Here is a 68,027-nt window from a genome sequence, read left to right on the forward strand (position 1 = left end):
ATAAATAAACATGTGCTTTCTTCCTCCAGCAGATTGGAAGCGCAAGGTTGAGTGCTTCCAGAGATGAAACCTGGGGCCACGTGGGCGTGCCGGCTGAAGGTGCCCGGGCGCAGAGCAGCAGGGAAGGGGCGGCCGCAGGGCCCCCTCCCCCAGGGCAGGGAAGGTTTTACCCACCAAGGCCCGCCTCCCCGGGCTGTGTGTCTACAGGCAGGTCTGGTGTAGGTCCGGTCGGGAGCCCCAGGACCAGCCTGGTGTCCACCCTTCAAGCTGGTCCTCACATCTCCCTGTCCGTTGGGGCAGCTCATCCATACTACACAGGAGGTCACGGCGCTGGATGTTGGGGTGGGTTTGGAAGCCCAGCCATCTCCGGCTCCCCACCCATGCACAGCAGCCCCGAGGGCCTCCCATATGGTGTGTCCAGCTTGGTCCTGCCTGTCTGCTAGGGGTCGAAATCACCTAGAGCCACCTCTTTCGTATGTGTGTCCTGGGCCCTGGCAGTGCGGGGAGGACGGGGCTTGGACGGCTGCTGTGGGAATAGGGCAGACAGCAGGGGGAGAGAGGGGGTTGCCACGGTGGTCCCAGCTCAAGCCACTGTGGCCTGCCTGGGTGGTGGCCATGGCCATGGTGAGGAGGGCACAGGTGCTGACCCAGGCATCCTGAGTCGGGGGCTCTGGGCCACCCTACCCTGGGCTCCCATTTTCCTGCTGCCAGGATCCCTCTGCTGCATCACTGGCCTGGGCACGTGGACGCTCATGTGGACTGTCGAGGGTTGGGTGGGCCTAAGGGAGCTGAGCTGGCCCAGCAGCTTGCTATGGGGAGCAGCCAGCTCAGGCCTTCTCATCCTCCTGAGAGCTTTGCCTCTGTGTTATCTCACGATGGCCATGGGGGGAGCATGGCCTGTGGGGTCAAGGCCTCGTTCCTACAGAGCCCTGTGTGGGGGCCACTGTGACTGGAGGGGCCTGAATTCAGCCACTTCTGGAGACCCCTCCCTGCGGCCCTCGAGCCATCGTATTCCCCGTTGGTTTGTGGCTCTGGGTCCTGGAGCGGTGTCTCCTGATGAGGGACGCCCAGCTCCGCTGTCTGTCTCCTGGTGACAGCATCCAGCCCTTTGTCCCGCAGATCCTGCTTGCATCCTCAGCATCCACAGCATGGGGAAGACATAACGTCCCCTCCCTCCGTGTGTCTGGGGCCAGCAGGGGGAGGGGCCGAGGTGGCCTTCATCAGGATGAGGGACGGGATGGGGGATACTTTATAGAAGGGGGTCTGGGAGAATCTCAGCATCTGAAAAGTAACTGTTGTCACCCCCGTTTTACAGGTAGGGAAACAGGCTAAGAAAGGGTGAGGGGTGGCTGGTGGTAGAATTGGGGGTCGGGTTCTCATCCCCGGACTCATGGAGTGAGAGATGGCCCATCTGTGGGCCCCAGAGACCCTGAGCCAGCAGGTCTGGGTGGGCTGTGGGCAGCTGTGTAATAATGAGAATTTGGTTTGGGGGGTCCAGGACCACCCTTTGGGCCACACCACCTTAAACCACACAGGCCTCGGGGACCCCCACCCTGTTCCAGGACCCTGGAGGCCACCATCATTGGTGAGAGACAGTGGCATGGCTGCCAGTGGGGTGCTGGCAGCCCCTGACGTGTGCTGATTGGCCTCGAGCCCCTTCTGGCCTCCACACACACTCCCCGCACGCCAGCTCCCCACCTCGCGGCATCATAGTGCAGAGATGACCATGTCTGCCCTGCTGCCCTCTGGGGTGGCCCCACTTCCGAGCTGGCTTCCAGGCGGGCCAGTGCCATGTTCCAAGCAGCCCTTGGTGTGCTTTTAACCATCTGGAAGTCCAGGAATAAGAAAGAACGTGGAACTAGAAACTCTGGAGTGGTGTGCCGCAAAACCTAGGCCCTGGGTGAGCAGGCCCTCTGGCTGCTGGGCGAGTGCCTCTCCCCAGCCCTGAGCTTGCTGGGACGTGGCCACTTCAGCACCACGGACAGCGGCCACCATCCCTCTTGGCCTCCTGGCCCTCGGGGCCGGGCATCGGATTTGTTTGGGGTGCATTGCTGTCATGGTCTGGGAGACCATGGAGCCAGCACCTGCTCTGCACTGACTGGGGGAGGCTGGCCCACGGGCATGGCTGCTGGGGTGGGAAGGTGGGTCAGTCCTTGCTGAGCCCCACCGAGGCTGCAAAAATGAGAAGGGAGGGAGGAGGGAGGAGACCGGAAGGAGGCTGATGCTGGGACAGGTCGGCCAAATGCTGGGAGGGCTTTGTGGGTGGAGTGTGGGACCCACGGGGGGGTACAGCATTTGAGGGGTCCCTGGACGGACCAGTGCTCTGCTCCCACTGCTGATCCGTGCTCTAGCCCTGGCTCTGGGCTCATTTCCACACCTCTCTGGGGACCAGTTTCTCGCAAGTCCCCAGCCTGGGGACAGGCTGCCCCAGGGAGAGTCACTCCATGCCCCACCCTGCCCAGGCTGGACACCAGGGGCCTGTTAGGCCAGGGGACATCCCTGGGTCCTAATGGGTCAAGGCCTAGGGTGGTCTAGGAACATGGGTCAGGGGGCTCTCTGCCCTTCTTTCAACCTCTGGACCTGGGCAGAGCCTTCCTGGCTATGGGGTCCCATGGAGAGACCCATGCCCCCAGCCCCTCTGTGTGTGGCCAGGCCTCAGGCAGCACCACAGCCCCCCTGCCGTGCTGGCACAGCCGCCTCTTCCCAGCCACACATCAGCCTGGCTTCTCTGGACCCGCAGTGGAAATTGACTCTAATTTGTAGAATTTGGTTCAAAACCTAAAGGATTTTGAATTAAAACTCAGAAAATCCATCTGTGTAATTAAGCCTCTGGAAGTCAGTGGCCTTGTGATGAGAGTCCGGTTGGCACCGCCTGTCCTCAGCTGCCCACAAAGGCATGACCAGGAAACGGCTGTGACGTGTGGGGCTGATGGAGCCCTCCCCCCACCGCTGGCGGATCCCCTCTCTGGGCAGGGCCAGTGGGACCCTGTGCGTGGGGAGCTCCTCCCTGGGCAGGGTGGCTCTAAGTGCTTCTCCTGTGTGCACTTTGCACAGAAAGATGAGCAGGACCCCAGGAGCTCGTCCCTCCCAGGGTGTTTGGGGTGGTGGGGGAGGGGGGCTGCGGTGTATCATAGAATAGTAACCCCAAAGGGGGCATGCTCATGAGGATGGATAAGGGAACTTTCTGGGCCGTGCTGACCAGGTTGGTCACCCCAGCCACATGGACAGTGTCCCCACCTCACACACAAACCTGTGCTCATCCTGCTGCATGGGGTCACTGTGGCCGTGGAGGTTGTCCTGAGCCCCTAGGGCTTGCCTCCAGGGCAGGGGTGGCAGGTGGGGCCATGGGGCCAGTGGGGTCAGGAGAAAGCCGAGGTTGGTGGGTGGTTTTTGCTTGTTAGTGCTTTGGGAAGGTATCGAGGTAGGACCCCGGCCCAGGACCTCAAGCTGGGCTATCTTTGCAAGTTGCTGGGAGCCTAGTTTGTGGCTGTTGCTGGAGACTGGGCCCCCCTAGCCCCTGATCAAGTAACGTCTCATGGGTCCTGGCCCAGCCCAGCCCAGGGCTCCAGACATGCACTGCACCGTTGAGGACCAAGGTTCTTAGCTCTGCTCAACGCCAGCTCCGGGGTCTATGGTGATCCCAGAGTGAACATGGGCATAGGCCTGGGAGAAATCGGGCAGCAGGCTCGCGACATCAGTCTGAGATGAGGGGCATGAAGCTGGTGGAAGAAGGGAAGAGCTGAGGGCTCAGAGGCAGGCTGGGCTGGGCTGGGCTGGGCTGGAAACCCTGATGCTCCTGGATGGAGCAGGATGTTCGCCATGTGGGAGGTGGGAGCTGGCCCGGCGGAAGCACTCGGGGTCAGGGGAGAGCTCGAAGAAGTGGGGCAAGGAAGGAGGGTCCCAGGACCCAGGAGCAGACAGTCCCCACACCCCCACTGCCTGTATGGGCAAACTGAGGGCCCAGGCTGCTCTGTGCTGTCTCCCTGCAGGGGTTGGGGGGGGCCACGTGCCTGCAAGACCAAGGGTCCAGCCAGGCCTGGGGAGCATCTGAGCCTCGTGCGCCCAGACCCAGAGCTGCCTGCTCCCTGCTGTGTGGCAGTGTCCTCGCTGGTGGGACTGGGGGTGCTTGTCCTTCAGGCATGTCATCCACAGCTTTAGTGTTGAGAACCCACCCCCACTCCTGGGAGACAGACAATGACACCCTTGCAGCCCCTCTTCCAGAGGTGCTGTTTGCAGCAGTGAAGGACAGAGGAGCCGTGCGCAGCTCCCAGGGGCTGCAGCCGGCGGGATCAGGACACAGGGAGAGCTGCGGTGCCCTAGGACTGGCTTCAGTGTGTGGCCTCAGCATCCCATGACACAGCCTGGGACCCACGCCCGGTGCCCTCGGGCGAGTCACCAGAGCTCCCAGTCTGTGCAGGGCGGGCTGGACTGGCTGGCGCACAGTAGGTGCACTATGGGTGTTTGGAGCAGCTTTCGGCTGCAGCTCTCTCCTCCCCCCACCCCACCCACGGGGACCTTGCAGCACCCACAGGCCCTGACTGTGCGCCGAGCCACCCTGCCAGCCCTTCTCAGCCAGCTCCCGTTGCGCTGTCACAGGCCTGTGGGGTTGGGCCCTCAGCGCTGTCTTAGCAGGACGCTGATTTCTGTTTTTCTGCAGCCGAATCACAGCAAAGGCACTTGTTACTGCTGAACCCATTAAGTGTAATTATGGTGCTCTCAGTGGGAACGGGTAATTACATTGGTGGCCCAGTGCCACACTGTGCAGTGTGCCAAGGGCCAGGGGTTTCAGAGCGGCAACTGTTGGCCCTGCCCTTGCAGGGAGGCAGGGGGAGAGGGGTCTGGGCGGGGCAGGCTGCCGGGCCCCACAAAGGAAGGACACACATGGCCTGGCCTTCCTCCTGCCCTGATCCCGGGGCCTGTACACCTGAATAAGCATGCAGGCCCTGAACCTCCCCAGGCCTTGTCCTTCCCTGACTCCAGTCACAGCACAGCCTCTGCCAGTTTGTGAGATACCCTTGGCATCAGAGCTCCTCACAGGTGGGGCCGCATGGACCCCTGGCCCAGTGCCCACATGTGGTGGAGCATGGAGTGGGCACTCATGGCCCTGGGACTGACCTTCATTTTGGGGAGCAGGGCCCTGCTGCTTTGGTCACCTCGTTGATCCATGAGATACGCGTCCGCCTACCCAGCTGGAGGAACACAGGGGAAACGGAGGGGCACCGAGGCTCCAGGTCGCACAGCCAGTATGTGCTGCAGCCAAGGAGCCTGAGGGTGGATGCGCTGTCCCTGTCATCCTGCCTCAGGCCGCTCGGCGCCGGGCGGGCTGGGGGCTGCAGGGCAGGGTGGGGACTGCAGGACGGGGTGGTCCCCAAGTGGGTAGGTGCAGGGTCTCAACACCAGGTTTCTCAGGCTGTCTACTGACACGCGGTGTTTTCCAAGTGCTGACTTCTCTCTCTTTAAAGGAAAGTCCCCCATCCACCCCGCACCAGCCCAGAGAAGACCTCTGGGGGCCTCCTGCTTGCGCCCTCGCTCTCTCCAGCACAGGGCAGGACAGGCAGGCAGCCCCACAGAAAGCCCGCCTTGGAGGGTGAGGGTGGGTCGCGGTGGGAGGGGGTTCTTGACATGGGGGTGGTGTGTGGGGTACAAGGAATGCCTCCAGGGCCCTCCCATCTGACGGGCACTTACCTGCATCCAGGAGTTTGGGTGAAGCCCCAGTCCCCCAGCTGGGGATCCCCCCCACGCAGCCTATCCCCCATCGGGCAGCCCCTGGGTCACCTGCCTGGGGTGTGGGTCCCTTCCTCATACATGACACGGCCGGCCCACCACAGGGCTCCCCGATCTCCTGATGAGCCAACGGAAGCGAACATGGGGGTGCACCCCTGTCTGGAGACAGCCACTGAGGGCGTCATAGCCAAAGTAATGCCATGGCCTCTGTGGCGCCACGGTGCCACCTGGTGGCCACTCCCAGAATGGCTGAGCATTCTGGGATCCTGGGTGACTTTTCGTTCTGAGGGCCAGCGACCCCACAGGGTGGCCAGGTTCACACAGCACAAGGGGATGCAGCCCTGGCTGCTGGCCCGGCGCCCTAAAGTCCTGGCTGGATACCCTCCTGCCAAAGGGAAGACTCTCCTGGACAGGACCCTTCACGGGCTGGCGGCTTCCACTCCCAGGACTAACTTGGGGCGGAGGGTGTCCTCACTCACCTGTCCTTCGTCCATGTCCCGGCCCCCTTCATCTGGGCACACAGTAGGGCTGCGGGTCCTCCGGGCCCAGGCACTTGAGCTGGGCTCAAGTCCACATTGCTCATCTCCCATCGCTGTGGTCAGGGCGTTCTCCTTCTGCTGGGGTCACGGAGGGTTTCATGCAGGGCCAGGGGGAGAGGTCTTCAGGGCTGCCCTCATGAGGTGTCTGTGGTACTTGGGGTCCCAGCTGGACAGTGCTGGTGAGACTGCTAATTTGAGGGGCTGATCTCAGTTTAGGGCATCACAGTTGGGGGAGTCTGGCAGAGGGGCAGTGGCTGGCCTCCCGCCTCCATCCAGGGTCCTGCTGTACATGAGGGGTTGGCAGCAGTGTCCAGAGGCCGGTGTTGGGGGTCTGTCCCTCACTGCCCAGCTGATGGCCTGGGCACAGGGGCGCGGATTTTGAGGGACTGTCCCTGTGGCAGCTGTAGGGGGTGCTGGGGGTGGGTTCTGGGGCTCCCCCACCTGCCACATGGACCCTTAACTCGGCACCTGCCCCACATGGTTCGAGCACGTCAGCATGCTGGTCATCATGCTCAACTGCGTGACCCTGGGCATGTTCCGCCCCTGCGAGGACGTCGAGTGCCGCTCGGAGCGCTGCAGCATCCTGGAGGTGGGCGGGGCGGGCGGGGCGGGGCAGGCGGGGCGGGACTGGCCACAGGTGACCTGGGCTGGGTGTGAGGGGTGCAGGCCCAGCTCTCAGGCCCCTCTCCTGCAGGCGTTTGACGACTTCATCTTCGCCTTCTTCGCGGTGGAGATGGTCATCAAGATGATCGCCCTCGGGCTGTTCGGGCAGAAGTGCTACCTGGGCGACACGTGGAACAGGCTGGACTTCTTCATCGTCATGGCGGGGTATGGCCCTGCCCCACCGCAGACCAGACCAGGGCGGCCCCTGCGCCTGGCCAGGCCTGGCTGGGAGCCCTGCCCCCCTCAGACCCCATGGCAGCCCCTGGGTCCCCCAGGAAGAGGGATGGGGAGGTGTACTCAGGTGGTGCTGGGTCTGGGGGTAGCTGGGTCTGGGGTGCCAGGGGCAGGACACTTGTCCAGGGCTCCCTGTGCCAGCACCAGGGACAGCAGGACAGACACAGGGTGATGGAGTGGCCTGTGAGTGGTGAGGAGCCCCCAGTGGTAACCTAAGGTTATACTTCCCCTGCCCTGGAGCCCACGCCAGGCTGGGTGCCTGGTGTGGGGACCAGGCCTCTGGCATGTGCTCACCTGCCCTGGGCCTCCTGGCCTCAGCTGGCTGGGTGCCCTGGAGAGAACCGTGTGCCCGCTGGCCTGGCTCTGACCCCAGAGCACCTGTCGGCCGCCTGAGCGCCCGTTCCCTCTGCCCCGCTCCTAGCATGATGGAGTACTCTCTGGATGGACACAACGTGAGCCTCTCGGCCATCCGGACAGTGCGTGTGCTGCGGCCCCTCCGTGCCATCAACCGTGTGCCCAGTAAGTGACCGTCACACCCGGGCCTGGGACAGGCGTGTCCTGCCAGCCCTGATGAGAGCTTTTGAGGACCCACTGGGGCACAAGGCCAGTAGGCCACACTGCCTGTGTGGCGTCTGGACGCTCTGGCCCCAGCCCAGACCCCAGTGCCGGGGTAGGAGAGGCTGGCCTCCTGCCACTCGCCATGGGAACCTGAGGATTTGCCACTGCTTTTCTGGGGAGGACAGAGCAACCCTGGGCCGAGTTGGGGTGTGATGCGCAGTCAGACTGTGTGGGGTCCCGACTCCCCACAGTGCTGCTGAGTGACAGGGGCCATTCTGAACCTCAGATTCCTCATCTGCACAGCATTTGGGGTCGTGCCCGGGAGCTGTGCAGGACTTGGTTGCTCTCTTGTCTGTCCCACCCTGGTTCTCAGGTCTGAGTTCTGCCAAAGGGTCTGGTGCTCAGGGAAGGGTGGAGAAGCTTCCAGGGGGTCATGTGGCTGCTCGTTTGGAATGTGGTCTGTCCGGACCCAGGTCATCTGCCCACATGGGGCTGTTTGGGAGTTTCTGTGTCTTCCAAGTCTTCAGGGATGTGATCGAATTCAGCCGTTAATTTTCCTGGGGTTGTGTGTGGATGGTGCCCGTGTGACTGTAAAGTGAGTATACACACACGTGCATGTGGGTCTGTGTGTGCTGTGTAGGTGTGCACAGCCTTTCTGGCTGCCTGGCCTGGGTCCTGGTGGCCTCAGCACTGAAGTCTGGGTGGTCAGGGTGTGTCCTGCGGCCCCTCCAAGAAGTCATACACCCCCAGTGTGGGTCACTCCCTCCCCCTGGGGCTGTCAGCTCCACCAAAGGGCAGGTGGGTGAGGTTTATGCTGTGAGACCCCTGGGCCTTCCTTCTGCTTGCCACCTGGCTATACCCTCAGGGATCGACAGGGCTCAGATGCTATGTGATCCTGGGCAAGTACTGTACCTCTCTGAGCCTCGGTTTATCCAACTCTGAATGTGGTCCTCCTCAAGGATGGCTGTGGGTTGAGGTGAGGTGTCACACGTGGTTCTTGGCTCTGTGCCCAGCACCATCAGGCACTCAGTCTGCTCACCTGGACCCCCTTTCAGTGTGTGAAGTGATAATACAGCCCCTTTCACAACACAGATCTTCACTTTTCAGACCAAATGCCAGCAGCTTGGCCTTGCTCTGGGGACATGCCCTGGTCCCAAACAGGACCATGTGCCCCTCGCAGTGAGCCCCCAGTGTCTCACTCTGGCTGCCTGGGGTCCACTCTGACGCTGGACCACATGTGGCCTTTTGAGCCAGCTGCTGTCTGGCCAGGGTGGTGCTCACTTTGTCCCTGATGAATCTTCCTCCTGGCCATTTCTGAAACTTAAGTGCTTCTCCCAGCTGTGATTCCCCGCTGTGACCCCAGGGGTCCCACCTCTGCCATCCAACAGCTCCAGGGTGCTCTCCACGAGGCCCCCTGGCTCAGCCCCCTGGCCCAGGGCTCTGCCTGCACCCTTAGGTCAGCTCTTGCTTGTTTCTGGAAACAAGTCTTATCTTCACTGAGGTCTGGGACGGGGGCAGGCCCGGGACCAAGGGGCGCATGGGGCTTGGCTGACCCACTCCCTCGAATAATTGGTGTACACGCAGCCCATCGCACCCAGGAGCAAGAGCTTCAAAACTGCCTCTCAAAAGCCGCTTCCTGCCCTGGGGTGCCCATAGCCCCTGCTTCCCCTCCAGTGCAGGGCTCTGCTCAACGTGATTCTCACAGAGAATGGAAAGAACCGCTGGTTCCTGAACCCAGTATCTGCTGCAAGACCCCCAGGCTGCTGCTCGCATGCAGGAGCCTGGGGCCGCGGGACTCCTGGTCTGGTCACCCTGGGGGCCTGCCTGGCTGCAGTGTGTTCCCATACGGCATTCGCAAGGATCAGGGACCTCCCGCCCTGAGCCCCTCCAGGCCATGGCCTTGCTCCCCTCTGTGGTGTCTTATCGCAGATGTTTGTCCTTTGGGGCATGCTGGACTTGGGGGGGCCCAGCTCATGTCCCTCACAGAGGTGCTGGTGTCCATCTGTGAATGGCAGAGGGCTCAGGGCTCCCAGGAGGGCCTGGCGCCTCAGGGATTACCAGGAGGGCTCTGCTGCACTGACCGGCTGCCCTGACACCTGCAGGCATGAGGATCCTGGTCACGCTGCTGCTGGACACGCTGCCCATGCTCGGGAACGTCCTCCTGCTCTGCTTCTTTGTCTTCTTCATCTTCGGCATCGTGGGTGTCCAGCTTTGGGCTGGACTGCTGCGCAACCGCTGCTTCCTGGACAGCACCTTCGCCAGGTGCAGGGGCCCTGCCCACCCTGCAGGACATGCCCCAGTCTGCTCTTCCCAGGGCCTGCCCCCAGAGGCTCCTCCTCTAGCAGGCTCCTCCCCCTCCAGGCCCCTCCCCTCCCCACCCAGAGGTTCCTCCCCTAACGGGCTCTTCCACCAACAGTCTCCTCCTTCTCCAGGCTCATCCCCTAACAGGCCTCCTCCAGGCCCTGTTCCCAGGGACACACCCTTCCTGGAGCAGCACTAGCACTGGTGGGCCTGGGTCTGTCTCTGTTACTTTTGGTTTTTATTTGTGTTTCTATCTCTGTCTGACTGTGTCTGTTTGTCTGTTTCTCTCTGTCTCTCCATCTCTGTGCCTTCAGGAACAGCAACCTCAGCTTCCTGCGGCCATACTACCAGCCGGAGGAGGGTGAGGAAAACCCCTTCATCTGCTCCTCTCGCCGGGACAACGGCATGCAGAAGTGCTCGCACATCCCCAGCCGCCGCGAGCTGCGCGTGGAGTGCACGCTGGGCTGGGAGGCCTATGGGCAGCCACAGGCCGAGGGCGCAGGTGGCACGGGCCACCACACCTGCATCAACTGGAACCAGTACTACAATGTGTGCCGCTCAGGCGACTCCAACCCACACAACGGGGCCATCAGCTTCGACAACATCGGCTATGCCTGGATCGCCATCTTCCAGGTGGGCTCTGGGTCTCCCCTGCACTGGGCGCCCAGCACGCGGGGCCTGGGGGCTGGTACCAGGCAGGCGTGGAGGGCCCACTGCCCTCTCAGGGCCGTCCGTGTGTCCAGCCGCCTGCCCCCCACCAGGTGATCACGCTGGAGGGCTGGGTGGACATCATGTACTACGTCATGGACGCTCATTCCTTCTACAACTTCATCTACTTCATCCTGCTCATCATTGTAAGTGCAGGGGCAGAGTGGGATGCACGGGGCGAGGGATGGGGGGGCGCCCCCGCTTTGCGACAGCCCTGTCTCAGATCCCAAGCTCCTCCTCTGTTAGCAGGCATCGTCCTGTCCCCGGGGTCCAGCGAGATCCTGCTTGTGCCCCTGGTGCAGCGCCGTCTTGGCCTTTGCTGGCCCTCTTGGGTCCCTGCACTTGACTGAGCTATAGGGCAGGGCGGGGGCAGCAGAGACCCAGGGCCGTCGTGTCCAGGGCAGGTGGGTGGGGGCCCTTGGTGGAGTTGGGGGGAGACTCTGTCCAGCCCCAGGAGGAGGTGGGCAGGGTTGGGAGGACAGAGAAGCCTGTGTGTGTGGGGAGGGGAGAGAGACCTCAGACAGTCCTTCAGGCCCTCCCATGGCCAGGTCCTATCAGGAGGCTGCAGGAGAGTCAGGATCACCTGTTGGGGTCACAGTCCCCCCACAGTGTACATGGGCTCTCAGCACAGTTCTCCACAGTATAGGTGTTTCCCCCAGGCACGGCCCTCCACAGGGATTGTGGCCCCCAGGGGTGGCCCTCACTTGGTTCTCTCAGTGGCCCCTGGTGCCTGGGGCGGGGTTTGAAAAGACCAGCAGTGAATTAAATCAGGCACCTGTCCTGCCTTATCTCAGACCATAATCACAAACAGCAGAGTGTCACCCGGTGACCCTGCCACAGAGGACAGTGCAGCCGTGGGGGCTGAGGAAGACCTGACCCGGGCGGGAGGGTGTGGCTGGGGACAGAGCTGAAGGACGAGGGGACAAACCACACAGATGACGGGAAGGCGGGTCTCCCCACATGTCCTGCAACTGTCCACAAACAGGCAAGGAGCACCTACCCTGCACCACCCATCCCAAATGCTGGGGCTCAACATCGGATCAGCAAGGACCCTGCCCATCACAGGGTGCCCTGCCGCCGCCGGCTACCCTGGGGCCATATCCCGGGCCCCTAGAACGGGCAGCGCACAGTGGGGCTCAGTATTTCTCTCATCAGGGGCTTGATTGTTGTGTAGAAACCACAGCTGCTGTCCTGGTCTCCTGCCCTGCCCAGTCCTGACGCCCAGGGCGGTGGGTCCCAGTGTCCCCGCTTCCCTGCCTCCCTGGGGCACTCGTCCGGTGAGCTCGCTGCCTCCCGCCCGCCACAGGTGGGTTCCTTCTTCATGATCAACCTGTGCCTAGTGGTGATCGCCACGCAGTTCTCGGAGACGAAGCAGCGGGAGAGCCAGCTGATGCGGGAGCAGCGGGCCCGCTACCTGTCCAACGACAGCACGCTGGCCAGCTTCTCAGAGCCTGGCAGCTGCTATGAGGAGCTCCTCCGGTACGTGGGCCATGTGTGCCGCAAGCTGAAGCGCCGTGGCCTCCGCCTCTATGCCCGCTGGCAGAGCCGCTGGCGCAAGAAGGTGGACCCCAGCGGCGTGCCGCACGGCCAGGGCGCTGGGTGGCGGCCACGGCGGGCGGGAGGGCGCGCCACCTCCATCCACCATCTTGTGTACCACCACCACCACCACCACCACCACCACTACCACTTCAGCCATGGCAGCCCACGCCGGCCAGGCCCCGAGCCAGGCGGCAGTGACACCAGGCTGGTGCGGGCCGGAGCACCTCCCTCGCCCGGACATGGGCCCCCTGACGCTGAGTCAGTGCACAGCGTGTACCATGCAGACTGCCACGTGGAGGGGCCACAGGAGAGGGCCCGGGCGGCACATGCTGTGGCCACCGCCGCCGCCGGCCTCAAGCTGGCCACTGGGCTGGGCGCCATGAACTACCCCACCATCCTGCCCTCGGCCGCAGGCAGTGGCAAAGGTGGCCCCGGGCCCAAGGGGAAGCGTCCTGGTGGACCCCTGGGAGCCGGGGGGCACAGCCCACTGAGCCTGAGCAGCCCCGACCCCTGCGAGAAGATCCAGCATCTGGTCGGGGAGCACGGTAAGGACCTCACCCTGTGGGGAGCAGTGGGGAGTGGGGGATGGGCTCCTGGGACATCCCCGCCTGTGTGTGAACCCTCGTGAGTTCAGCCTTCCTCCCTTGGAGCCCTGGATGAAGGGAAGAAGGTGGGGGAGGTCCTGGGCACCTCAGATGGGAGAAGGTGCCCCTCCACCTCCATCCATCCTGTAGCCCTGAGCATTTGCCACGTGGAAATGAGAATTCTGAAGCTAGAAAAAAAAAAACCTGGGGCTGTGCTCCATTGCCCACGCCTGGCCCTGAGAGGGACCACCTGTCCATGGCCTGGTCATTTCTCAGGAGGAGTGGCCGGCCCCCTTTCTAGGTGGGGAGACTGAGGCTGGGGCAGAGGGAAGGGAAAGCCGAGGTCACAGAGCTCCCAAAGGCCGAGGAGAGAGGGGCCGGGGTGCCTCCCAGTATACTCGGTCCTCCCACCTGAGGTACCGGCCTCACCCACCTGGGACGGGCAGGACACTGCGACCCCAGACACTGGCGTCCCATGCAGACTGAGGCCCTCCCAGGTGGCATGCGCGGGCAGTAGCCCTCAGGGTGCCTGGAGTGGGTAGAGGTGTGTGTGTCCTCACACAGTGAGGCACTGTGTCAAAATGCACGTGCCTATAGTCCTGCACTGCCCACTGGGGCAGGTTGGCCCCGCAGGGCTCCTGGCTGTGGGGCGTCTAAGCCGCCACCGGTGCAGTCACCTGGGCCCCAGAGACTCAGCCGGGCAGGCAGCACCGAGCGACGATGGCTCCTGCGCGACGTGACCTGGAATGTTCCCAGTCACGTCATCCGTTTAACGTGACTGCTGGAAAGTGGCTCACGTCACATTTCTGTGGATGGTGTGGCCCCCTGGTGGATGAGCCCCTCTGCCTCTTTTTAGCCTTGAGTGAACAGAGAGTACCTGTGCAGGGCGTGCATGTGCTCAGGTGTGAGTGCCCAGGCGTGGGCATGTGTGTCTGTGCATGTGCTCAGGCGTGTGCCAAGGTGTGTATGAATGTTCCCACATGTGCACATATACCCAGGTGTGAGTGCCCAGGCGTGTGCATGTGTACGATGTGCATGTCTACACAGACACCGTTCACCCCATGGCAGCCTGCTTGTGCATGTGGGTCCCAGGCACCTGGTGTTGCAGCTGAGCGGCCTGAGGCTGCCCACATCCTTCTCCCTGCAGGACTGGGCCAGGCCCCCAGCCGTCTGTCAGGCCTGAGCGTGCCCTGCCCCCTGCCCAGCCCCCAGGCGGGCACGCTGACCTGTGAGCTGAGTAGCTGCCCGTACTGCACCAGCGCCCTGGAGGACCCCGAGCTGGAGTTCAGCGACTCAGACAGTGGAGACTCGGACAGCAACGGGGTCTACGAATTCACACGGGATGTGCGGCATGGAGACCACCGTGACCCCATGCAGCCACCCCCAGCGGCGGACACGCCAGACTCAGGAGGAACGCGGCGGAGGGCACAGCGTCGGGCGGTGGCAGGCGAGCAGGGAGGGCTGGGCCGTGTCTGGGCCTCCTTTAGCGGCAAGCTGTGCCGCATCGTGGACAGCAAGTACTTCAACCGCGGCATCATGGTAGCCATCCTCACCAACACGCTGAGCATGGGCATCGAGTACCATGAGCAGGTAGGCGGCCCGGTGCACCCTCCAGAGGTGAAGTGGGCCTGAATGGACAGCCCTTGGAGCGACCCCCGGGGAGCACGTTCCTCGTGTCTCCTTGAGACTTCAGTCTCTTACAGGGCCCCACAGAGGGGTTTCTGGGGGATGGGGAACAGGGATGGCGTTAGAGCTGAATGTCAGCTGTTGTGGCAGTTTTTATCAGCCACTCAGCAAACGCTCGTGCTTCTCCTTGGCTGGGCCTCTGCTGAGGGGTGAATGGAGAAACCGTGGCTCCCGCCTGGAGGTCCTCCTGTCTGGGTTGGGGGTTTGAAATCACAATCCCAGAGGCAGCAGGGGGCTGAGGGCGCTCACCAGGCCACCCAGTGCTCTTCTCAGGATGGGACTCCCACAGCCCAGCTCTCACAGAGAGTGGCCCCCCCTTACATGAGCCAGAATGTGCCCACTGGAATGCCCCTGGGTGGCCCGGAGAGGCCAGTGGTATGGAATGGCCCCCAGAGGAGGAATTGTATGTGTGGTGCCTGGCCCCCCAGTAGCCCCTGCCCGGGACTGGGGCCTCGCCAGGGAGGAGCAGCGGCTGGGTCCGGCAGGGAGAGGGCGTCCACTCTGGGGACCGAGGCCAGTTCACTTTTTTTTTTTTTTTTTTCTGTTTTGGCTGCATTGGGTCTTCATTGCTGCATGCGGGCTGCATGCGGTCTTCATTGCTGCAGCGATCAGGGGCTACTCTTCGTTGTGGTGCACGGTCTTCTCATTTCTGTGGCTTCTCTTGTTGTGGAGCACGGGCTCTAGGGACACGGGCTCCAGTAGTTGTGGCTCGTGGGCTCTAGAGCGCAGGCTCAGTAATTGTGGCACACAGGCATAGTTGCTCCATGGCATGTGGGATCTTCCCGGACCAGGGCTTGAACCCATGTCCCCTGCATTGGCAGGCGGATTCTTAACCACTGCACCACGAGGGAAGCCCCGCGGCCAGTTCACTTTTTAATGACCAGGTTGCCTTCCTCGTTTTCCACCCTCTGGGCTTTTCAAGTCATTTAAGCTATGTTCTTTCATCCTGGAGCAATTCAGGGAAAATGCCAGCAGTGTTAGCCTCCAGCAGCCCTGGCAGGGAGGTTCTCTTTGTGAGGGTGAGACCTAGGCAGGGACAGCAGCAGGCTGGAGGGAATCCCCGGCAAGGAAGAGCCTCTGCACACACACGTGTATACACACACGCACGTGCACACACGCACATACGCAAGGTTTACCTGTGCAGATGTGGACATGTGTACAGATGTGTACACGTGGGAGGCCCTGTGCACATGCACGGCACATGCAGGTACATGCAAACTCACATGTGCGCACAAACAGGCCACACACTGGCACACACACATACCAGCATTTACACTGGTGCAGGTGTGCACACACACAGGCGGGCCAGCACATCCCCAGTAAGAGAGGGACCTCTGGGGCCTTCTGCTGACAGGGAAGGGTGTGCAAGGCCACCAGGGATCAGGGCAGCTCTTGGGAGGCACCAATTGTGTGCCCTGCACCCCGTGCACCCACATGCCCACCCTGGAACCCTGAGGCAGATGCTCCAGCCCCTTTTCCCATGGCCTGTGCTTGTGGGGTCTGGGGAAGTCTGTGGACTGTTTCTCAGACATGCTGGTGGCAAGGTCAGGCAGGGCCTGGGGAGGGCCAGGGACAGTCAGGGCCAGACAGGGAGGGCCAGGCAGGTTGGGGTCCAGCTGGAGGGGACATCGCTGGGGTCCTTGTTTTCTCCTCCAGACAGCAGCCAGTTGGGCTCCTTCTGAGATGCTGCCACAGCCCCTTGGCCCCTTGATGCAGACTTACCTGCTCCTAGTTCAGTGGAGCAGTCCCCCACCCCTGCTGAGGGGCACTGGGAGCCGTGGGTGGGCCCTGATGACGTCTCTGCTGCCCGCAGCCTGACGAGCTGACCAACGCCCTGGAGATCAGCAACATCGTGTTCACGAGTATGTTTGCCCTGGAGATGCTGCTGAAGCTGCTGGCCTTTGGTCCGCTGGGCTACATCCGGAATCCCTACAACATCTTCGATGGCATCATCGTGGTCATCAGGTGGGTCCCCACTGCCTGGGAGCCCACAGGGGCCGGGGAGGCTCTGGCTCGCCAGTGTCAGGAGACAGCCCCACACACATAGCAGAGTCCTAGCCAGCAGGAGAGGCCCTGCCAGCAGCATTTCATGGGATGGGATGTTTTGGGGCAGGATCCCCACCCCTCCCCACAAGCACTGTCGGGTACACACAGGTATGTCAGCTGCAACTCAGGTGAAAGTTTGTAGAACCTCATGGAGCTGTTCCCTGCAGGAACAGAGTGGGCACTCGGTGGCCCTTCGGCCTCACAGCCGGACTCCACTCAGGGCTCAGAACCTTTGAGGAAGGCCAGCTTGCCTGAGGGGTGTCTGCTGCAGCAAAATCAACACAGAAATGAATTGGAGAATCTGGGGGAATTCCCTTCCCCAGGAGGAAGCAGGGCCCTCAGGAGTCAAGGGATCCCCCACCCTAACAAGAATAGACAAGCCAGGCACAGCTTGAAAGGCGGAGGAGCAGGAAAGGCCCTCACTTGAGAAGCTTCTGACTGGGCAGCTTCTAGGGGTCGGGCAGCCAGCAGGACAGCAGCTGATTAGGAGGCTTCAGAGGTGTCACCGCCACCCCTCAGCCCTGTCGATGCCTTGATGCAGCTGAACCTGCTCCCAGAGTGGGGTTGAGCGGAGGCCACGGTGGCTCCCGGGCTGGTGTTCCTGCTTCTGGGAAGAGGGTATCCCAAGGTCAGGGTGGGCACAGGGATGCGCGGCCAGAGAAGGCCCCCCTGAGCCTCGGCCTGCCCACAGCGTGTGGGAGATCATCGGGCAGGCAGACGGCGGGCTGTCGGTGCTGCGGACCTTTCGGCTGCTGCGGGTGCTCAAGCTGGTGCGCTTCATGCCCGCGCTGCGGCGCCAGCTGGTGGTGCTCATGAAGACCATGGATAACGTGGCCACTTTCTGCATGCTGCTCATGCTGTTCATCTTCATCTTCAGGTGGGCGCGCCCGGTGGGAAAGGCCTGGGGCACTGAGCACATGCCTGCCCCCGAGGGGAGGCCCCTCCCACCGCGCTGGCCCCGTGCTGTGGCTTTGGGGCCCGGGGTGCCAGGAGCTTCAAAGTGGCAGCAGAAACTCAGTCACTGGTTCCTTTCGACAGGACTGACTGGGCACCTTCTGTGCCAGGCACCGGCGTACTGGGCTCTGCTCCCACGGCTCATAGCTGAGTGGGGTGATGGGACCGGCCCCCAGATGGATGGATTGGGGATCGTGCCCTCCCCAAAAGCCAAGAATGAGGGAGGCAGAGAAGGGGCGGGGCAGCCAGGCTGGAGTTTCTTGCTTCAGCTGCTGTTTGCTGAGCCCTTGCCGTGGGCCAGCTTGGCCCGGGGCCTCAGGCCTTGGGGAGGGGGCTAGGGCAGAGGGCAGCCCCAGGTAGGCTGGGTGAGACAGGCACCTCAGGTCCTGGCTGCTGCATGAAGCCAGAGTGGCCTCTGGTTGTCCCTCCTACTGCTGGCCTTGGTCTTCCCACCTATACAATGGAAACAGCTCGGCTGTGGGCACTTGGGAGGCCCCTGCAAATCAGAAAGCTGGGGGTCCGGGGGGAGGTGTAGAGGAACAGCTGCTGGGTGTGGAGGTGACCAGGCAGCACCCCCCATATCCCTCCACTTGTGCCTCCTCCCCCGCACTCACCGCATCCCTGTCTGCCGCCCTTAGCATCCTCGGAATGCACCTGTTTGGCTGCAAATTCAGCCTGAAAACAGACACTGGAGACACGGTCCCTGACAGGAAGAACTTTGACTCCCTGCTGTGGGCCATCGTCACAGTGTTCCAGGTAAAGCCAGGTGGGGCCGTCCCCTCATGTACATGGTAGTCCTTGGAGAGCCACAGCCCTGCTCAGAACAGCCCCAGGGTGGGCCGAGGCCTGTCCAAGGCCACAGTGAGTGACGAGCTGTGAACAGCAGCAGGGACATTGATTCTGGCCCCTGGGGTGGTGGACCTGGTCTCACTTGTCCAGAGCTCCTTCTGGTCCTAAGGGCCTGTCAGCATTTCTACAGCCAGACCCACCGTCCTGGCACCCCCTCGGCCCCATGTTGGGCCCACTCTGCCCCGCCACCCCTTTCCCCCAGATCCTCACCCAGGAGGACTGGAACGTTGTCCTCTACAACGGCATGGCCTCCACCTCCTCCTGGGCTGCCCTCTACTTCGTGGCCCTCATGACCTTTGGCAACTACGTGCTCTTCAACCTGCTGGTGGCCATCCTTGTGGAGGGCTTCCAGGCGGAGGTGAGGGGGGCTTCCAGGGGAGGCAGTGGGAGCCAGGCACATTGGGCAGACCAACATGGAGAGAATTCCGTCCTCCACCCGCTGGGCCCTTCCGTCCACACCTGCCCCCGTGCTGGCCTGGCCTTCCTGTAGGGGGGTTCCACCTGAGGGGAGCCTCACGTGTACTGTGTGCTCCTCGGGCACAGGGTGATGCCACCAGGTCCGACACAGATGAAGACAAGACCTCCACCCACTTGGAGGAGGACTTGGACAAGTTCAGAGACCTCAGGGCCACAGGTGCGCATGCGGGTGAGGGGGCGGGGCGGGGACAGGATGGAGAGGGAGCTGCCTGCCTGTCTGGGCACAGCTGGGACTCCTGTGGGCGGGTCCTGGGCGGGCAGATTATCCTTCCTGGGAGCCCTGCAGGCTCAAGCGGCCTCCTCCCCCCACCCAGAGATGAAGATGTACTCGCTGGCGGTGACCCCCAACGGGCACTTGGAGGGCCAGGCCAGCCTACCCCCTCCCCTCATCATGCGCACGGCAGCCACACCCATGCCCACCCCCAAGAGCTCCCCACACCTGGATGCAGCCCCTGGCCTCCTGGACTCACGACGTGGCAGCAGCAGCTCCGTGGACCCCCAGCTGGGGGACCAGAAGTCTCTGGTAGGGATGGTCCCCTGCCCTGGCCTCAGGGCACCTTCAGGCTCCACCCACCCAGTTCCTTAGGCCTTCCCCAGAGATGAGTGAGGGTCCCGCACACACACCCCCAGTCATACCCCAGGAATCCCTTGGCCCTGAGTGCTTTGTTTTCTATAAATGGAGCCAGAAACTGCCGTTTTTATGGGAGGAGTATGAACAGACGAGTAGACTGTCAGGCCGGAAGTTTATCTTCCAATTTGCAATCATAGATAAAAGCTGGCAAAGCGCACAGCATACAAGATGGGGAAAACAGAGAAGGATGGCAAAAAGGTGTAAAAAACTGAGTATGTGGGACTTCCCTGGTGGCGCAGTGGTTAAGAGTCCTCCTGCCGATGTAGGGGACACAGGTTGAAGCCTTGGTCCAGGAAGATCCCACGTGCCGCGGAGCAACTAAGCCCGTGTGCCCCAACTACTGAGCCTGCGCTCTAGAGCCTGCGAGCCACAACTACTGAGCCTGTACTCTGCAACAAGAGAAACCACCGCAATGCGAAGCCCGCACACCGCAAGGAAGAGTAGTCCCCGCTCGCCGCAACTAGAGAAAGACTGCGTGCAGCAGTGAAGACCCAACCCAACCAAAAATAAAAATACAAAAATAACTAAGGATGTGAAGCAGGTGACAGAAGCCGGGTGGAGAGTTCCGTGCATCACGACCAACAGCACCCTGTGGAGCTGGAGCCCACAGGGTGTTTCCAGACAAACCCAGAAAACACCACCCCCAGCAGACACAGCCAGAGCCAGCTTCTGGGCTTCTCAGAAGGGCCCAGGAGGGGTGGGCAGAGCAGGACAAGCTAACCGTGGAGAGAAAGCGCAGGGATATGAACCTGGAGGAAAGTCCAGGCAAACCATCAAGGCAGGACGATCGTGTGTTGGTAACAGAAAAGGTGCAGGGCTGAGCCTTGGGTGGGCCGAGTGATCTAGCAACAAGATGCATCACAGCCAAACTGCTAGGACGCTCTGGGAGGAGGACAAGGGCTGTTGAGCCAGGATTCCAGCTCAGCTCCTGCTGGACCCCTGAGGTGAAAACGATGAAGGGCAAAGAGGGTAGGTGCAGCAAAGGTGAAGTCCCCGGACCACAGTCCAGTTTATCTCCTGGATAAGCAGCACCCGGCTTCTCTTTGTGAGTCCAGAGTCTGCCAACTAGAAACTGATGTGGGGCCCCGCCCCAGAGATCCAGTTCAGCTGCTCGGTGGCATCTGAGGATGCCTGGTCCGTGGCTGGTCCCAGGCCCACTGATAACCTTCGCCCACCCTCTGGTCCTCGAGCAGGCCCGGGAGGCCCACTCAGTGCTCTTGACGCTTGCTGGCCGTCTCTCCAGCTAGCTGTTGACCCACTGTGTGCCACAGGTGCCCCACTGAAGGTTCAGTGCCGCTAGTGTCTCTCCTTAGCAGGGCTGTCTGCTCGTTAAAGGAGATGATCCATGTACAGATGTCACCCATGGGTGTCAATGGTGATGCCATTGGATGCGAAAGGTCCCTGTGCCAGGTGCCCCTGAGGCCAGGATGTTTGGGGGTAACTTGGGGGGGGGGCGTCCGACCTGCTCACTTCTGCCCCCTCCCCGCAGTCCAGCCTCCGCAGCTCGCCCTGCACCCACTGGGGCCCCAACAGCGCCTGGAGCAGCCGGCGCTCCAGCTGGAACAGCCTGGGCCGCGCACCTAGCCTCAAGCGCAGGAGCCAGTGCGGGGAGCGTGAGTCGCTGCTGTCCGGCGAGGGCAAGGGCAGCGGCAGCACAGACGAGGAGGCCGAGGACAGCAGGCCTGGTGTGGGAGCCTCGCCAGACACACGTGCCACACTGCTGCGGCGCACCGAGTCCCTGGACCACCGCAGCACGCTTGACCTGCGGCCCCTGCGGCCGGCTGCCCTGCTGCCCACCAAGCTCCACGACTGCAACGGGCTGGCCCTGCCCAGTGAGTTATTCCTGCGCATCGACAGCCACAAGGAGGACACGGCCGAGTTTGACGATGATGTGGAGGATGTGAGTGGGGGTGGGCCTCACGTCAGCCCCTCGCCTCCCCCTGTCGTGGGCTGGTTTCCCAGGTGGGGACTCGGGAGCAGCGTTCGTGGGAGGCCCTTGGGACGGGGGAGGGAAGCAGGACAAGCTGGGCAGGAGCTGATCCGGCTGGTGTGGCCTCAGCTGATCCGCAGGGAGCTCTGGAGTGGGATTCGCCCCAGGGTCAGCCCCACCTCCAGCTGAGGGCTTGCTCTGAGCTGGAGTCGGTCAGCCAAGGAGAGCCCCATGGGAGGAGAGGGGAAGAGAGCAGAACCACCTTCTCAGCTAGGCACTTCTGCTGCCCTGGACAGTTTTGCTGGGAGGCCCACCTGGGCAGGGATCTGAGGATGGCCACTTACCGGCACCCCCCTGGACTCCCAGCGTAGGTCCCTCACCCAGTGCCCGGGTGGGTGGACAGGGCTGAGCCTGAAGGCAGGAGAGGCTGGGGGCTGCCCAGGCTGGGAGGGGCCCTGAGGACCCCCCCCCTCCCCAGAGCTGCTGCTCCCGGCTGCAGAAAGTGCTGGAGCCCTACAAGCCCGAGTGCTGTCGGAGCCGCGAGCCCTGGGCCCTGTACCTCTTCTCCCCACAGAACAGGTATGGGGCACACCTGGGAGAAACCTGGGAAAGCTGACCCCTCCCTCTGGGCCCCTGCGTCCCTACCACGTGGTGAGCGCTGTGCTCCTCCCCTGGGACCTTGGGGACGGGAAGCAAGGGCTTGGCCAGGGCTGTCCCTGAACCCCCACCCCCGGCCCCCAGGCTCCGCATCTCCTGCCAGAAGATCATTGCTCACAAGATGTTTGATCACGTCGTCCTGGTCTTCATCTTCCTCAACTGCATCACGATCGCCCTGGAGAGGCCCGACATTGACCCCGGCAGCACCGTGAGGCGCCCTCCTTGCCTGGGAGGGGTGGGGTCCCGCCGTTGCGGCTGGCCCCTTCCATCATCCTGTCCTCTGCAGGAGCGCGTCTTCCTCAGCATCTCCAACTACATCTTCACGGCGATCTTCGTGGCCGAGATGATGGTGAAGGTACAGGGTGTCCAGGGGAGCCCAGGCATCTGTCCATCCGGCCTCACAGCCCTGCCCAGTGGCCCCACCCTGGCCCCGTGTGCAGCACGTATGTCCACCAGCCCCTCCTCTGCACCCACTAGGTGGTGGCCCTGGGCCTGGTCTCTGGTGAGCATGCCTACCTGCAGAGCAGCTGGAACATACTGGATGGGCTGCTGGTCCTGGTGTCCCTGGTTGACATCATCGTGGCCATGGCGTCGGCCGGTGGTGCCAAGATCCTGGGCATCCTGCGTGTGCTGCGCCTGCTGCGGACACTGCGGCCCCTGCGGTAGACTGGGCGGTGGGGCAGGGCCTGAATCGGGGATCGAAGCAGGGCTGGGGAAGGATGGGGTGGAGTTTGGGGAAGGTAAGGGTATGAATGGGCGGGGCTGTGGCTGGTTGGGGTGGGGCCAGAGGGTGGGGCGGAGCCAGAGGGTGGGGCAGAGCTGGGGAGGGAAAGGGCCTGGGGCCAGCAGGGGGTGGGGTCTTTGCAGCGCAGGGCTTTCTGTCTGGTGGCAGCTCCCTTGGGTGGGCTCAACAGCACATTTCTTCTGCTCCTCGTGCAGGGTTATCAGCCGTGCCCCAGGCCTCAAACTGGTGGTGGAGACTCTGATATCGTCACTCAGGCCCATCGGAAACATTGTCCTCATCTGCTGTGCCTTCTTCATCATCTTCGGCATCCTAGGGGTGCAGGTGCGTGGCTCTGCTTGTCTGTGGGACGGTGGTCTGTGGTCGGCAGCAGCATAGCAGCCCCGGGAGGGCCAAGGCCCAGGCAGGCAGCGAGAGAGACGTTGCTTTCTGTCCGGCTGCTCTGGGAGGCCCTGTGGGGGTGGGTCTGGAGCGTGGGGGTGCAAGGCCTGGCCCTCTGGGTGACTACCCCGCCCTGGTCAGCTCTTCAAGGGGAAGTTTTACTACTGCGAGGGCGCTGACACCAGGAACATCTCCACTAAAGCCGAGTGCTGGGCTGCGCACTACCGCTGGGTGCGACGCAAGTACAACTTCGACAACCTGGGCCAGGTGGGCAAGGCTGGGGGGTGGGGTGGTGGTCGGGATGGGGGGCAAGCCTGGCGGGGGTGACCTCACCTAACCTCGTCCTTATCTGTAAGGTGGGAGCGGCATGGCAGGTCTGCGAGTCGTGGGTGGGTCTGCTGTGCGTGGGGCTGTGGTAGGGGGTGTGGTCCTTTGGGGCGTCTCCCCAGCAGGAGGCCACGTCCAGAAGTAACCACCTTGCTCTGCCCTCGCAGGCGCTGATGTCCCTGTTCGTGCTCTCATCCAAGGACGGATGGGTGAACATCATGTACGACGGGCTGGACGCCGTGGGCATAGACCAGCAGGTGCAGTGGGCGGTGGGCAGCCCTGCTCCTTCAAGCAGACCTTTCTTCCCGTGTCCTTTGGTCATCTCAGGGAATGTCCCCTGAGAGGCCGCATTTGGCCTCTGAGAACTTCTGGAGAGTTCCACGTCGGGGGTCAGAGCTACCCTGCAGGCAGAGGCCGTGCCCGGGAGGGGCGCCCTTGTGGGCAGGCACCCACGTGCCACTCCTGTGCTGCAGCCGGTGCCCAACCACAACCCCTGGATGCTGCTCTACTTCATCTCCTTCCTGCTCATCGTCAGCTTCTTTGTGCTCAACATGTTCGTGGGCGTCGTGGTGGAGAACTTCCACAAGTGCCGGCAGCACCAGGAGGCCGAGGAGGCGCGGCGGCGGGAAGAGAAGCGGCAGCGGCGCCTGGAGAGGAAACGCAGGAGTAAGGCGCTCCCGGTGGCGGTGGCGGGTCGGTACCTGCGCGTCACCCCAGCCTTTTCCACCTGCCTGAGGCCCCCCTTTCGCCTGTGGGAGGGTGGCTGGGGACCGGGGGACCAGCCAAGGGGTGGCTCTGAGACCCGGCTGCTGCTGGCCTAAGCCCGGGTCTCCCTTGTGCTCGGCGCAGGGCTGTGCAGGCAGCAGCTCAGCAGCCTGGCCCCAGAGCCCCCTACCTGGCCCCAGTCCCCTTGCCCCACCCGCAACTCCGGCCTCACCGAGTGACTCTACACGCTTGCCCTTCTTGCCCTCAGAGAAGGATGGCTGCAGCAGGAGGTGGGGTCCCTTCCCAGGAGGTACAGGGGATGGATGAGGCCCCAGTTCCCACCCCCCACCACCGCAAGGGCAGGTTCACCCCATGAGTTTTCACGCCACGGTGGGGGGAGCAAGCAGAGCCATCCAAGACAGAGAGAGGGTCTTAGAAAACCCCACCCAGCTGGGGAGCAAAGAGGGCCTCTTCCAGGAGAGGCTGCTGAGCTGCCCGCCCACCCCATGGAGTCTCCTAGCCCTCCCCACCGCGGCCAGCTCAGACCATCTCCTTGTCTTTCCAGGCACTTTCCCCAACCCAGGTACCTGCCCCCGCCCTGCATGCCTTAACCCCCACTTCTGCAGGCCACTGCACAGGGCTGCGGACTGGCCTGACCTCCATCCCTCTGCCACTGCCACAGGGAAGGGTGGACATCGCAGGCGGGTGCCAAGCCCACTGGGGTCCACCGCAGGGTGGGCACGGGACGGCTGGGGTGGGCGCCGGGCGCCAGTGGGAGGAAGGGTTGCTGGCTCGCCTGCCTGGTGTCCATGCTGCTGCCTTCAAGCTCGTGTGTGTTCCTCCGCCCGGCCTGCATGCCTGACTGCTTCTCTGCTGCACTCTGGGAAGCCTGCCGGCCGGTGGCTACTCCATGTCCTCAGTGCTGGCCTGGCCCAACTGGTCACTAGCCCCTTTGGCTGCAAGAGCTGAGCCAAGCTTTCTAGTGACCGCATGCCAGACCAAGGAGCATGCGGGCCCCAGGGTGGGGTCGGTTCCCGTCGGCCCCCGCTCTACCTGGTCCCTGCCCACGGGCTTCTGTGGCCGAGGTGGGTCCCCTATGCAGTGGTGGCAGCTATGCGCTCACCCAGTGGGAGCTCAGTGGGCACTGATCTGCCCTAAAGAGTTAGAGCAGATGGAGCATTTAGTGCAGACAGACCTGCTGGGAGATGCACAACCTCCCCCCGCCACCCAGGTCATGGCCATCAACCTCAGATGTACCAGAGAGCGGGCAGACTCCAGACAGCAGGCAGTTGCCCACTGGCCTCCTGGAGTACAGGGAGTGGAGGGACTCTGGGCCTGGGGGCCAGGAGGCAGCACATGCCCAGCCTGGAAGATGGGGGTGTGGTAGCCACTCTGCCCTGCCCCCCAAGAAAGCTCCCATCTGCCCACCCTTCATCACTGAGGTGTCTCTGAACCCTGATGCCAGCTCAGGAGAGTAGATCACACAGGCCCTGGCTTGGGAGCTCCCGGCAGGGCGGGGTTTGGGCAGGGCCCCACGGCAGGACGCAGGTGGGGTCTCAGCTTCCAGGCCCACTCCTGGGGTCTGCCCTGGGGCTGGGGCCCTCTTGGTGGAGTAGGTCAGTGGGTGACCTGCCCCTGAGGCCCACGTCTGAGCCTGGGCCCTCCCCCAGCACCTCTACTCTCCAGCCCCTGGGAGGCAGCCCTCCCACCCCACCCCACCCACCCCCTCACCATGGCCCTCTTCCCACAGAGGCCCAGCGCCGGCCCTACTATGCGGACTACTCACCCACGCGTCGCTCCATCCACTCTCTGTGCACCAGCCACTATCTGGACCTCTTCATCACCTTCATCATCGGCGTCAACGTCATCACCATGTCCATGGAGCACTATAACCAGCCCAAGGTGGGGTTCGCTGCCTGGATACCCCACCCACCCTGCCTCTAGGCCTGCAGCGGGGAGGGCCGCGGGTGGGGTCCATTGCTCAGTGAGGTGGTGCCACACTAAGAACTGGGGGCCCCAGGTCTGCAGCAGTGCCTGAGCCCTCACCGGGGTTTATGGGGTACATGGATGTGTGGCTGGAACAAAGGGTCCTCCTTCCTTTAAAACCAGTGGAAACTCCCAGGGCACATCTGCCCCAAGGGCCTCCCCAACCCCATGAGAAGTCCCATCCAAAATGCTGGCTAAGGGAGTGTCCCCGAGTCCAGCAGCTTCCCAGACTGTGGATTTCACAGTCCAGGAAAGGCCAGACTGAGAGAGGGAGATGTCCTCTGATCGCATCGCCACCATTTCATTAAAGACGGGGACGCCCCCTTCTCCTAGAACAGCAGAGAGCCTCTGACTCTTTGGCTGAAGCTGAGCCCATCCGGAGGGCTGGCCCCTGCCCTGGGCTGTGGGTGGCTCTGGTCCAGGCAAGGCCAGAAGTCTGGGCTCCGAGGGGAAGGTTCCCCCACCTGAGAGTTGTCCCCAGAATGCCGCGAGCGTAAATCCAGGCGGCCCTCCCCAGCCCAGCACAGACCTGCATCCAGTAATAGCTGAGACCTGTCCCGTATCTGAGGAGGTGCCCAGGTCAGCAGAGGAGAGAGATGGAGCAGGGTGGACAGGGCACAGGTGCGGGGGCGGCGGTGGCGGGGGGGCGTCCAGTGCTGCAAGGGGGCAGGAGGATGGGTGGGAAGGGGCAGCCGGGCAGGGAGCCTGACACTCAGGAGCCTGACACTCCATCCCCAGTCTCTGGACGAGGCCCTCAAGTACTGCAATTATGTGTTCACCATCGTCTTCGTCTTTGAGGCCCTGCTGAAGCTGGTGGCGTTTGGGTTCCGGAGGTTTTTCAAGGACAGGTGTGTGGAGCAGGGGCAGGAAAGAGCCGTGGCCTGAGGCCTGCCCAGGTGACGGTGCTGAGTAGAGGTGCAAGATGCCCTGTGGTGACACCAGGACATTTCCAGGGGACAGGGAGGGGACTCCTGGTGCTCTGAAGGGCTAGGGGTGCTGGGGAAGAGGCAGTGGCCAGCACTGAATCATGCCTGCCCGCCCGGCCCAGGTGGAACCAGCTGGACCTGGCCATCGTCCTGCTGTCCATCATGGGCATCACACTGGAGGAGATAGAGATGAACGCGGCGCTGCCCATCAACCCCACCATCATCCGCATCATGCGCGTGCTGCGCATCGCCCGCGGTAGGCCGCCCGCCCGTCCCGCCAGGGTCTCCGGGCTGTCAGGAGGGCCGGTAGACAGGGCTCAGGGGTCCACCTACCCCGTGTCGTTCCTCAACCCGCACTGGTGCGTCATGCTGGTGATGGGAAGTGGGGGGACGGGTGGTCCGGGTCTGGCCGGCCCCACCCCCTCCCCGCTAATGCTCGGCTCCCGGCCCTAGTGCTGAAGCTGCTCAAGATGGCCACGGGTATGCGGGCCCTGCTGGACACAGTGGTTCAGGCGCTGCCCCAGGTAGGTCGGCAGCTCGGGGGCTGGGCCTGGGTCTGGCTTCCCTGCTCCTAGGGTGGGCATCACAGACACCCCCAAGAGGACAGGCTGCAGGGAGGGCCTCACTCACTGTCAATCAGCACTCGTTCACCTGGTCGCCCCGTCTCGTGGCAACTGCAGTTACCAACCCCGCTCCCTGCCGGGTGCAAGGAGTAACTGAGCTGCTGGGCTGTGCTGTGAGAGGGGCGTGCTGCCTGCCTTCCGGGCCTCAGTCTAGTCTCTCTGGGGAAGACCAATGACCAGTGCCCATATCCCCCAGTGCAATTCTGGACGCAGTGGGATTTGGGCAGAGGGCAGAGCCTGTGGCAAAGGTGTGCTTGTCGAGTTTGGAGGACCACACCCAGGGCTCAGGTGTTGGCCACAGGCCTCTCTCCTCTGGAGCCAGTTCAGGCCCTGCGACCTCGCGTCCTGTGCCCAACAGCCACCACACTGATCCTTTGTGGTCTCTTGAGCTGAAAGTCTTATTTCCCCATCTGTGCAGTACTCAGTCCCTCTGCCAGTCCACCTGACCAGCCATCCGTCCACATGTCCATCTGGCCGTGGATCTAGCCCTCTCAACTAGCCTTCCAGCTACCCAGCCACCCACACGTCTGTCTATCCATTCACACAGCTGTCTGTCCACCCATCTACCAGGTGTCCAGCTGTCCAGCATCCAGCCCTCCTGGCCAGCTGTCTGTCCACCAGCCCAGCATGTTTCTATCCACCCAGCTGCCTCCCCAGCTGCCCACTAACCCCCCAGCCCTCCACGCCCTCCACCTTCAGCCAGCCCCCACTGGTCCCCTTAGCAGCATTCCTCAGACCTGAGTTATACTCAGCTCTCCTTGCAGCCTGCCCAGTGTCTGTGGGAGTGACGGGAAGGGGTGGGGGTGGAGGATGGGAAACCCGGGCCTGGCCACGCCCCAGTGCCATGCCTCTGGGGGCCGGAGCAGGTGCTGGAGAAGAGGGGGAGCAGCCACATCAGGGTGAGGAGGCGTGTGAGGGTGCCCCTGCGCCGCCCCCCCACCCCATAGCCCAGAGTGAGCGTGAGCAGACGCTGGGAGGGTGGGCGGCAAGTTCACAGCAGAGCCTCGGGCAGGGGTCAGACCAGACCTCACTGTCTGCAGAGCTTCAGCCTTCACCTTGAGGTGGGGACCCTGAGGCTGGAGGCAGGCCCTGCACAGAGTCCACCAGAGCCCTCGGGAGGCCTCCCAGGTTCTGGGGAGCAGAGGAGCTGGAGGCAGCACCCTGGGTGCCGGGTGGACATGAGGAGCCGAGCAGGGGCAGAGGCCAGCAGAGGGGCCTTGGGCACCAGGCAGGACAGGGAGCCCTGGGGGCCACAGGAGCTCCGAGGCCAAGAGGGATGGATTAAGAACAGGGCTCAAGGCAGTCCCCAGGAACTTGATGCCCTGCTGGGCGGATCTTGGGTAAAGGGGGTGGGGTGAGACTGAGGCCCCACTGACCTCATTCTGCTTCTCTCCTATGTAGGTAGGGAACCTCGGCCTGCTTTTCATGCTCCTGTTTTTTATCTATGCTGCCCTGGGAGTGGAGCTGTTTGGGAGGCTCGGTGAGTGCAGCCGCGCCGTGGCCCACACTCCAGACACGGGGTCCCAGAAGGCGCAGCATCACGCGCGAGCACACAGCCCGCGGATGGCTCCGGGTGCTGGCCAAGCTGAGGCCCTGGCCCCTGCTCCTGTCAGCCCTTCACTGTGAGGTGACTTGGCACATGCGAAAGTGCTGTGACAGACGCATGACGTGCACACAGACACGCACATGTGTTCATACCCAGGCCAGGAGGACAGAGCTGCACATGAGTGTAAGTGCACGTGCCCACACGCAGGTGTGACCTGAACTCCACCTGGTCCCCAGGGGACATGCTGCAGCAAGTCCTTAATTGTCACCAAGGATTTCCTCAGACCCTCAGGCGTGAGGCTCTGGCTAGCCCGGGCAGGGGTCCGTGGGGACCTTTCGTGGCAGCCCAGACCCTGTGGGAGCACCCTTCCTTTTGGGTGTCAATGAAGGCTCAGTGGGTTCAAGGGTCTGCCCAGAGGGGCTCCTCAGACCCAGCAGCTAGTGCCCCACAACCTGGATCTGGGCCGCCTCATGCCCAGGGCAGCCCTGTTACTCCTCAGAATAGAAGGGGGGCATGCTGATGCAGAGCTGGGCCTGTGCTGAAGGCATCCACCTGCCAGGGCCCCTGAGCTGTGCCACCACCCTGCATCCCAGAGGAGCGTGCCTTTCTCCCTGTGGGAGGGCAGGGCCTGTGTGCGGACTGGCCCCGACAGGCGGGCTGACCAGGTCCCTCCCGGCAGAGTGCAGTGAGGACAACCCCTGCGAGGGCCTGAGTAGACACGCCACCTTCTCCAACTTTGGCATGGCTTTCCTCACACTGTTCCGCGTGTCCACGGGGGACAACTGGAACGGGATCATGAAGGTACCGGCCCACGCGGTGGGCGGGGCAGTGGGAGTCCACGAGAGGCCCCGCAGACGGAGGTGGGAGCCTGCCCGCCGCCCTCCACCCGCAGGACACGCTGCGGGAGTGTGCCCGTGAGGACAGGCACTGCCTCAGCTACCTGCCGGCCATCTCGCCCATCTACTTCGTCACCTTCGTGCTGGTGGCCCAGTTCGTGCTGGTCAACGTGGTGGTGGCCGTGCTCATGAAGCACCTGGAGGAGAGCAACAAGGAGGCCCGCGAGGATGCCGAGCTGGACGCGGAGGTCGAGCTGGAGATGGCGCAGGGGCCCTCCGCCCGCCCCAGGCCCACGGCCCTGCCGAGCCCAGGTGCCTCGCCGGACGCCCCCAACCTGCTGGTCGTGCGCAAGGTGTCTGTGTCCAGGATGCTCTCACTGCCAAACGACAGCTACATGTTCCGGCCCGTGGCACCCGCTGCGGCCGCTCATCCCCACCCGCTGCAGGAGGTGGAGATGGAGACCTACGTGGGCGCCTCGGGCACCTCGGGTACAGCCCCATGTGGAGACAGCCAGGACCTGGGTGGGCGGGGCCGGCCAGGGCCGGCAGGGGCAGGGGTGGGGCCAGCGGCAAATGCACATTTCAGGCACCTTCTTGCCCCAGGCCCAGTCACCGCCCACTTGCCGCCTGTGGAGTCCTGCCCATCCCTCCAGGTCCCGTCGGCTATGTCCTCCCCGGCCAGGGGCGGCGACACCCTCCGTGCCCTGACCCCTCTGGGTGCAGCCCGCTCCCCTAGTCTCAGCCGGCTGCTCTGCACACAGGTAGGAGGAGACTTCCGGTCCGCAGCTGAGGCCTGGGGGCTCCGTGGGGGTTCCCTCCCCTTTTGAAGGATGAATGACAGGGACATTGGGGAAGTAGGTGCTGTGTCCCTGGAGCCTGTGATGATGCCACCTGGCCATGGGGACCCGTGTCCCCTCAGGCGGCAGCCTCGCCCTCCCTCAGGCCCCCCCAGCAACCTTTCCTGTGGGCCTGGATGTACCCACAGACCACTCTCACCTGAGACTTCGGCCCCTCTCCCTTCCTCCCTCCTTGAGATGTCAAGCTGAGCTGGTGGTGCCAGGCAGGCAGTGGTTGCAGCCTGGCTCTGTGCCCCATCGGGTCTCCAGAGGCCCATGGCAGATTCTGCCCATGGAAGCTTGGGCTCCAGCCCTCTGCTCATCACGGCCCCTCCCCAGCATGACCAGCATTGGTGGGGGCCCCTACACTAGGGCTGGGGGACAGTGCTTCCACACCAGTGTCTCGCAGCCCCATCTCACCCTGGCCCATAGCCTTGGGGGTCACGAGGTCTTCCTGGCCTGTGGTGGGGGGTGGGGTCCCTGTTGCCTGGGCTCTGGCTGGTCTCATATGACTCCATGTCTTTGCAGGAGGTAGTCTGCACAGAGTCCCTAGAAGGGCAGGTCGATGGTCCCAGGGACAGCAGCTCGGGCTGGGGAGAGCCTGGTGGGAAGACCCCAGTGAGGCAGGCGCCCCTGGGGCCCTCCTTGCGATCCCCACCCTGTTCCCCGCGGCCCACCAGCATCCGCATCCGCAAGCACACTTTTGGACAGAACTACATCTCCAGCCGGCCACCGGTCCTGGGCGCAGAGGAGGCTGAGGCCCCAGACCCGGCTGACGAGGAGGTCAGCCACATCACCAGCTCTGCCCACAGCCCCTCGGCCTCACCTGCTGCCTGTGGGGTGGTGGGCGGTGAGCCAGACCTGCACAGGCTCTACAGTGTCAATGCCCAGGGCTTCCTGGACCAGCCAGGCTGGGCGGACGAGCAGAGGCGGCCCTCCGTGGAGCAGGGCTGTGGGGACAGCCGCCCAGAGGCCGGGGAGGTGAAGACCCGGGCCCTGGAGGCCGAGCTGGCCCTGGGGGCACGCAGGAAGAAGAAGATGAGCCCCCCCTGCATCTCCATAGAGCCCCCCGCGGAGGACGAGGGTGCGGCCCGGGCCCCTGCAGCGGAGGGCGGTAGCACCACCCTGCGGCGGAGAACCCCATCCTGCGAGGCTGTGCCCCACAGGGACCCCCTGGAGCCCGCAGACAGTGCAGGGTTGGACACTGCCGCCAAGGGGGAACGGCGGGTCCAGGTCCCCTGCCGCACGGAGCACCTGACCATCCCGAACTTTGCCTTTGAGCCGCTGGATGTGGGGGGCCCCAGGGGGGACCTGTTCTTGGATGGTGGCCATGGTGTCGCCCCAGAACCCAGACCTTCCTCCTCAGGCATCACGGCACCTCCCGAACCCCAGCAGACGGAGCCTCCAGTGGCCTCGGGAGACCCCCCAGAGGAAGGGTGGGGGCTGCACCTCACAGTCCCTGAGAGCCCACTGAAGAAGGGGTCCACCCCAGTCCTGGGTGACAGTGTGGACAAGCCCGTGTAGCTCGGGGTGCAGTGCCCACAGGCTTTGGCACTGGGGTTGGGGTGCACCCAGCAGGGTGGTGGCCCAGGCAGGGTTACACGTGGACCCTGGGTCCGGCCCCACTGAAGGCAAAGGTGCCGGAAGGATGTCATAACAGGGAGAAGGAGACAGATGCAATTGTGGGCGAAGTGGAGCAGGGGGAGCCCACAGCCCGAAGCCTCAGTTAAAGTTGGGGATTTCTGAGTCTGCTGCCATGGTCCCAGGCCGTGCCAGTAGCCTGGTCAGCAGTCCCATAACGAGAGCTATGTCCAAGGGACAAGAACCAGAGAACACCAAAAGTAGAAAGGCAGAGGCCACCTAGCAGAGCCCCATTCTCACATCCGCTTATTTTTATACATGCTTAGGGCCATTTATGCCCTCCAGCTTCATCCCCAAGGCCACCGTGGTCACGCTTCACGTTGCTCACAGTTTGAGTTCTCATCCATTTGTCTCCACTGCTCATTGCTGTCTCATCCCCCCTCCAATACCCACTACCCACCGTTCTGTCCCCCTCAGGATTCCGGAGAATGCCCTTGACTCCGGTCTCTGGGAAACAGCTGGTCACCAGGGAGTGGGGACCATGCAATAAGACCCTCACTGCCCGTGGGGCTTGGGCCGAGAGTTTCAGCTGATGCCCCCTTGTTTCATTTTGTTTCTGTTATAAATTCAGGTTAAACATTTGCAATAATCCGATGCAGAAAACTCGGCTTCTCAAGCCAAGGGGAGGGGAGGGGGGCAAAGCAGAGTGGAATAAATATTAACTTATTTAAGAAATGCGTTGGATTTCCACTGTCAGAATCGGTCCCTCACGTGGGTAGGTGGCAAGCCCATGGCCTTGGTGAGGGCCAACCTGGGTGATGCCTCCACCACCAGCAGCGGCACGGGGCTCCACAAAGCCCTCCTGCAGGCTCCCCCCCCTCCCACTTGGGCAGATCGCAGTTAGAAAGCCCTCCTTCCCTGGAAAAGTAGAGCTCATCTTGGCAGCCAGAACCATGTGATATCATTCACACACTGGAGAAACAAGGACTGATCCAATTAGGAACAAGTTTCTGCCAGGGCTTCCAGCAGGAATGGGTGCTGTGGGAGCAGGGGGCAGGCCCCCGTGGGAGCGCTTCCCAGCTGGGCAGTCACCTGGGGTTGCAGGGGCCACCCCCCTCTCTGCTGTCTCCCTACCTGAAGGCTCTGACCCTAGACCCGCCCCACGCCCTGCTGGCTTCTAGGCCGCAGCCCTAGTGCACAGACCCCCAGTCACCCCTTCCCCGTGAGAGCAGGTACAGAAGGGGGCTGGGTCAGGATAGAACTTGTGATCCTCCACAAGTTCACAGACCGTGGCTGTGAACACAATGGGGGGCTGTACCCAACGCAGAGCTGGCTTCAGGTTAGGGTCCAAGCCCTTCTGTCCATGCAGCAAAGCAGGAGCCCAGCGACACTGGGACGGCAGGCCCCTGACGCTCTTCAGCTGCCTCTGGGCTGGGCTAGGTGGTGGGAGGTGCCATCCAGGGCTCTACCTGGCTGAGGCCGGGGCCTATTTGCTCTGACACGGGTGGGCAGTGAGTCCCCAGTATAGGGCCCAGGGCTGCACCCAGCCCCTCCCCCACTCCCCACCTGCCCAGCCCCTCCCCCACTCCCCACCTGCCCAGCCCCTCACAGGAGGTGCCAGGGCTCCCTCTGGTGGAGGATCCTGGAACTGCAGGGCTTCCCAGAGTGGGCGGCCCTGGTGTGGGCTTCGGGGCGGGGCACAGCTGGACCTGGAGTGATGGGGTCTGCAGACTCTCCTGCATGTGACCTTGGCCTCAGTTCCCACAGGGAGAATATGCTGACCTGGGCCGGACCCAGGGCTGCGGCAGTGGTTCTTCCCCCAGGCCCAGCCTCTGGCCTGCAATCTCCCTGCTAGAGAGGGGTCATAGGTCAAGGGTTAGAGGGCAGGAGGATGGGACAGTTGACTAGTTTCTGTGTAGAAACAAGGATGCGGAGCACAGCCCCTATCCAGTTCACCACACCGCCTGCAGTCAAGACCTGGCTCCTGGCCAACTAGAGGCCCTCCAGGTCATCCTGGAGGCAGAGGGAGTTGGGGAGTCCCCATCCTCAGCCTCGCATGCCAGGGATTGCCTGCCAGCCCTCCCCGGGGGCCATCCCCTGGGCTGGGTAGTCCTGGTTGTTGGTCTTGGGATGGGTGGGGTGGCTCTGGGGGAGGGGACAGGCTGCAAAAGCAAAATGGAGGGACCTGGCTGAGGGGGGTGATGCTCCGGCCCTTGACCCCATTGCTGGGTACCTGGTGCCCCGAGAATCATCTAAATGGCCCGTGTTTCTTTATCTGTCCCGAAACCACGATGCCACTCACCAAAAAGAGACACAAGCCAGTGTGCAGAGAAGTCAGCCCCAGGCACAAGGGGCAGGGTGAGGGCCATCCCCACAGCAAGGCATTTGCTCAGGGACCGGGGACCCACAGAGAGGGTGGCTGCACCTGGCTGGGCCCTGGACCCTTCCCTCTCCCTCAGCGACACCCACAGCCAGAAACACAGCGACGACCACATCTGATTTTCATGATCTTTAATGAGCGTTAGTGCCCACTGCCCGCTCCCTGGGCTCGGGGCAGGGGCGTCAACAGGGGGTGCTCAGGGCAGGGGGCCAGGGAAGGTGGGGAAGGATGCCGCCTCAGCAGGAAGCAGCGGTGTGGGGACAGGAGGGGACTGGCTTCTCCGCTGATCCAGGTGGCAACCCTGGGGACCGGGCTCAGGGCTCCTCGGGGACGTACTGGTGGATCCAGTCCAAGTAGTGCGTGATGCGGGTGTAGATGCCTGGCCGGTTGGGCTGAGCACAGCCGTCGCCCCAGCTGACCACACCCGCCTGCAGCCAGGTGCCATTCACCTTGCAGACCAGGGGCCCTCCGGAGTCGCCCTGGGGAGGGGAGGGGTCAGCGGTGGCTGTGAGGCCTGGGCGGCTGGGGGCTGCAGGGGGACGCGAGACCCACCTGGCAGGAGTCCCTCTTGCCATTCCCGGCACAGAGCATGTTGTCCCGGACGATCGGGATGTTGTTCCCTGTGTACAGGCCAGTGTGGTATTTCATGTCACAGATGCTGTTTTCCACGACGGGGACCTTCACCTGCTTCAGGGGAAATGGCGGTGGCAGGGGTTCTGGGGGTGAGAGGAGAGGAAGGATGCTGCATCAGGAGAGTGTGGGATCACCGCCCTGAGCCGGCCGGTTGGGACCCTGTTCCCCAGAGGAAACCCCAGGTGGTGGAGCCGCGATGTGCCCAAGTCCCCCTCCAGCGGTCCCTGACACTCACGTCCCCTGTGCAAGTTGCCCCAGCCTGTCACCCAGCACCGAGTCCCCGGGCGAAAGGTCTCCGAGGCAGGGGGCAGGGTGACCGGATGGACGTGGCTGGAGATGTTCACGGGGTCCCCAAGCTCCAGCAGGGCGATGTCCGCCCCGTTCTCAACTATGTAGTAGTTGGGGTGGGGGATGACCCTTCTGATGGGCAACAGCTCGTCCTGGTAATAGAGGTGCTGCTCCCGCAGCTGCACCCTGAGGACTGTGGGGTCTTGGACTTGCCTGGGGAGACAGAGGGCCACCTACTCAGGGGCTGAGCCACCTCCGGGACACCCAGGAGCGTGAGTAGAGCCCCAGGCCCACCCCTACCCGCCCGGCCCTGTGGAGACTCACGGTCCGACGCAGTGGGCCGCGGTCAGCACCCACCAGGGGTGGATCAGGGAGCCCCCGCAGAAGTGTTTCCAGTACTGGGTGCTGAATCTCAGGCTCACCTGCCAGGGCCACTTGCTCCCAGGGGCCTCCCGTCCCCCTACGATGCCTGCTCGCGCAGGGCCTGGTCTGGGGCTGGGGCAGGAAGTGCCTTCAGGACACGACACGACCCAGCCATCGGGCTCAGCCCTTCCCTGTGCCAGCACCACCCTGGACTTCTCTGAACCCACCCACCCATCCCTGGGCTTGTGGGGGGTGGGGTGAGGGGACAGAGACAGAACGGGCCCAGGGTCAGGACTCACCAGCGACCGCATGGACCAGGCTCACCAGGAGGGGCAGCGCCAGCACCAGCAGATGGAGCATCTGGAAGGAGCGCGGAGGGGCAGCTGGAGCTTGGCTGGGGGTCTGTGGGGTTTGGGTTCTGTGGGGTGGGGTGTGTGTGGGGTGCGGGGTCTGCAGGGTGTGGGGTCTGCAGGGTATGGGGTGCAGGGTGTGGGGTGGAGGTGGAGTCGGGGCCCCTGGTGATCAGGGGCTCTGTCCAGGCCAGGGGGTCTGGGGCCTCAGTGCTCCGGATCTGAGGCTCGGCCACCCTGCTCCACAGTGACACCCAGATGTTGGGGTCCCGCTGGGGGTTCTCACCTCGGTGGGCCCAGCTGCTTTTGCCCAGCCCTCTCTCCCTGCCTCTTATCCTCACAGAGCAGGACAGGGTCAGGGGAGGGATGCTGGTCATCCAATCCAGAGGGAGGAAGTGGATGACTCAGACCCAGTGCCCGAGTCCCTCTGGCCAGGAAGGGGCCCTGCCACACATCCCTGCCCCCCACCCTGCGATGGCAGAACCGATTCCTCAGTGAGGTCAAATAACGTCCATCTCTGGGTGTTATCTGAGCAGTTAACTCTGCCATCAGTGGAAACTTATTATCTGGGGATCTGAGTGCCATCAGCAGAGGGACAGGCAGAGGGAAGTAAAGGGGAGATGACAGGAGAGGCCAGTGCCAGCCTTCGCTGGACACTCCCCACCAGGCCCACCACCCCTGTCCCTGGTCCTGCAGTGCCAAGGCGACCACTGTACTTGTCCGTCCATCCGCCCCACCTCCTTACTCTCCCCTGAGCCTGCTTGTCACCCAGGGCCTCCAGCCCACCTCCTCACCCTACGGCATCCTGGACCCCTGCTTCCCCCGACACCGCCACCCAAGTGGCTCCTCCTGTGCCCTAAGGGAGCCTTGCCCTGTCCCCACCCAGGACACCAACCTGGCTCTGGGGCCCGCCTGTCCCTGGCTATAGCAGAATCCGTCCCAAGTGACCAAGTGCTCAGCCCTGCCCCCTCCAGATTTTGTGTCAGCTGTTTGCCCTGTAACCTCGGGTCTCTAATGGGATCAAGAAAGTGTGTTGATTTGCAGTTTGTCTGGGGTGTGAGCAATGCTCTGTCTGGCTGTGGACATCTCTGAGTCTCTGAGTTGTGTATGATATTAGGTCAGACCCAGGCTCTGATTTTCCCATCAAGGTGTCTAGCTGTTTTAACACATTTTTGAAAAAACCATCCTTTTACCCACTGAATTACCTTGTCATCTTTCTCACAAATCACCTGGCCTTGTGTACGTCTATTTCAGGCTTTCTCCAGTTCCGCGCATTTTAACTAGAGCGCACTGTTGAGATTAGTTTGCTGAGAATTTCTGTTCGCCACAAATGGGTGTTGAATTTTGTAAAATTCTTTCTCTGCATCTAAGGAAGCGATAATACTTTTGCTGTTTTAGTTTGTTAATATGGTGAGTTACCTTGATTGATTTTCACATGTTAAACTAACCTTATATTCCTGCAATGAATTGTACTTGGCCATGATCTGTCATTCTTTTTATATTCTTAAGAACTCAATTTGCTAAAATTGTATTAAGTATTTTGGTGTCTCTTTATAGGACAGATGCTGGTCTGTGGTTTTCTTTTCTTATAATGTCTCTGTTTGGTTTTCTTATCAAAACTCCTCTTGGTCATGATGTATTATCTCCCTTGTATTTCTCTGCATTCAATTTGCTAATATTTTGTTTAATTCTTGTATCTATGTTGATAAGGGATATTGGTCTGTAGTTTCCTTTCTATAACGTCTTTGTCTAATTTTGGTAGACAGAGTAGTCCTGACCTTATCAAATCATTTGGGAAGCGTTTCTTCCTCTTCTATTTTCTGGAATAAATTATGTAGGTTTGATGTTATTTCTGCCTTAAATGTTTGGTAGATTTACCAGTGAAACCACCTGGGTTTGAAGTTTTGTTTGGGCAGTTGGGAGGGGGGGGCTAGAAATTCAATTTTAAAAATAGACATAGGACTACTCAGTGTATCTATTTCTTCTTAAGTGTTTTTGTGGTAGTTTGTATCTCTCAAGGACTTAGTTCAATTCAAATTTCTGGGTACGGATTATTGACAATGTTTATTATCGGTTGGACATGTCGCAGGTCTGCAATGACGCCCCTCTTTCCTTCCGGGCGTTGGGGTTTGTGTCTTCTCTCTGTTTTTCTAGTATAGTCTGGATGACGTTTAATCCACTTTGCTTCTTTTCAAAGAGCCAGCTCTTGGGCTCGTGGGTTCTTCTTTGTCACTTCCCAGAGAGCGAGCCCCGTGCTGTCTCTCTCTTGCCTTGGATTTCAGGTTGGTTGTTTGCCCTGCAGCCCCAGTTCCTGAGACTTCAAGAAAAGCTGCGAGCTTGCAGTTTGTCTGACTTTTTGTTTTCTTTTAATGGTGAGAGTGATGCTCTTTTGAGTGTCTGAGGTCCCCAGGCAGAAGCCAGCACATGAATTCATTCTCTGCGTGCTCAACCCCCATCTAGTCTTTTTTTTTTTAATAAGTTTATTTATTGTTGGCTGTGTTGGGTCTTCATTGCTGCGTGTGGGCTTTCTCTAGTTGCGACGAGCGGGGGCTACTCTTCATTGCAGTGTGCGAGCTTCTCATTGCAGTGGCTTCTCTTGTTGCGGAGCACGGGCTCTAGGTGTGTGGGTTTCAGTAGTTGTGGCACATGGGCTCAGTAGTTGTGGCTCGCAGCCTCTAGAGCGCAGGCTCAGTAGTTGTGGCACACGGGCTTAGTTGTTCTGCGGCATGTGGGATCTTCCCGGACCAGGGCTCGAACCTGTGTCCCCTGCATTGGCAGGCAGATTCTTAACCATTGCACCACCAGGGAAGTCCCCCCTGTCTAGTCTTGAAGGCAAGCTCCTGCCACACCAGGATCCCAGGCCTAGGCTCTAAATCTACCCCCTGCCCCCCCTCCACACTGGCTGCATCTCCTGCAGCATCCTCTCATCTGGATCGGAACGCGCCCACTGACAGCCATGGCTGCACAGTTTGGTGGGAGAACGTGAGGGCCTCGGAGTGACCAGGCGAGCACGCTGATGCTCCTGCTGCTGGCAGGCCTTTGAGGGTGACCACAGGGCAGGGGGAGGGGCACCTGGCCCTCTCCAGACCCCTCCTGCCCTCCTTCTTGGCCCTGTGCCCTCACAGACCCCAACCAAACTCAGGCCCCAGGGCTCTGCTCTCTCAGGATCCGCCTCTGTGCAGATGGCCCTTGATGGATCTGACCACCAGGACCCTGCCCAGCCAGATGGAGGGGGATCAGTCACTGCAGGGGGTGGTGGCAGGAGAAAGAGCCTGGGGTGCTGAGGGCTGGAGACAAAGGTCCCTGCAGATGGGCTCCCGGAACGTTGGGACAAAGAGTAGGGAGGGCCAGGGTCCATCGGGCAAGGTGGGTGCTGAGGGCCCCGGGGTTCCCCATCCTGAGCGAGCCCTTGCAGCTATTCTATGGCTGGAAGAGGCTGCTGTTGCCCTGGCGGATCCCAGGGTCACTCAGTAGAGACCGAGTCACAGCAGGATGCAGCCTGGGAGAGGGAGAAGGAGAGGGTCATGGCACAGCCCCAGCCCCAGCCCCCCTCCCGGCGTCAGGCTGCTCCCCCCGAGGATGGGCAGATGGTGGCCTCCCGGAGGAAGCTCCTAACTGGAGCAAGATCTGAGGCAAGCAGCGCCCCCGCTTTGTGGGTTCTCTATGTCGGGGGCACCCTGGGCCTTGGAAAGGGGCGGCAGGGCTTGGGGGCGCTTCTACCCCAGAGAAGGGCCAAGCTGAACCAGCATCCTCCCTAGGGGATGGCACCTGGGTGCTCAGGGCCCTGCACTCCGGGGCCCCGGGCTTATGGGCTGCAGGAGACCGCCCCAGGCCAGGAGGGCATCACTGGGGCCAGGATGCCCCTCCCTGGGACAGAAACAGCACCATGTCACAGAGACCACGTCCAGGGGACCACACAACAGTGCCAGGATGGCCTCATTGGCCCGTGGGCTGTGCCACCACCTGGAGCCCCACACTCAGAAGGCCTCGTGCCCACTCACTGCTCTGCTGTCACCGTTTTGGGATCTGGAATAATTTTTTAACAAGGGGCCCTGCATTTTCAGTTTGTGCTGCCACCTCCCCCACCCCACCCAGATTACACAGCGGATCATGGGTGCCTGTGGCGTTTCTTCCAGGCAGCAGGCCTGAGCCCTGCAGGTAGGAAGCCCTGCGGGGAGTGTGGTGTGCTCCTTTCCCATGGCCTCTGGAAGGAGTTACCAAACTTTGTCGTGTACCGACACATTTATTACCCTATGGTTCTGGAGGTCACGTGTCTGACATGGGTCTCCTGGGCTAAAGTCAAGTGTCGGCAGGTTGTGCTCTTCCTGGCGGCTCCAGGGGAGAATGTGTCTCCTCACTTTTGCAGCCTCTGGAGGCACTGCGTTCCTGGGCTCCTGGCTCCTCTGCCATCTTCAAAGCCACGTGGTGCAGCTCTCTGACACTGCAGCCTTCTTCCTGGCTCCTCTGACCACAGCTGGGGAAGAGTCTGTGATTTTTAAGGACTCACATGATGACATTGGGCCCATCAGGTAACCCAGGGTAACCTCCCATCTCATCACCAGAAGCACATCTGCGAAGCCCTGTAAACTGGCAGGATCACAGGTTCCAGGCATTAGGATGAGGACATCTTGGAGGGGCCATCCTTTTGCCCCCCACATATGCGATGGGGTATAGGTGGGGAGTGGGGTCCCCAGTGCTGGAGTGAATTGAGCTGGGACAGGTGAGGGCCCTGAAGTGGGACCCAGGGATGGCCCTGGGGGTCCCAGAGTCAGAGGACCTGGGTCTTTCCAGACCTGCCTCCGCCCTCCACACAGGGTGACCCCAGGCCTCCTGGGCCCTAGGAGGGGCAGCCTGGGCTCCGATTCCGCCCTCCCCCACCCCGTGCCTGGCTGATGGGGACAGGTCTCCTCCCCCAAGGCCACCCTCTCAGGTGTGTGGTCCTCACAGGCTCAGCGCAGGCCCCGTACACAGAAGTGGTGTCACTGTCATCCTTATGCGTATTTGTCACCGGGTCAAACGTGGAGCATGCGCTTTTTAGCCGCGGCTCCAGGCCTGGTGCTGGCGGGAAGGAGACAAGTCTGTCCCCCCTCCCCCACCCTGTGGATCATCAGGCAGTTCTCCACCCTACCCCGGGATTCAGTTTCCCCCCACCTAAGAGGGGGTGGCTGACCTAGAAGATCTCAGAGGGACCCACAAGCGTGTGCTTAGGAGCCGGGCTGGGAGCTGGGGCAGGAAGGAGGGAGGGACAGGAAAGTCCCGGCCCCTCCCAGAGGCCCTAATCAGCTCTGTCATCAGGCCCTGGCCGCACAGAGGACGGTTAGGAAGGGCAGCTGGGCAGCTGGTGCTGTGCCTGACTGATGGAGACCACGGGACCTGGGGACAGGGACACTGGGCAGGGGGGCGAGCTGGCACAGAGACTCCAGTCACAGGGCCTGAGCTATCTCCACTGGGCTCAGTCTGGGCCTCAAACTGTATTCTGTATTTCTTTTTTTTTAATGTAATTTTTTAGAACAAGTTTAGATTTATAGAAAAATTTCAACGTTAGTGTAGATGCACCCGTGTATTCCTCATCCAAGCTCCTCTCTTGTTTTGTTTTGTTTTATTTGGTTTTGCTGGGTCTTAGTTGCAGCAGGCAGGCTCTTTAGTTGCAGCTCAAGGGCTCCTTAGTTGTGGCATGCGAACTCTTAGTTGTGGCATGCCTGTGGGATCTAGTAGTTCCCTGACCAAGGATCGAAACCAGGCCCCCTGGGAGCGCGGAGTCTTAACCGCTGGACCACCAGGGAAGTCCCTTCCTCTCTTGTTAACATCTTCCATTGGTATGAGTCATTTGTTAAAATGATGAACCAATATGATGCATTACTTAACTAAAGTCCATAGTTTATTCACATTTCCTTACTTTTCCCCTAGTGTCCTCTGTCTGTCCTAGGCCCCCTGTCCAGGCCCCACTTGACATTTAATTGTCTCATCTCCCTGGGCCCCTCTGGGCTGGGACAGAGTCTCCAGGCTCATTTGGTGTATTTCCTGCCTCAGTCCCAGAATCGGTCCCAGCATCATTTCTCCGAGGAGACCACTTCCCTTTACTGCAGGAGGACTTAGAGACCCAGATCCAGGCACAGGATGTGCTCGTTGCTCTTGGGGCGTCATTGCCCTCAGGCCCCCATGGCTGACAGAGCCAGGCTGTGTGTATACTGACTGGTGTGTATCCTCGTAGCCATGGTAACTTTATACGCATCCACCTGCGTCTACGTGAAGCTGCACTCTACTTCAGACTCACATCTCCACCTTGGATGCACCAGCACAGGGGTCACTCCAGCCTCCACCCCTGCTGATCTGGAACCTCCCACCCAGGCGAGAAGCTGGCTCCCTCGGGTCCCCATCCCGTCCCTCAGCTGCTCACGTCCAGCCTGGACGGCAGTGGGGAGACTACTCCCTACACGCCATGGGAACTGACTTCATCAACAGAGTGCATGCCCTGTGTGGCCCCTTAGCCCTTAGTCTCACGGTCCCACTCAGTCCTAGGGTGACCCAGGCAGCACCTGGTGCCCAGGGAGGTGGTTCCAAACACTCGTGAACGGTGGGTTGTCCTGCCTTGTCTGCACTTGGGTAGCAGGACTGCACCTCAGGATGTTCATTTCGCACCTGCGGGGGGACTTCTTGCTGTTTCCTGTTGGGCGCATGAACATGGGGCTGCTGTGAACGGTGCTGTTCAAGTCTTTTTGTGGAGGTCTCAGCTCTCTTTGAATGTTTCCCTGAACAAGAGGATTCCAGGCCCCTCCCGTCACTTCTCCAGGGAGCCCAGAGCCTCGGGGGCAAATGGTGCTTCGAAACCGAACCTTGTGATGGGTGACGCTGAGGCTCTTGGGGTTTCCTGGGATATAGCTAGGGAATGCGCACACGGGCTGACACGTGAGCACACACGGGCTCCCACACCTCACATCTACAGTTCAGTATCTATATTGAAACCACCAGCTCTCCCCAGTCCCAGTTCCACACTGCGGGGTTTACTGCAATCCCCTCACCTGCCGGCAGCCCTCTCTGGCAGGTGAAACCCGGTTCCAGTCCCTAATCCCTCAACTTGTTTGGGTAGTGCTCACGTGTCACCATCTCCCACCCGTTACTCTCTCCCGAGCACAAGCCTTTTCGCTCAGCAGCACCCTCGCCTCTTCTCTGCAGCGTGACCCCCTCTCGGGCGAGCACAACTCCCACCCGAATCTGCCCAGCCCAGGCTTTGGACTGCACGGCTCAGAGGAAGGTGGGGGAGACTGTGGGCAGAGCCCGTGACTTTCCAGCATTTCAGAGGGTGTGTGGCAGCGTCTCCTTCCATCTGCACTTTCCCGATGGGTGAGCAGGTGTTTCTTGGTTGTGGTTCATCTTTGAGGAAGTATCTACACAAGCTGTTGCCCATTTAAATCATGTTGGGTGTTGTCTCAGAGGGTTGTAAGAGTTCTCTCCCCTCCCTCCTTTCTTTCTAAATCTGGATACAAGTCCTTTATCAGATACGTGCATTACAGATATTTTTCTCCAGTTAGGGGATTGTACTTTCATTTTCTTAACAGTGTCACACCAAGTGTAAGTTTTAAATTTTGGCAAAGTCCCATTTACCAACTTTTTGTTTCTTTCAGTGCTTTTTGAGTCCCCTCTGCCTTCCTTCAGGTCATGAGGATTTTCTGCTATGGTTTCTTCTGGGTGTTTTACAGTTTTAATTTCTACATTTAAGTGTAAGATCCATTTGGAATGAATTACAAGTCGAGCATCAAGTCTCTTGTCTTCTCCCACACAGGTGACACAGTTGTTCCAGAAACATTTGTTAAGAAGGCCACACTTACCCTCTCTTGAAAACAAGTGACCATGTACGTGTGGGTCTTTTTCTGGGCTACTGTTCTATTGATCTGTACATTACCCTCCATTAATACCACACTCTCATGGTTACTGCATCTTTGTAGTAAGTCACCAAGGGCTCAGTGTGCAATCCACACTGTGAGTCGGTGCCTGGGGTCCCATGTGTTGACTTGTATCTGGGTGACTCCACAGCACAGGGCTGCTGTCCCCCTTTCCCTACAGCCTGTCCCCTACCCCAGAGCCTCCCCCACTGTCCCGCAGAGACCACCAGCCAGGAATACCCGGCCCAGGGGGCAGCCCCAATTGGCCAGACATGCTGTGTCCCCACAGCCTGGGGAGGCATGCCAGGCGAGCCCAGGCGTGTGAGGCAGAGGATGGGGACTCCCTGACTCCCTGGCATCCTGGTCCTAACCCCACCCTGCCCCCAGGACAACCTGAAGGACCTTTGGTTGGCCAGTACCTGACTGCAGGTGGTGTGGTGAACTGAGTGAGGGCTTTGGCCACCCTAACTGACCCACATCCCAGGCTCTCCTGCCCTCCCGCCCTCTGACCCTTGACCCATGGCCCTTCCTGGCAGGGAGGGCGCAGACCACAGGCTGGGCCTGGAGGAAGAACCAGTGCAGCAGCCCTGGGTCCGGCCCAGCTCATCATCCTCTCCCCGTGGGAACTGAGGCCAAGGTCACACGTAGAAGAGTCTGCAGACCCCAGAACTCCAGGTCCAGCTGTCCACCTCCCACGCCCACGCGCAGTGCCGCCTGCTCCTCGGAGGTCCCAGGCCAGGGACGCAGCTGCAGTCGGACCTCCACTCTGCGACCGCGACCCAGTGGGCAGGTAAGGGGTGGCCGGGCGTCAAGTCCCTCCTGTCCCAGCATCTGTCCAGCCCTGCCCGGCAGGTGCTACGGGGCCTCTGCTTTTCAAGCCAGGCGCTCCCTCTGTTGGACACGCGGGAAACTGCAGGACTCCGGACGGAGCTGAGCTGGCGGCAGAAATAAATCCACTTTACTTGTGGGTGACACGATCACATACATAGAAAAACAAAAATCTTCTGCAAACACCAGAATAAGTGAATTCAGCGAGGCTGTGAGGCACAAAATCAATATGCAAAAATTACTGTATTTCTAAATATCATCCACCAGTAATTGGAAAATAAAAAACACAAAACAATTTCCTATAGAATTAAAAAAAAAAAAAAAACCCACTAATGATACATTTAAAGAAAGGTGTGCAAAGTCAATACAACAAAAAGTACAAAACGTCGCCAAGAGACATTTTAAGAGCCCTAAAGAGAGATGTGTCATGTTTCTGGATTGTTAAGATATCAATTAGATCCATTTTGATTTATAGCCTCATGCAATCCAAATCAATATGCCAGCGGCCCTACCTCTTGCAGAGATTGACAGTCTGATTCTAAAGTTAATATGAAAAGGGAAAGGACCTGGGATAGCCAAGAAAATTTAGAGGAAAAAGACAAAGATGGCTCACTCATGCTCTCCAACATCAAGACATACTCTAGAGCTGTAATAACCAAGACCATGCATTGGGGAAGGATGCACACAAAGATAAAAGGAATAGAACAGAGTAGATATAGATCCCAGAACTGCAGGACCACTTGATTCACGACCACAATGTCACTGATATTGAATGGGGAACGGGTGGCCTTTTCGATCAATGGTGCTGGGCTGATAAGATAAGCGTGTGGGAAGAAGTGAAACTGGGGCCCCATTTACATCAGACACAAAACTTAATTCACGATGGGTTTATGTGAAACGGGGGTGTTGACACAATGAAGCTTCTATACAAAACAGGAGAGTATCTTCAGTACCATGGAGTTCTTCTCACCCACAGAACGGAGTCAGTTCCATATGCACACAACCACCTGGGTGGAACTCAGCATCGTTCCGCTGAGCAGAGGACATCCACATGGCACATGTGACACTTCCATGTGCAGCGTTAGAATCAGCAAAACTAACCCACAGTGACAAAAATCATGACAGCGGCTGCCTCTGAGGGTGGTGGAGGAGGGTCTTGACTAGAAGGAGACGTGAGGAAACCTTCCAGGTGATATGTCTTGTTTTGGGTGGTGGTCACACAGGTGTTACAATCGTCACACTTCATTGAACTGGAGTCTCACAGTCTGTGAATTCTGTTGTATATTAGCGTTATCTCAGAAAAATATACATCTATAGACTTCCGGTTTCTGCTCTGACAATAAAGAGCTTGGAAGTTATGATTTCCATCCTCACAACAAGAAAGTGAAGAACAAACTGAAGGCCAAGTGAAGTCCCATGGGAGAATCCAGGTCACAGGGCAAACCTCTGTCCCCAAACTGGACAGGCAGATGATTACAGAGAAGCTCCCACTGAGCAGAAGCTTCAGAGCCTGAGAACACGTGCAGAGTGGCTGCTGGACACCGAGCCTGGAAGCCTGGGCATTAAAACTTCCTGGGGCACCAGTCCTGGGCGTGCTTGCACTTTGATGAGAGTTTCCTGCAGGAGCTGCACCAGGCTCTCAGGGAGAAGATCCAAGAAAAAAAGCCTTCAGGTTTCAGGCAGGGAGAGCGGAAATAATCAACTAGAAATGCACCCAGAGCTTTCTGTTGTCTGTGACAGAAGCCTGCCCTCAAGGAAAACCACTTCACCAGACCTGGGGAAGGACAGGTAGGCCACTCAGTCCCCTCCAGCCTTCCTGTAAGCTCACTAAAAAACTGAGACTTACTCATGGGATTATTGAACCTTTCCCCCACCCAATCAACAGGGCTCCAGCATAATAACACTGGATCACAACTGAGAGGGCTGTGGACACAAGCTCTATTTAAGGAGGAGCTTCTAGGGAAACCAAAGGCAACAGAAGAGAAAGGACCAGGACACCAGAGGAATTTGAAGCCTCACAAACAGTCAACACACCCCAACTCCAGCCAGGTAAACACAAATCCTCACACTAAAGACCTATTTGTCTCGGCTCCTATTAGCCAGTACACTGTAGCCAGTTTCCACCAAAAAAATCACAAGGCATGCTAAAAGCAAGGAAAACAGTCTGAAAAGACTCAGATAAGGCAGAGATTGGCAACTATCAGACTGAGAACTTAAAATAACTATGATAATATGCTAAGGGCTCTAATGGAAAGAGTGAACACTATGCAAGAACAGATGGGTAATGTAATCAGAGAGATGAAAACTCTAAGGAAGAACCAAAAGGAAATGCTAGAAATTAATAACACTGTAACAGAAATGAAGAACTTCCAGTCAATATCTTACTGGAGTCCTCAATGATGTGATAAGAAAAGGAAACAAAATGTGTACAGATTGGGAAGAAGACATAAAATTTTCTCTGTTTGAAGATGCCATGATTGTCCATTTAGAAAAATCCCAAAGAATAGACAACAAAAAATTCCTAGAACTAATATGGTATTGTAACAAGGTTGCAGGGTAGGTTAATATTACAGAGTCAGTTGTTATATTTTATATATTGCTATATACCAGAAGTGAAGAATTGGAATTTGAAATTAAAAACACAATGCCATTTACATTAACACTCCCCAAAATTAAGTACTTAGGAATATTCTAACAAAGTATGTACAAGATCTATATGAGGAAAACAACACAGTTCTGATGAAAGAAATCAGGAGTCTAAATAAATGGAGAGATATCCATGTTCATGGATAGGAAGACAGTGTTATTAAGATGCCGAACATTCCCAACTTGATCATAGGTCCAGCACAATCCCAATCCAAATCCCAACAAGCTATTTTGTGAATGTTAACAGACTGATTCTAAAGTTTACGTGGAGGCTTCCCTGGTGGCGCAGTGGTTAAGAATCCGCCTGCCAATGCAGGGGGCATGGGTTCGAGCCCTGGTCCGGGAAGATCTCACATGCCGTGGAGCAACTAAGCCTGTACGCCACAACTACTGAGCCTGTGCTCTAGAGCCGGTGAGCCACAACTACTGAAGCCTGCGCGCCTAGAGCCCATGCTCCTCAACAAGAGAAACCACCGCAATGAGAAGCCCATGCACCGCAACAAAGAGTAGCCCCCACTCGCCGTAACTAGAGAAAACCCACGTGCAGCAATGAAGACCCAATGCAGCCAAAAATAAAATAAGTTAAATAAATAAATAAATTTTTTAAAAAAGTTTAAAAATATAAATAAATAAAGTTTACATGGAAAAGCAAAAGACACGAAATAGCCAACATGATATTGAAGAAAAAGAACAAAGTTAAAGGACGGACACTACCCAACTTCAAGACTTACTATAAAGCTATGATAATATTGATGAGAGAATAGACAAATAGATCAATGGAATAGGATAGAGAGCCCCAAAATGACTCATATAGAACAGTCATCTGATCTTTGACAAAGGAGCAAAGGCAATTCAATGGAGAAAAGACAAGCTTTTCAACAAATGGTGCTCAACATTGCTCGTCCACATGCAAAAAATGAATCTTAACACTGACCTTCCACAAAAATTAATTCAAAATGGATCATAGACCTAAATGTGAAATGAAAAAATATAAAACTTCTAGGAGATAACATAGGAGAAAAATCTAGATGACCTCGGGTTTGGTGATGAGTTTTAAGATACAATACCAAAGGCAAGATCCATGAAGGAAAAAAATGGATAAGTTGGACTTCATAAAAATTATAAACTTCTGCTCTGTAAGAGACACAATTATAAGAATGAAAAGACAAGCCACAGAATGGGAGAAAATCTTTGCAAAACATGAATCACATAAAGGACTGTTATCCAAATATACAAAGAATTCTTAAAACTCAACAATAACAAAGCAGGCAATCCAAATACAAAAATAGGCCAAAAACCTAACCAGACACCTCACCAAAGGAGATACAGAGATGGCAAATGAGCACATGAAAAGATGCTCAACATCATACGTCATTAAGAAACTGCAAATTAAAGCAACAATGAGCTACTACTACACACCTATTAGGATGGCTAAAAATCAAAAACACTGACAACACCAAACGCTGGCAAGGATGTGAAGCAACAGGAACTCTTGTTCATTACTGGTGGGAATGCAAAATGGAACAGCTACTCTGGAAGACAGTTTAGCAGTTTCTCACCCTATGATCCAGCAATCACGCTCCTAGGTATTCATTTTCGCAAGTGAGTTGAAAAATTATGTCCACACAAAAACCTGCACACAGATGTTTATAGCAGGTTTATTCATAATTGCCAAAAACTGGAAGCAACCAAAGGGTCTTCAGTAGGTGAATGGATAAGCAAATTGTGGACCATCTCGACAGTGGAATATTCGGTGATAAAAAGAAATGCGGGGGGTGGTGGTGGTGGTGGGATGAATTGGGAGATTGGGATTGACATATATTGACTAACAAGAACCTGCTGTATAAAAAATAAAATAAAATTCAAAAATAAAAAAGAAATGCACTTTCAAGCCATGAAAAGACCTTAAATGTATACTGCTTAGTGAATGGAGCCCATCTGAAAAGACTGCATACATATGATTCCAACTCTAAGACATTCTGGAAAAGGCAAAACTATGGAGACAATAAAAAGATCAGGGGTTGCAAAGGGTTCAGGAGAGAAAGATGAATCGGGGGAGCACAGATGATTTTTTAGTGCAGTGAAACGCTTCTGTATGATACTGTAATGGTGGACACATGTCATTATGCATTTGTCAAAACCCATAAAATATACAACACCAAGAGCGAACCCTAATGTCTACTGTGGATGTTAGTTAATAATAATGTATCAATACTGACTCATCAGGACTGACTTCCCTGGTGGTCCAGTGGGTAAGACTCTGTGCTCCCAACGCAGGGGGCCCAAGTTTCCCTGGTCGGGAACTAGATCCCACAAGCCACAGCTAAGAGTTCGCATGCCACAACTAAAGACCCCGCATGCCGTAAGTAAGACCTGGCACAGCCTAAATAAGTAAATAAAATAAATATTTTAAAAATACCAACTCATCAATGATAACAATATACCTCACTAACACAAGATGTTCATGATGGGAAAATTGTGGGGGGCGGGTGTATCGGAACTCTGTACTCTCTGCTCAACTGTCTGTAAACCTAAAACTGCTCTAAAAAATAAAATTTTAGTTACTTTTAAATGATTATACAACTTCACATACAACTTCGCTTCATAACAATAGGCTTTAAATGTCTGCAGATCTTTTGTGTTACTGTGGTCACATACTTTACCTCCAAGTAGGCTATAAACCACATGGTACACTGTGTCAGTTGTTGCTTTAAAATAGTAACTTTTATCCTTTAAATGTTTTTTAAATGAGAAAAAAAAATCTTCTTATTCAGGCATTTCCATTTCCAGAGCTTGTCTTACTTTGTCCAGCTGTAGAGTTTTCCTCTGCTATCACATCCTACTGTCTCCAGAACATCCTTTTACATTGCTCGAAGTGCAGGTACACTGGCAATAGAGTCTCTCGGCCATTGTTTGACTGAAAAACTTTGTTTCACATTCCTTTTGTGAACGATATTTACTCTGGTTAAATAACTCAATGTACATAGTCTCTTTTTCTCTTTTCTTTTTTTTTTTTTTTTAACTGATTTAACGATGACTCCCCCTCAGATTTTTTTTTTTTTTTTTTTTTTTTTGGCTATTTTGGGTCTTCGTTGCTGCTCACAGGCTTTCTCTAGTTGCGACGAGCGGGGCCTACTCTTCGTTGCAGTGTGTAGGCTTCTCATTGCGGTGGCTTCTTTTGCTGCAGAGCACGTGGGCTCAGTAGTTGTGGCTTGTGGGCTCTAGAGCGCAGGCTCAGTAGTTGTGGTGCACAGGCTTAGCTGCTCTGCATCATGTGGGATCTTCCCACACCAGGGATCAAATCTGTGTCCCCTGCATTGACAGGCGGATTCTTAACCACTGCGCCACCAGGGAAGTCCCCTGTCTTTGTTTCTGTGTACTGTGTTTTTCCTCTTGGGGATGTTTTTAATCTTCTCTCTCTCTCACTGGCTTTCAGCAATACACGACGTGCTTTGGCATGTTTTTCTTTAGGTTTATTCTATTTGGGATTCATTGAGATGGTTAGATCTCTGGTTATAGTTTCACCAAATATGGAAAGTTCAGGGCCATTAATTCCCCAAATATCATTTTAGTTTATTCCTCCTCCTCTCCTTCTGGGGCCCCAGATAATTTATGAGAGACTGTTCAATACTCCCAGGTGATTCTGTTAATTTTTTCCTGGCTTTTTCTCTCTGTGCTTCATTTTGGATGGTTTCTATTAGTATGTCTTCAATTTTACTGTTCTTTTCCTCTGTGTGTAATCCGTCAGTAACTCCATCTAGGATGTATTGTTTTCAATGTAGAGATTTTATCGTTTGTGTCTAGATGTTTCATTCAGGTCTTTTTACAGCTTCCATTTTTCTCATCACACTCACGTTTCCTCTACCTGAACATACTTGTAACAGCTCTTTCAGCATCCCTGCCTGTGAACGCCATCATTTCTGGATCTGTTTAGAGTGACTGACTTTTCTTCTGGTTATAGGTCATCTTTTCTTAAAATTTCTTTTCATGCCTGGTAACTTTTTAAAACTTATTTTTTTAAATTGTGTCAAAATACGTATAACATAAACTTGACCATCTTAACCATTTTTCAGTGACAGTTCAGTAAAGTACATTCACATTGTGGTAAACCAATCTCCAGAACTCTTTTCATCTTGTAAAACTGAAACTCCATCCCCACTAAACAACCCCCCTCCCCATTCCCAAGCCCTGGCACCCAACTTTCTACTTTCTGTCTCTATGAATTTGACATCTCTAAGGACCTCATGCAAGGAGAGTCATACAGAATTCATCTTTTTGTGACCGTGCCTAGTAGTGTTTGATTGGACGCCAGACCTTGTGCACACTCTATGGTTGGTGGCTGGATTTTGCTGTTACTTCAAACGTTTGGGGCTGTGTTCCTGAATGCCATTAAGTCATTTGGAATCTGCCAGATCCTTCTGAGCCTTGCTCGTCAACTTTGTCAGGGTGGGTCTGGAGAAGCGGTCCCTCTTGTGCTAACTTCACTCCACTGCTAAGTTGATGGGACTTGTCCAGAGCCGGGTATCACAAGGTTTCTCCAATCAGCTGGGGGACCATGAGACGTTCCCAGGCCTGTGTGAGCTCCCAGAATCCTCTGCCTGCTCCCCTCAGATGGTTCTTGTCCCAGACCTTGTTCCTGGTGTTGATGCTTTCCTCTCAAGCACTGGCAGGACCCCAGGGGACCCCTCCGGGGGCCTCTGGAACTCACTGTGTGCAGGTGTCTCCTCCCTGGCTCGCGGCCTCACGAGTTCTGGCTGCCTGGGGCTCCCCACCCCCTCACAGCTGCCTCCAGGTGCACTGTGGTCACTGTGGCTCTCGCCTCACCCTTTGCCCTTCTCTCAGGGGCAGTCCCACGCTGCCCCTTGCCCAATGTCTGAAACCACTATTTCGTGTACTTTCCCCAGTGTCTAGCTGCCTACAGTGGGGGGGTTGCACATGTCCCCTGTAACCCCATCTTGGCCGGAAGCAGGTATCCTGGGTGGAGGATCCTTACTGACCTCACTGGGCTGGATTCGGAAAGGTGGAGACGGCCTGGAGCACACGTTACCCTCACACGGAACGAGCTCCCCTCCCAGCACAGCAGAGCCTCTTCATCTCTTCTTTTCACGAGAACAGCGCTTGGAGCATGCCTGGTGGAGACCCTGAGGGTCCTGCGCTGGCTGTGTCCTCTGTCCTTCTGTTCACACTGTCCCAGATGTTACAGGGACCCTGAACTCCAGGTAGTTTGGAGAATATGGGCCAACAGTCCAGGGACAGGAGCATCTCTCTCTCTGAGATGGCTGGCAGGGTGGCTGTGCCTGTCCTGGAAGATGAGTGCCATGGGACACAGGCCATGTCCTCGGTGGATAGGTCTTTCCTTTACTCGGCTGTCACCAGGGCTGCAGAAGACAGTCCCCCCCACACACACACATGCCCCCAACTCTGATCTCCTCCATGCTCCCCCTGTCACCCCCAGAACCCACCCCTGGGGAGGCCCACCCCCCAGGTCCCTCCTCCCCAGGGCAGCAGCCCACCCACCAAGGGTGGCCCAGCCCCACTTTCCTCTGGGTACCCCTGTCCCTGGCTGGCTGAGGCTCTCTGGGCATCTCCCAGGCTCCTCCCTGGGAGTCCTCCCCCTGACCCTTCTCACTTCAGGTCCCACCTCAGGCCAGTGGCTTGCGACGCCTGGGGAAGCAGGACCCCCGTGTCTGGCCCCAAAGACCACAGCCTCAGCCAGAGACCTCCCCATGGGCTACCCTGGAGCTGAATGCACCCATGGCCTTCACTTGTCACTCACTCATTCCACAGTTAGAAATCCACAGTAAGGTCAAGAGATCACTTGTTTTAAGGCCCTTGACGACACCACTTGTCAACAGCATCTCTTCCCAAGCCTGTGGGACACGTGGGACACAACCTTGCAACACAGGGAACTGCGTCTCAGAAACCTTGCAAACGTGACCCCCAAGATGATCGCTCAGTTTATATTGCATTTTCGTTATTAACTAGGTGAAATCTTTCTAATGTGCACATGGTCATTTACATTTCTTCAATGAATTGTTTATTTATTTGGTTATTACTGATTTTATATGAGGGACTTAAACTTTTTGTTATTACTGGGTTGCAAGAGTGAGGAGGTGGTCCTTGTGTACTAAGGATACTCACCTGAGAGGGTCTTCAGGGGGACCCATGTGGGATCTGTTAACTCCTTCCCATCACCTAGCCCCCTCCCACCCCCTTCGGTCTGGCCAGGTGTTGGTCCAATGTTAGCCAGTCAGAGCAATCACATCCTCGAGCTGCTGATTGGTCTGCTTCCCAGGGCTGAGCCAATCAGAGCCTTCCTTGGAGGTGCGGCCCTTTGTGCTCCCTAAGCCCCGCCAAGTCCCCTGGCGGGCCCTGGGCACCAGGGTGTCATCTGTTGTCCCTGCCTCCTCCACCGTGGTCTCCTAGGGTCCCATCTCCATCAATCCGGTGCATGGGACCCGGATGCAGCACCTGGAGGCGCTGGGACCAGTTTGTTGAGAGAATAAGTGAGCACCGTCTGCTAGAGGGAGGCCTGAGGTGGGGCAGTGGGCTGGAAGCCAAGGGTGACCAGCAGGCTCAGGGGAGAGTAAGGAGGTGGGGCGGATGGACGGACAAGTACAGTGGTCGCCTTGGCACTGCAGGACCGGGGACAGGGGTGGTGGGCCTGGTGGGGAGTGTCCAGCGAAGGCTGGCACTGGCCTCTCCTGTCATCTCCCCCTCACTTCCCTCTGCAGATGGCACTCAGATCCCCAGATAATAAGTTTCCACTGATGGCAGAGTTAACTGCTCAGATAACACCCAGAGATGGACGTTATTTGACCTCACTGAGGAATCGGTTCTGCCATCGCAGGGTGGGGGGCAGGGATGTGTGGCAGGGCCCCTTCCTGGCCAGAGGGACTCGGGCACTGGGTCTGAGTCATCCACTTCCTCCCTCTGGATTGGATGACCAGCATCCCTCCCCTGACCCTGTCCTGCTCTGTGAGGATAAGAGGCAGGGAGAGAGGGCTGGGCAAAAGCAGCTGGGCCCACCGAGGTGAGAACCCCCAGCGGGACCCCAACATCTGGGTGTCACTGTGGAGCAGGGTGGCCGAGCCTCAGATCCGGAGCACTGAGGCCCCAGACCCCCTGGCCTGGACAGAGCCCCTGATCACCAGGGGCCCCGACTCCACCTCCACCCCACACCCTGCACCCCATACCCTGCAGACCCCACACCCTGCAGACCCCGCACCCCACACACACCGCACCCCACAGAACCCAAACCCCACAGACCCCCAGCCAAGCTCCAGCTGCCCCTCCGCGCTCCTTCCAGATGCTCCATCTGCTGGTGCTGGCGCTGCCCCTCCTGGTGAGCCTGGTCCATGCGGTCGCTGGTGAGTCCTGACCCTGGGCCCGTTCTGTCTCTGTCCCCTCACCCCACCCCCACAAGCCCAGGGATGGGTGGGTGGGTTCAGAGAAGCCCAGTGTGGTGCTGGCACAGGGAAGGGCTGAGCCCGATGGCTGGGTTGTGTCGTGTCCTGAAGGCCCTTCCTGCCCCAGCCCCAGACCAGGCCCTGCAGCGAGCAGGCATCGTAGGGGGACGGGAGGCCCCTGGGAGCAAGTGGCCCTGGCAGGTGAGCCTGAGATTCAGCACCCAGTACTGGAAACACTTCTGCGGGGGCTCCCTGATCCACCCCTGGTGGGTGCTGACCGCGGCCCACTGCGTCGGACCGTGAGTCTCCACAGGGCCGGGCGGGTAGGGGTGGGCCTGGGGCTCTACTCACGCTCCTGGGTGTCCCGGAGGTGGCTCAGCCCCTGAGTAGGTGGCCCTCTCTCTCCCCAGGCAAGTCCAAGACCCCACAGTCCTCAGGGTGCAGCTGCGGGAGCAGCACCTCTATTACCAGGACGAGCTGTTGCCCATCAGAAGGGTCATCCCCCACCCCAACTACTACATAGTTGAGAACGGGGCGGACATCGCCCTGCTGGAGCTTGGGGACCCCGTGAACATCTCCAGCCACGTCCATCCGGTCACCCTGCCCCCTGCCTCGGAGACCTTTCGCCCGGGGACTCGGTGCTGGGTGACAGGCTGGGGCAACTTGCACAGGGGACGTGAGTGTCAGGGACCGCTGGAGGGGGACTTGGGCACATCGCGGCTCCACCACCTGGGGTTTCCTCTGGGGAACAGGGTCCCAACCGGCCGGCTCAGGGCGGTGATCCCACACTCTCCTGATGCAGCATCCTTCCTCTCCTCTCACCCCCAGAACCCCTGCCACCGCCATTTCCCCTGAAGCAGGTGAAGGTCCCCGTCGTGGAAAACAGCATCTGTGACATGAAATACCACACTGGCCTGTACACAGGGAACAACATCCCGATCGTCCGGGACGACATGCTCTGTGCCGGGAATAGCAAGAGGGACTCCTGCCAGGTGGGTCTCGCGTCCCCCTGCAGCCCCCAGCCGCCCAGGCCTCACAGCCACCGCTGACCCCTCCCCTCCCCAGGGCGACTCCGGAGGGCCCCTGGTCTCCAAGGTGAATGGCACCTGGCTGCAGGCGGGTGTGGTCAGCTGGGGCGACGGCTGTGCTCAGCCCAACCGGCCAGGCATCTACACCCGCATCACGCACTACTTGGACTGGATCCACCAGTACGTCCCCGAGGAGCCCTGAGCCCGGTCCCCAGGGTTGCCACCTGGGTCAGCGGAGAAGCCAGTCCCCTCCTGTCCCCACACCGCTGCTTCCTGCTGAGGCGGCATCCTTCCCCACCTTCCCTGGCCCCCTGCCCTGAGCACCCCGTGTTGACGCCCCTGCCCCGAGCCCAGGGAGCGGGTAGTGGGCACTAACGCTCATTAAGGATTATGGAAAGCAGATGTGGTCGTCGCTGTGTTTCTGGCTGTGGGTGTCGCTGAGGGAGAGGAAAGGGTCCAGGGCCCAGCCAGGTGCAGCCACCCTCTCTCTGTGGGTCCCTGGGCCCTGAGCATCTGCCTTGCTGTAGGGATGGCCCTCACCCTGCCCCTTGCACCCAGGCCCACTTCTCTGCATGCTGGCTTGTATAGAGCACACATCTCCTAAAGGGAAGAGCCGTCCCCTGCTATTGTCAGATCTCAGTCCCCAGAGGACTGCACCCCCCACGATTGTCTCATTTCATCTCACAGTCACGCCTGTTTCCCCTATCTCCCATCTGGCTTTTATTGGGAATGTGTTCCTACTTATGAACAAGGCTGCTTTTCGATCTGCATTCTAGCACCGTCTCCTATTGGTGATTGTGTTCTGCAGCAAATTCCCGGACAACCCCCGGGGGCGTTTCTACATCATTTCCAGAAAGGCTGTTCCCCTGTCTCCTCCTACCCGTGCACATCACAGCACTCCCCTCATAACTGCCAATGACAGAGATTCTTTGCTTGATCAAACTTTAGTCAGGCTCCTGACCTTCTCCTGGGCCCAACTGTGCCCTTCCTGGTTATCTCCCATTTTACCAAGAACCCTGCTGAGTTGGTTTAGCAAGAACCCCTGCCCTTGGTACCCAATCTCCCTTGATATCTGATCAAAACCCCTCTCTCCCCGCCCTAGGTTTCATCTCCCTGGGATGTGTCAGTAGAAGCCTCTTTAGGGTGGTTTAAACAGAATTCCCCCAGACCTGCTGTCTCCTCTTGGAAATTCTCTGACCACCAACCCCTTGCTCCTTGGCTACAATCCCCACTTGTCCCTGCTTTCTTCAGAATGGCGCCCAGTTCTGTACTGGGGTCTCTTTTCCCCTGTTGCTCTGGTTTTCTTTGAATCCAACACCGTGACACAATGTGAAACACACTGGATACAAATGTGAGACGTAATATATCGTGTCGAAGTGTAATAATGTAAACATGATACAAGACACATAGTGTAATACATGTAATACACAAAACATAATCAAATCAATGTATCATACACTACACTGTGGGCAAAAAGGCATCATCCATATTCAGCATTTGAAATTCTTGTAATGAGTAGCATCCTTTTGCTGTTTCATTTTGCAGATTGCATTTATCTCATTCCTGGGGTGAGGGGAGGTGAACACTCCCTGTGTTTGTCTAACAGATCATTTCCTCCAGCAGCTCTGCTTCTCCTTGTTAGTGAGGCTCTTGGAGTCCTCGGTTTCTTTTCGTCATTTTAAGGTATTCAATGAAATGACTGCATTAACACTTTGTCTTCCACAGTTGCTGAAAATCGTTTGTTGGCTTTGCAAAGGTGGAGGTGTTTGTGTTCACAGATTGAAGATTTGAATTGCTGCACACACAGGCACAGATACACTCATGCACATGTGTGTGCACTCACACACACAGACATACTTTGACGCTAATCCTCTAGAACCGATTTCCACGTCAGGTGAGGCTCCAGAACCACTGAGGCAAGAGTTTCCTTTGTGTTTCCAAGTCCTTCCCCAGCCCCACCGGCCTCTGTCCCTGCATCCCCGCCGAGACTTGGGGACCGAGGGGCACTGAGGGTCCACCCAGCAGAGCCCTGGGGACCAGGGCCCTGGCTCTACACAGGCCCTCCCCCAACTTCCGACTCTGACTTGAAGCTACGTAATGGGGGAGGGGCCAAGGCTACTCATTATTCCTCTTAGTCTTGAATCATTTTTAATTACAAACGTGGAGCATGCCCACTGTAAACCCTTGAAGGATACATACATGTTACGAAGAAACCTCCTTCCCCTGTCCCACCAGGGATCATTCCTATCTGTTGTTGGGGTGATGACTTCCAGAATTTTCTTAAGCCTGTACAACATGGCCTTGGGCTGGATGGAGTGTGGAGGGAGGGGTATTTCAGGGGATCAGGTAGGTGGGAGGGTAAGAATTGGGCACTGGAGTCCCGGAGCTGCAGACCTGAGATGCTGCAGGCCGGGGGTGGGGCAGAGGAACAGGGCAGGGCATGAGCTTACACCCGGGGTGTCCCCGTATCCCTGAAAACCAGACCCAGATACTGACTACAGGTAAGAGTGAGCACGGCTCAATCTGGGAGGGTCAGGGCTCGGGCCAGAGGACAGTCTGAGTGGGTGAGCTGTTGGTGCCAGGGCTGGGAGCCAGGAGGAGGGTCCAGTCCTAGATTTGGGACTGTCCAGGTGTCCTCCCAACATGTGGGCCCACATGACCCAGTTATGCTGGGCGACAGGGCCCCTCACCCCGTCCTGGGCCACGAGGGCATCCCCAGGGAGGGAGCACTTCGGGCAGGACACACCCCTCCCATGCCCCATGCCTCAGTTTGCCCTCCTGTCAAGTGGGAACAGAAACAGCACCGTGTCACAAAGATATCAAGGGGACATCGAGGGGATGGAATTCTGAGTTTCTTTCTCAACAGCAGGCTGGAACCCTGGGGGTGTTAAGGGCCCTGCAGGGAGCCATGTGATGGGGTGCAGGTAGGGAGAGAGGTCCCCAGTGCTGGAGTGAGTTGAGCCGGGACAGGTGGGGACCCAGAAGTGGGACCCGGGGATGGCACTGGGGTTCCCAGAGTCAGAGGACCTGGGTCTTCCCAGACCTGCCTCCACCCTCCATACAGGGTGACCCCAGGCCTCCTGGGCCCTAGGAGGGGTAGCCTGGGCTCCGATTCCTCCCTCCCCCACCCCGTGCCTGGCTGATGGGGACAGCCTCCCAGGTGTGCGGTCCTCAAGGGCTCAGCACAGGCCCCCCACACAGAGGTGATGTCACTGTCATCCTTATTTGTCCTTATTTGTCACCAGGTCAAACATGGAGCACACATGTCCAAGCCGTGGCTCCGGGCCTGGTGCTGGTGGGAAGAAGACAAGTCTGTGCCCCCCTCCCCCACCCTGTGGATCATCAGGCAGCTCTCTACCCACCCCTGTGCCTCAGTTTCCCCCCACCTAAGAGGGGGTGGCTGACCTAGAAGGTCTCAGAGGGACCCACAAGGGTCCCGGTGCTTAGGAGCTGGGTTGGGAGCTGGGGCAGGAAGGAGGGAGGGGCAGGAAAGTCCCAGCCCCTCACAGGGGCCCTAATCAGCTGTTATCAGGCCCTGGCCGGACAGAGGACAGTTAGGAAGGGCAGCTGGGCAGCTGGTGCTGTGCCGACTGATGGAGACCATGGGACCTGGGGAAAGGTGGGGGGAAAGAGACAATGGGGGGAGGGGGTGAGCTGGCACAGAGACTCCAGTCACAGGTCCTGAGCTGTCTCCACTGGGCTCAGTCTGGACCTTGAACTGGGACCCTCCTGAGAAACCCCAAAGACCAGGGTTGAGGAGAGGAGACAGTATGCTCAGCAGGAACCAGGGAGGGCTTCCTGGAGGGGGTGGCACTGACTCCAATCCCTGCCCAGGTGGGGAGAAAAGGCTTTGCAGCCAGGTCGCATAGGGTCTGACCTGGCCCTGCTGTAGTCTGTGTGCCCCTGAGTCGGCCACTTGCTACCAGGCCACAGTGTCCACATAGGGACAAATGCAGGTGACAGGCCCTCCCTGCCGGGTGTACAGAAGGAACAGGTGGAGCCTGCCAGTAGAGCCTGGCCTTCAGCTCCTCCTCTATCCCTCCTCCCCCATCCTGGGACTTCCCTGCTCCCTCTCCAGTTTCTGTGTGGGGAGGAGACTGGTTGCAAAGGGACAGGAGGGAATGTTTGGGATGGTGGGAATGTAGTAAACTTGATGGTGGTGGTGGTTACAGGGCTGTATACTTTTGTCCAAGTCTTTGAACTGTAGACTTAAAATTGGCAAATTTTAAATAAGTGGGTTTTTTTTGTTTTTTTTTTTTTGCCACTTTGCAGCTTGTGGGATCTTAGTACCCCAACCAGGGATCGAACCCGTGCCCCCTGTAGTGGAACCATGGAGTCCTAGCCGCTGGACCTCCAGGGAAGTCCCAATAAGTGTGTTTTTAAATGATACCATAATAAAGCTGAATTTTTTTAAAAAGTTTGAATCATGGAAGTCTTTTTCCAAAGGTATTTGTCTTGAGATATGTGAGCACAAACCCATATTTGTCCCGGAAAAACAGTAACTTAGCATGGACTGAGCTGTGGGCACACAGACTTTCAGCTAATGAATATCTACAAAGCAGCCCCTGGGATGTGGTCATTTTCTAGCTGTGAGACCTCAGGCCAGTCAGCAAATCTTCCTGACCCCCAGCTGATTTCATTTATAAAAGGGAACTGACGTCGTTCCTTGGGGTCGTGGTGGATGAAGCATGTCACGTGTGGGTCTGGAGCAGTGGGCGGCCCTGGGGCTCACGGGTCCCTTCCTCCTTCCTAATTTCTGGCCCTTGGGAACTCTGGCCCCGCTCAGAAGAAATCTTGCAAGGTGCCTAACCCACGCCACTGCTGCGTCTTGCTTGCTCCTCAGCCTCTCCCAGTGCCCCCACCACCCCACTACCAGCCCCTCTCATCACCCCCTCCCTTCCAACCCTCACTCAGCTCACAACAGCAATTTGCTACCGAGTAGGATGTGGCTGAGATGCTGGGAGACGCCTCACGCACCCAGAAGTCTCCATGAGGTGCCTGCACCCTAATCAGGAGAGGCGTCCTGAGCCACAGCACCAGGGGGCCTCAGTCAGTGGAGAGCCTGATTCCAGGGCTGGGAAAGGAGACCCCGGGTCCCAGAGGGTGCTGGACCTGGACAAAAGGGAATGCCTGCGGCTAGCTCAGCCCTTCTCCCAGTGGTCGGGGGCATCGGTGATGTGAGGGAATGCAGGTCTCCCGCCTCCAGCCAGGGCTGTGTGTACAGGTGCCTATGCACTTGTGTCTGAGCATCTCTCTCTCACGTAGGCTACCCTGCCCCCGGGGATGAATCCCAGGGCTTGGAGTTGACACCAAGAACCCAGGGAGGAGGATCTGGGGGCTCAGGTTAGAGGTGCCCAGGAGCTGAGTTAGAGCATCTATCCCAGACCATCCTTGTATTAATGAGGAGTCTGGGGACCAGGGGGGATGTACTTTCCTGAGGCCATACAGCAGACAGCGGGAGCCGGGGGTTCTCAGGATCCATGCAGCCCCTCACCCAAGTGTCCCCTAAGAGCAGCCTCTTTCTCACACCCAATCAGCACACACGTGCACTGGGCCTTTCTCCGTACGGACGCCAAGGTCAGTCTAGCTGGTCAGCATCGGGAATCCAGAGGCTCCACCACAGTTTTTAGGTTTGGTGGGGGGGCCCCAGCAGGCTTTCAACAATGACCCTGGCTTTTTCCAGGGAGGGAAGAGGCCTTCCCAGGCTGGGACAGGCTACAGCAGCCGGGCCTGCCCTCCGCACAGGAGGCAGGGCAGCCTGGAGGCGCTGAGACGCAGACAGGAGGCAGGGGGGGTGCCTCGCGGTTCCACCAGGGACTCCAAGGCCCCAAGACCCCACCGCAGTCCCCTTTCGGCCTTGTCTGGACCCAGGAGCTGGGGCCCTGCCTGCTCGACCCCCGGACTGAGGAAGGTCCCCTCGGACCCTCTTCCTAGCCAGTGCCCGGTCCGGGTATAGGCAAGAAGCGGGGCCGAGACCCCCTTCCCAGCCAGTCCCGCGGGATTAGGCCAAGTCCTGGGGACCGAGCGCGCACAGGGACCCAATCGGGGCCGCCCTCCCTCCTTCGCCAGGGGCCACAGGGCGGGCCGGGCGCGCAGGCGCAGACCGCTGAGCTCTCTGCTCTCTCTGTAGGACGCCGGCAGAGCCTCTGACTTCAGGTGTGTGGCACAGGCAACTGGGCGGCTGCAGGTGAGGTTGGGAACTGGGGGTGCGGGAGGCACACCACAGGGTGGGGGTGGGGGGGCGCTCACGTTCTGTGCCTAGAAGGGTTGAGCAGGGCGGTTTTGGTGAAAAGTCCAGGTAAAGTCCCGGGATGGCGGAGCTACTGAGCAAGGTGGGGCAGGCCTGCTTCCCTACCCTCCCGGCTGCGCCCGCCCTGGAAGCTCCGCGCTCGCCCCGCAGTGTCCCGTGCCCCGAGGAGCGAGACTCGTGGAGAGACGCCAAAGAATGGGAAAAAGTCATTTCCTGCTTTTTAAACAAGAGACCCTGCCAGTTACACAGCCTACCCCGCCTAGGGCGAGCACCAGGCCTCTGCTTTGAGAGCTGGCGCCGTCCACAGCCTGCCCCCCTCTCCCCACCATACACACACACCCCACCCCAGACCACGGGCACACAGAGCACCCCTGGAGGGTCTCTGCTGAGGATAAGTGGTCCTGCAGCACCCCCCTGCCCCATGACAGTTCAAATGAACAGGCCAGAGAAACAGGTTACCAAGCATTTAGTGTTGGCGGGTGGGTGCCGGCAGCCCCCAGGGACCCCCCAGCTTGTGCTTCCATCCTGGCCCAGCTCTTTGCCTTAAACAGGTGCAAGTCAAACCGCTGTCATGCCTTGGCCATCTTTTGTCCGCTGGCCACATGGGGGTCAGGGTGGGGGTTGGGAGAGGCAGGGACAGCAAGGCAGAGTGGGGAAGAGTCGCACAGAAACGGGCAACTTGGGAGAGACGATGCGAGAATGGCAGGCCGAGCCCTGGGGAGGGGTCAGCCCCTGTGCAGGTGCCCTGGCAGGAACACTTGGCGCTGGATCCAGGGCTGGTAGGCAGAGACCCTGGCATACACCCCCGGGAGGCTGGGCTCAGCGCAGCCCCTGATGGAGCTCACCACTGCCACCTGCACCCAGCGCTTGTCCTGGAGCTGGCAGACCAGGGGGCCTCCGGAGTCACCCTGAAAGAAGCAAGAATAGCAGACAAGTCCAGTGGGGCTCAGGTCTACGCTGCAGGGGGTGCGAGCTCTCAGACTGAGGCTGAAGTCGGGGAGCACAGGGACCAAGACGGCTGGATGCTGGGGCGGGGAGTGGGGGGATGCACAGGGCAAGCTCTTTGAGGCTCCAGGTAGCCAGGCAGGATCTCTGTCCTTGATCTGGTCCTCCTAGCAGCCCTGCATATCAGCTCTATCTGCCTCTTTTTTGTTTTTAAGAGCTGAGGCCTCTGAGGCTCAGAGAGGTCAAACAACTCGCTGAAGGTCACACAGCTAGTATACAGCATCGCTGAAATTCAATCACTTTATTATTATTCTGAAGCCTGGATGCTTCCCCCGATGTATGCTGCCTCCCTTACTAGTCACGTGGCCTTTTTGAGCCTGGACTCCTCTGTGTCTTTGCAGCACCTGCTCACCTCCCTGTGACAGCCGGAGCCCGAATTTTCTGGCTTTTTATTGTCAGAATGACTCTGGACCCATTCTTGTAAAAAGTATTCATCGAGCTCTGACTCCAAGCCAGACACTGTTCTACCTCGGGGATGAGACAAAGCCCCCAACCTCATGGAGCAAGATTGTAATATGTCCCCACTGGCCCAAGTCCAGGACCCAGCCTGCCTCTTGGGGTCACGTAGGGTAAGAGGGGACCTGGGGAGCCTGGCTAAGCACTGGGGAGGTGCATCACAGATCCTCTGTGAATGGGCCTCTGCTTCCTCACCCCACTGTACTTAAGGGGAAACAGGCCCAGAGGGAGCCAGTGACTCCCCAGGCCCTGCGGAGGATCGGGCCAGGAGCACTGGCCAGGGGTCCGACTTCGCAGAAGCCCTTCTGGCCCTGGAAATAGCCAGCACACAGCATCTCCTTGGCGATGGGCTCTGGGCGGTAGAACCTGCGGCACCCTGCAGGCTGATGATGTGCACATCCACCTCCTGCAGCCGGTGGGGGCTCCAGCAGAGCCACTGAGGGCAGAGTGGGCGTCAGGGTGGGAGAAGGGGTCCTCGGGGACCACAGGTGGGGTGTGCAACCACGCCTGCTCTCTGGGGATGGCTAGGAGCAGCGATGGATGCGCCCCCTCCCCGGGCGGCCAGCTGCACGTCGTGTGGGTGGTGAGGCGGATGCCTGACCCGAGGTGAGTGGTGGTGCAAGATGAGGGCTGGGCCAGGCCCTTGGGGACAGGGTCGGGCAGAGAAGCTGCGGGTGACTCACTGCCTCCTCGCAGTGCGTTCTGCTCCACCTTGGGGCAGCTCCCTCCAGCCCCAGCCCCTTGCCTCTCACCCACCATTCTGCCTGAGGTCCCCCAAGCCAGTCACCCAGCAGAGGGTGCCCAGCAGGAAGTAGGAGCCTGGCGAGGCCAGAGGGGCCGATCTGATGGTGCAGGAGAAGGGCACGGGGCATGCCAGCTTCACCAGGGCCACGTCGCTGCCCTGCAGCACGTTCCCGTTGAAGGAGGGGTGCCGGACGATGCTGATGACGGCTGTGGAGACGGAGTCTTGGGGATTGGTGTACAGGACAGACTCTCCGAGCTGGATGGTCAGGTCCTGCAGATTCACGGAGCTACGCGGGAAGCAGGAGGAGACATGATGGGCCATGAGGACAGAGAGTATGGTGGTGTCGGCCCCACCCAGACTGGCTCCTGCGGGGGGGAGAGGACCATGCACCTGGGAGCTTTGTTCAGTCCTGCAGACCCTCTCTGCTCAGCCCTGGCCCATGGGTCAGATCTAGGCTTGGGGGACACAGGGCTGGCCGCGTCTGGATGGGGAGAAAGACTCCAGCGTAAACATCCAGCCATGTGATAAGACGATTCATCCTCTGTCCAGAGCCCTCTGTGAGGCGGGGCCTGTGCTGCTGGGGGACAGAATGGACTGGGCCCCACTCTTCCCAGGCTAGACAGACAGCGAGGCAGGTGGTGCCCAGATGGTAGAGGGTGAGACCAGCAGTGGGCGGCAGGTGGGTTCTATGCCGGCAGGTGGGCAGGGCGGCCAGGGGAGCACAGTGGTTCCACAGGAAGTTGGGGAGGCATGTTCTCTGCAGGGGGTGGGGTGGCGGAGGGAGGCGGATGACCCCCTCCCAGCATTTGAGGACAGCTGAGCTGAGCCCTCAGGCAGGTAGGAAGTTGACCTGAGATGGGGACAGAAAGGGGTCCCCTGAAGAGAGGAGTGTGCAAAAGCCCCATGAGGCAGGGGACTCTTGATCAAAGCATCTTCTGAATTCCCACCAGGAAGCTGGTCTCTGCCCGAAGCCCTGTGCTTATTCAAGAGTGTCCTTGCCTTCCGGACACTGAGCGAGGTTTAAGTCACCCTGCAGGACTGTTCCTATTCCGAATGTCCCTTCTCAGGGTGTTGGGCTCACTGGGGCTGCAGAGGGACCCACACTGCCTGGGTTCACATCCTGTATCTGCCGCCTGCTTATCATAGGGCCTCAGGCTCTGTGCCTCAGTTTCCCCATCTGGAAAATAGGGGTTTTAGTACCTACCTCAGGAGGTTGTCACGAGCAAAAAGTGATCCATGTAGTGTGCTTGGAACCATGCCTGCCTGCAGGAAGCCCCCAGGGACTGTTGATCATTATTCCTGGGACTTAATTCTACCAGGAACGTTCCAGAAAGGGTTCCAGCACCAACAGAAAGTGAAAGGTTTATTTACCCCCACATTACACTTGGGACCAGCCACTTAGGTATTAATTATTGCACCTGTTAAAGTTAAGCTGACACCTTGGTTCAGCCTCGAGAGGGACTATCTTTGATTTCGAATTATCTCCGTGTGGAATTCAGCCTTGAGTTGCTTTAGGTTGGCTTTGTTTTGGTTTTGGTTTTCAAATACTGTCAAAGAGCATTTTGCTCTTTAAATGTTTTCTGCTTTCATGTACACCCATGTTCTTCGCAGCGTTATTCACAATAGTCAAAGGTGGAAACAACCCAAGTGTCCATCAGTGGATGAATGGATCAATAAAATGTGGTCGGGGCTTCCCTGGTGGCGCAGTGGTTGAGAGTCCACCTGCCGATGCAGGGGACACGGGTTTGTGCCCTGGTCCGGGAAGATCCCACATGCCGTGGAGCAGCTGGGCCCGTGAGCCATGGCCACTGAGCCTGCGCATCCGGAGCCTGTGCTCCGCAACGGGAGAGGCCACAACAGTGAGAGGCCCGCGTACGGCAAAAATAAATAAATAAATAAAATGTGGTCCATCCATACAGTGAAATATTATTCAGGCTTAAAAAGGAAGGAAATTCTGACACCTGCCACAACATAGATAAGCCTTGAGAACATTATGCCAAGTGAAATAAGCCAGATACAAAAGGACCGTTCTGTACGATACCACTTCTGTGCGGTCCTTACAGGAGTCAGATTCATAGAGACAGAAAGTGGAAGGCTGGGACTTCCCTGGTGGCGCAGTGGTTAAGAATCCACCTGCCAATGCAGGGGACACGGGTTCAACCCCTGGTCCGGGAAGATCATGCTGTGGAGCAACTAAGCTCATGTGCCACAACTACTGAAGCCCGCGCGCCTAGAGCCTGTGCTCCGCAACAAGAGAAGCCACTGCAATGAGAAGCCCGCACACCGCAACGAAGAGTAGCCCCCACTCGCCGCAACTAGAGAAAGCCTGTGCGCGGCACCGAAGACCCAATGCAGCCAAAAATTAATTAATTAATTAATTAATTTAAAAAAGAAAGTGGAAGGATGGTCGCCAGGGGCTGGGGGAGGGGGATGGGCAGTTAGTATTTAATGGAACAGAGTTGCAGTTTTACAAGATGAAAAGAGTGCTGGAGAGGATGGTAGGTTTGGTTGTCCAACAACGTGAATGTATTTATTACCACTGAACTGGACACTTAGAAATGGCTGAGGTGGTAAATTTTATGTTATATGTATTGAACCACAATTTTAAAAATAGGAAAAAAGTGCCTACTTCCAAGTACTGTCAAATAATTAAAATATGTTTTCTTTCACAGTTTGAAGAAAATGCCAGTGTCTGAGGCAAATTGCTGAAGGAAAGCTGGATGCTGGAGTGACCCCAGCCTGCAGGCATCTGAGTCACCTGCGGGGGGCTGCAAACGGCAGTGAGTCCTGGGGGTGGTCGGGGGCCGGCACTGTCTTCCCCTCTAGCTGCCTGGGGCCTCTCAGCGAGTGGGAAGCAGGACTCACTTGGAGAAGAAGTGGGCGGCGGTCAGCACCCACCGGTGGCTGACGAGGCTGCCTCCGCAGACATGCTCTCCCTGCTCTCTCAGGCTTACCTGTCAGGGCCACTGCCAGGGGGACGCCACCATGCCCCCAACGATGCGGACCTCTGGGACAAAGCCGATCACTGGTGGAGAGATGGGTGGAAATGGCCTGAGGGTCACAGGTCAGCCCAGCAAGCCCCCCAGGTGGCCCCCCTATGAGAACAAGGCCCAGGGGTGGGGCCCAAGGGTTGGCTCCCCTCCCACCTTCATCTCTAGATTCTGTCTAGATTCTGAACCCCAAACAGCTGCCCCATG

General features: G+C 58.7%; 4 protein-coding genes across 5 annotated transcripts in view; 2 read left to right on the plus strand and 2 right to left on the minus strand.

Annotated features, from left to right (window-relative positions):
• Positions 1–5,620: 5,620 nt before the first annotated feature.
• CACNA1H (calcium voltage-gated channel subunit alpha1 H) lies at positions 5,621–33,304 on the plus strand. Of its 2 annotated transcripts, XM_049699202.1 has the most exons (33): positions 5,621–6,852; positions 6,958–7,091; positions 7,582–7,679; positions 9,821–9,980; positions 10,334–10,652; positions 10,781–10,873; positions 12,034–12,811; positions 13,998–14,440; positions 16,350–16,501; positions 17,274–17,459; positions 18,175–18,292; positions 18,588–18,743; positions 18,929–19,019; positions 19,177–19,385; positions 20,983–21,393; positions 21,902–22,002; positions 22,165–22,288; positions 22,367–22,435; positions 22,558–22,742; positions 23,020–23,146; positions 23,345–23,470; positions 23,698–23,787; positions 24,004–24,196; positions 24,801–24,818; positions 25,986–26,137; positions 26,960–27,069; positions 27,270–27,403; positions 27,601–27,671; positions 29,172–29,250; positions 29,996–30,117; positions 30,209–30,641; positions 30,756–30,913; positions 31,517–33,304. In XM_049699202.1, the coding sequence occupies exons 1-33, from the start codon at positions 6,760–6,762 to the stop codon at positions 32,510–32,512; spliced, it is 6,729 nt and encodes a 2,242-aa protein (XP_049555159.1). In that variant the 5' UTR covers positions 5,621–6,759; the 3' UTR covers positions 32,513–33,304. The 2 variants fall into 2 exon arrangements, with proteins under 2 accessions (XP_049555159.1, XP_033285111.1); XM_033429220.2 differs by lacking the exon at positions 24,801–24,818 and having other exon boundaries at positions 5,622–6,852.
• Positions 33,305–35,245: 1,941 nt separating this feature from the next.
• LOC101285853 (tryptase-2-like) lies at positions 35,246–36,443 on the minus strand. Its single transcript, XM_004270345.4, is given in 5 exon segments — positions 35,246–35,428; positions 35,502–35,665; positions 35,818–36,083; positions 36,195–36,348; positions 36,351–36,443. Coding segments are annotated over 5 exon segments (807 nt in total). The 5' UTR covers positions 36,409–36,443; the 3' UTR covers positions 35,246–35,263.
• An 18,477-nt stretch (positions 36,444–54,920) lies between these two features.
• On the plus strand, positions 54,921–56,594 carry LOC101285596 (tryptase-like). Its single transcript, XM_012533188.3, has 6 exons — positions 54,921–54,970; positions 55,247–55,307; positions 55,474–55,645; positions 55,757–56,022; positions 56,175–56,338; positions 56,412–56,594. Exons 2-6 carry the CDS (start codon positions 55,247–55,249, stop codon positions 56,574–56,576), a joined length of 828 nt encoding a protein of 275 aa, XP_012388642.2. The 5' UTR covers positions 54,921–54,970; the 3' UTR covers positions 56,577–56,594.
• Positions 56,595–63,349: 6,755 nt separating this feature from the next.
• The window catches only part of LOC101278809 (serine protease 33-like), a 6,222-nt gene continuing 1,544 nt past the window's right edge, over positions 63,350–68,027 (minus strand). Inside the window, exons 3-6 of the mRNA XM_004270473.1 lie at positions 67,696–67,784; positions 64,842–65,116; positions 64,376–64,521; positions 63,350–63,532 (exon numbers count right to left, since the gene is read on the minus strand). Coding sequence (XP_004270521.1) covers positions 63,350–63,532; positions 64,376–64,521; positions 64,842–65,116; positions 67,696–67,784 — 693 coding nt within the window. The remainder of the gene's footprint in view (positions 63,533–64,375; positions 64,522–64,841; positions 65,117–67,695; positions 67,785–68,027) is intronic.

Source organism: Orcinus orca, chromosome 16 (genome assembly GCF_937001465.1).
Source record: "Orcinus orca chromosome 16, mOrcOrc1.1, whole genome shotgun sequence".
Lineage (NCBI taxonomy): Eukaryota > Metazoa > Chordata > Mammalia > Artiodactyla > Delphinidae > Orcinus > Orcinus orca.

Excerpts from the sequence above, each read along its gene's own strand:
- LOC101285596 (XM_012533188.3), top strand. The coding sequence starts at position 55,247 with ATGCTCCATCTGCTGGTGCTGGCGCTGCCCCTCCTGGTGAGCCTGGTC. Across the intron at positions 55,646-55,756 it reads GCGGCCCACTGCGTCGGACC|GCAAGTCCAAGACCCCACAG; the intron begins GTGAGTCTCCAC and ends CTCTCTCCCCAG. Across the intron at positions 56,023-56,174 it reads GGGCAACTTGCACAGGGGAC|AACCCCTGCCACCGCCATTT; the intron begins GTGAGTGTCAGG and ends TCTCACCCCCAG.
- CACNA1H (XM_049699202.1), top strand. The coding sequence starts at position 6,760 with ATGCTGGTCATCATGCTCAACTGCGTGACCCTGGGCATGTTCCGCCCC. Across the intron at positions 7,680-9,820 it reads TGCCATCAACCGTGTGCCCA|GCATGAGGATCCTGGTCACG; the intron begins GTAAGTGACCGT and ends TGACACCTGCAG. Across the intron at positions 30,118-30,208 it reads ACTGGAACGGGATCATGAAG|GACACGCTGCGGGAGTGTGC; the intron begins GTACCGGCCCAC and ends CTCCACCCGCAG.